This window comes from Schistocerca gregaria, chromosome X (genome assembly GCF_023897955.1).
Source record: "Schistocerca gregaria isolate iqSchGreg1 chromosome X, iqSchGreg1.2, whole genome shotgun sequence".
In the NCBI taxonomy this organism is placed as follows: domain Eukaryota; kingdom Metazoa; phylum Arthropoda; class Insecta; order Orthoptera; family Acrididae; genus Schistocerca; species Schistocerca gregaria.
This window is the reverse complement of record NC_064931.1, coordinates 97,261,409-97,333,497: the sequence shown is the minus strand read 5'-3', so window position 1 is coordinate 97,333,497 and position 72,089 is coordinate 97,261,409. Positions and strand designations below refer to the sequence as shown.

The 72,089-nt window shown below is 40.4% G+C and overlaps 1 protein-coding gene and 1 pseudogene across 4 annotated transcripts; both read left to right on the top strand.

Moving 5' to 3' along the window:
- The first annotated feature begins 34,938 nt into the window (after nucleotides 1-34,938).
- LOC126299553 (cystathionine gamma-lyase) lies at nucleotides 34,939-53,828 on the top strand. 4 transcript variants are annotated; one of them, XM_049991547.1, is made up of 8 exons: nucleotides 34,939-35,438; nucleotides 35,736-35,937; nucleotides 47,279-47,695; nucleotides 48,579-48,714; nucleotides 48,917-49,069; nucleotides 50,067-50,241; nucleotides 50,377-50,515; nucleotides 53,047-53,828. In XM_049991547.1, the coding sequence occupies exons 2-8, from the start codon at nucleotides 35,785-35,787 to the stop codon at nucleotides 53,053-53,055; spliced, it is 1,182 nt and encodes a 393-aa protein (XP_049847504.1). In that variant the 5' UTR covers nucleotides 34,939-35,438; nucleotides 35,736-35,784; the 3' UTR covers nucleotides 53,056-53,828. The 4 variants fall into 4 exon arrangements, with proteins under 4 accessions (XP_049847504.1, XP_049847503.1, XP_049847505.1 ...); XM_049991546.1 differs by having other exon boundaries at nucleotides 34,991-35,432; XM_049991548.1 differs by having other exon boundaries at nucleotides 35,296-35,429.
- A 10,864-nt stretch (nucleotides 53,829-64,692) lies between these two features.
- On the top strand, nucleotides 64,693-64,810 carry LOC126299921 (5S ribosomal RNA; annotated as a pseudogene).
- The last annotated feature ends 7,279 nt before the right edge of the window (nucleotides 64,811-72,089 follow it).

Below are 72,089 nucleotides of genomic sequence, written 5' to 3'. Positions count from 1 at the left end.
ACGGTCGCAGGTTCGAATCGTCCCTCGGGCATGGATGTTCTTAGGTTAGTTAGGTTTAAGTAGTTCTAAGTTCTACGGGACTGATGACCTCAGATGTTAAGTCCCATAGTGCTCAGAACCACCACCCGACGAAAACAGGAATGATAAGAGACGTAAACCCCTACAGTACAGATTACAAACGCTCCAGAAATGGTTCTCGGGGCGTAGGAATTATCAGTACACTAATAAAGATCGTGGATCACATGGACATAGACGTTATGGTAATGAGGTCAATCTCAGACACAATGGTAATGACAGAGTAAATCGAAATTGACGTGACCGCACATATTTTGATTCCGAACGTGGTGCTCAGGTTGTAAATATCAGAGTATCGAGCCTACGGGACAATAATATTAAGAACAGTTATGCAAGACGAAATGACAATGACAGATCAAACTAAAATTGTTGTGATCGTAGAAATTCAAATTCTGAGCATGGTGCAACTGTAGAAGTTATACCGCCCAACCCACGCAGAAACTCTAGGCAAAACGAGCCGACACAATTCACTAGCAGCCACGCCTGCAAACGAAACGTTTGCAGTTGCCGATAGTCTGCACACGAGCCGTATGAATTTTAAGAAAGCCGCAAAGAAAAGGAAGAAGCTACAGAATCCACAGGCGAACATCAGGAGTTTACAGATGCGTCAGAAATTATTGCTCAAATCGCATCGTTTATCTCGTAAATGAAAGTCTTTAAGTAGCAAGTTTCTCTTGGTGCATAAAGGTCCTTTTAACATACAGCGAATCCCTCATGCAAATACTGTGGAACTTGAAACCATACGCACACATAAATCACTAGGTCTTCGTCATGTATCGAACATCAAAGTGTACAAAGAATAGTATTCTTGGGGCTTTACTGTACTTTGGTAAACATATGCATTGGCGAGCATAGGTGCACCAACTATCGCAGTTTATTTTCTTTCTTTAGCTTTCAGCACTGTTTCATACTCATCAACTAATCTGCACATCTGTTAATGTATCTCTTATTGTCATTCTACTTCATAGGGAATTTTAATGTATAGCGGTGATCTATGATTTGTGTTGTGTGAAGGAAAGTACTTTGAATTTGCTAGGCATAGACTGAAAGGTGATAATACAGTGAAAGTAAAGTATTTTGTTTGCATCTCTGATTGCACTATGACAATATGGAATGGTAAGCCATCTGTGGGAAATTTGTAATCAGCTGACATTATTCAGAGTTTATTAGTGAAATATCTGACTAAAATGTAATACTGTTATCTTATTTTGTGATTTTGGAACTTTTGTTTTGAGATCGTAGTATAACAGAGTGGACTTGGTTTTGAGGTCCTACATTTTGCATTACCTTTACCAGACAGAATACTGGGTTATTTTTGAGGAAAGTTCACAAGTTGACTTTTTCTGTAGGTACATATTTTGTGAAGTAGACCATGAATTCTCTAGGTATAACTGCTGACTTTATTTTGAATGAGAGACTGTGTATGAGTGGTTCTGAATTGAGAAAGGTATTTGTGATGAGTAGTAGTTTAACTAGGAACATTTCTGACTAATGTTTGTTCTGTTATTTAGGACATACGTTGAATAGTGATAAATTCAGAGTTGTATGCATACAGATGATGACTCTAGGCAGTGCTGTGCGATATAGATACGGAATATGATGAGGAATTTTGCTTTAGGATTGCCATCTGAGGCTCATGATGTTAGGGTTTAGTATGGTGCAACTATAGAATATTACGGTGCGATTATGGTATATTATGTGGAGTGGATCATGATTAATGGAAAGACAGACAAGGCATAATATACAATTTAGTCAGAAAGCATATTTTTTTTTTTTTTTTTTTTTTTTTTGCAGCTGGTTATGGAACAAGACAAGGTAAGGAATATACACTCTTTAAATGAAGCAACCGACAGCCGTACTCGGTACATGGAGGTTCTGTTTGCGCACACTTTATTCAAAGGTAGTTACAGTGATATTTTCAAAAGAGATTTACTTTGTCATGAAAGAATTTCTGAGAGAACAGTACTACTGAAGTTTTGTTGCTACTGATGAGACATTTTATGACGTTAAGAGCTGTCGATTGTGGAACGAACACAAATTACAGTTCAAGGTACCAATCATACTTACTATATACATTGACAACTCCAAAGAATGGGAAACTTTTACCTCTATCAAACACCAGCACTTGCAGATGACTGCCAGAATAGCCTCTTCAGCAAGTTGAATGACGTCTCCAGGCATACACACTGGGTGCACCTGGTGCTCATTTCTGTGGGCTGATGCCATTTCCCTAAGGGAAAACATTATTCATCACACATTTGAACTGCTGACGATTAATAGACACAACCTTTTTGCGTTTGCCTCCTCTTGACAGGACAAAGCATGTTTCCAAACAGGTGAATTGAGTCCCCCTAGCTCAGTTGCAGTGGAAGACAACACCTTGGATCTGTTACTTAAGGTAACACCTTGCGTCCTCCCTCATACTTGTACACATACCATTGACACACCATTCGCAGTCAAATGGAGTGGTAGTGAGAGATCATGTATTTCCTGTGGTGGAGACAGGATCCATGGGAGAGGATAATACTTGAGATACCTTTGATAATTCTGATACACGACCCTTGGGAGCAGTGGCGTGGCGTGGCGTAGCCTAGCGAACGTAACCAACGCCTGGGTGCACGACGCTTTATTGGCGTCCCCCTCTCATCGTTGGCACTCAGGGTACAACATTTTATTCGCACCCTCCTCCAGAAACATGTGTAGTAAGTAATATAATATGCAGAATTAACTCTAATAGTAATATATTTTCTGGAAACTCTTGTTTGTGTTGGAGACCATTTGATGATCCTCTGCAAGTTGCCGCTCCACCTCGCTATACCACTGCTCGGGAGCTCTGCCAACACACCAAATCATAGCAGTTGCCAATCGTTTGACAGTAGTCAGGCCGATTTTCAGCTGCTTATGAAAGTCAACTAACTCATTCCGTGTGTGAGAACAGCATTCACAGTGGAGCTGCAATGTGGCTGGAGCAATGTTTTACTGGGCGGTAAACAAATAACTTTAAACTAAGCCTGCTGATTATTTTTTAATCTGTCGAACTAAAAATACTACTAACTCCCTTAAATAACTGAAGCAGTTAGTACATACAACGAGATTTCTATTAATGCAACACAACAACATATGATAAAAGAGAACTAAACTTCAGGCGTTAGAATGACCTGCCTATCACTAGAAATTTCTTAAGTTACTTCTAATCTCTTGTCGACTGCGATTGTCACTCTCATTAACATATTTTGCTTCTCTACTTCATCTGGTATAAACGCTAATAACTTGACATTCGGTGCAAGGCTGATCGGAAAATAATATATGAACGAGGAACGAATGGCTCCAGCCAATTACTGGTTTCCTAACTTCCTAAGGTTATAGTGGCTAACAAGTTCGAAGACAGCGATAACTTACGATAAATATAAGTAATACACACTATTCCTCAAAGGAAAACTTATATGATATGCTAGTTATAAAATGTGCTACAGTAACCAAATCGCAAACGCCAATTTACTACAGAATAGTTTATGCAAATAACAATGGTAATTTCCAAAAATTCTCAAAATGTACATTTATTCACGTTGATATGAATATTGAAATTCTGAATGAATTATTCTTTGACAGTAACAGTAAATCACAAATATTGATTTGCTATGAAATAAGTTATCCACAACACTACAGTTAGCGACAAGGCCTCTGCCGCACATCTCACAAAGACTGCTGCATTGTCAAATTGGCTGAAAGTGCGTAGACAGTAATCATGTTACGTTCATGCACCTTGACAATGTCTGACCCTGCCTTATGTTCGAAGAACAATAGCACTTTAAAAATAAGGTGCCTTGCCTGTTTGTGAAACACATGGCGCCTCGCCTTCTAGGTGTTTCAGTCATTAAGCGATAACTCACAGAACACACGAAATACCGCAGAAATCGGTCAATCGTAGTTTCGCCCATGTAAAACACAACAGAAAGCCCAAATATGACGGACGTTTATACTGTATACAACGCGGAAACAGACTGAGCGCTAATTGGCTGCACAGTTGTCTACTGCACATCCCTAGCCCAGACGCCAAAAACATTGTTGCCGAAAGTAGTAACTTACTAAAACTTTCGAAAATATACTTTCATAAATGTCCGAAAATTCTAAAAAACAAACCTGTTTCTCATGTAATTCCACAATGTACGATCTTTTTATAATGTAGTTTGTCTGGAAGGACTGAGCATACTAACCCTGCCCAGGGGCGCCCGACTTATAAAAAATATTGGGGTGCAGGCCATACTGGGGATCTCGCCCCAGGAAATTTTCTAAATTTTAGATGAAAAATAGTGAGTTTTACAGTTTTTTAAGCATTTTAGAGTCATATGATCAACATTAAACCCCTAAAACTGGACTCTCGATAACTCGACACTCCGGGAAACTCCACATGCCTGACACATTTTTTGGCTTTGAAAAAAGAAACAAAACACAAACTTGCACAGTATTGTCGTAAAAAGCTAATTTAATGTACAGTAACAAACGTGCTTATAGACTATTACAGAACAGTGAATATGTAGCTCTGAAAAGACTGCAATTATATTTGAATAAATCCTAAACTGTCATTAAAAGAACAAAACATAAAATATTGCTGTCGCACAGTAATAGCAATTTGATTAATAAGTAAAATAGCTAATTTAAGCTTACTTTGAATAAGGCTCAGGGTTCATTAAATAAAAACAATATCTCAAAGTTAATGCTTTAATACGGTTAATAAAGTTAATACAGTTTGCCTAATACTTTCAGTCAAAAAGTATGAAAATAGCGGGTTTTAATTGGGTCTTACAAACTAAAAATATTTAAATATTTGAAAATAACTAATACAGTACTACAGTAATATAGTAATACTGTACTAAACTAGTATTAATATTTCAAAACTGAAAATTTAACATTATGTATGTATTTATTTCCCTATTTTATAAAGATTTATTAATATATCTCTAAATGCCATTATTAGGGATAGAGTGTCTTTAGGAAGGTACAAATGTCGACCGTCTGACTGGATTACTGCATATGAAGTCGTTGATGACTGGTCGTATATCCAATTCATCCAAAACATTGAGGTGGGCATGAAGAACAGCCAAGTTGTTCAATCGCTTCTGTCCCAATGTTGATCGGAGATATGACGTCAGATGTCTAAGAGCACTAAGTGACCGTTCTGCTGTTGCTGTCGTGATTGGAACTACTTGGAGAAGCTTAATGCACTTCACTACTTCACATAACATTTCTCCAACTGCAAGCTTTTGTGTAATGTACTTTCTTATTCACACACGTTTTTTAAGACCAGTTGTTTTTTATTAGCGATATTGGCTAACATATTCTAGTGTAAGCACAGTCCCTCAATGTCTAGGTTGTTTTTGAAAAACTCAGTTGATTTTTCCTAATTTGTTTCACCTATGTTTACTAAAAGCAAGCACTCTTGTTCAACTGCAGTGACCTGTGTGAGTCCAGTTGAAGCAAACCGCTCAGTAATCCAAGATTACAACGTTTCACAAACTTCAATGTAAATAGCTTTGTAGTATTCCTTTAGGTTTTTGAAACTGTGCAGCAAGGTGGCTTCGTTGTTTTCATACTTCTTTGGTATAATTCGATTCCAAGGAAGCGAAAAATCATCAACTTGTGAAGGTTTTTCTTTTAAACACAATTCTTAAAAATATTAAAAACTATCACGCCTTCCATTGAATATACAAATCAAGCCCTCTTATATTTTTTCCAGATCAGCAACATTTAGATGAAGGCGTTATCCTCTACTGGGTTCATTGCATGGCAATAAAGACGTAAAAGGAAATAAGTCTTGAACTGTAACATTGACTCAAGGTAGCTTCTTTTATGTCCTTTGCAGAAAATGTTTCAAAAAACTCTAGAAGCTCTTCAAAGTTTTTCAGTATTCTCAAGATGCTAGAAGATCGCTTAGTCCATCGAGTCAGGCAAAGGAGTCGTCGACCAGCTTGTTCGTTGGCGCTCTCACGGCTTGTGATTCTGAAAAGTCCCATCCTTTTGTTGGATTCCCTTACAGTGTTTATTAAGTCCTTGGCTAACGCCATAATATCCCTCATAGACGAAAGATGGCGGAGACTGACTACAACTGCCAAGTCTAAACTGTGAGCAGTGCAGTGCACATAACGTGCTTTTGGTTGTATATCCGAAATTAACTTTTTTTTAGTCCTTTGAACTTTCCTCTCATATTTGAGGCACAATCATAGCACTGTCCTCTTAAGTTACCCATTGAGAAATCAAGACAAGCAAAAACGGCTTTTAAAATAATAAACAGAGTTTTGAATATGTTGGGACGTCCACTTATACCCCGAACACCCTAACCAATCTTTAAACTCAGGTACGTCATTCTTTTGGAGTCCCAATATCATCATCATCATCATCATCATCATCATCATTTAAGACTGATTATGCCTTTCAGCGTTCAGTCTGGAGCATAGCCCCCTTATAAAATTCCTCCATGGTCCCCTATTCAGTGCTAACATTGATGCCTCTTCTGATGTTAAACCTATTACTTCAAAATCATTCTTAACCGAATCCAGGTACCTTCTTGGTCTGCCCCGACTCCTCCTACCCTCTACTGCTGAACCCATGAGTCTCTTGGGCAACCTTGCTTCTCCCATGCGTGTAACATGACCTCACCATCTAAGCCTGTTCATCCTGACTGCTACATCTATAGAGTTCATTCCCAAATTTTCTTTGATTTCCTCATTGTGGACACCCTCCTGTCATTGTTCCAATCTACTAGTACCTGCAATCACCCTAGCTACTTTCATATCCGTAACCTCAACCTTGTTGATAAGGAAACCTGAATCCACCCAGCTTTCGCTCCCATACAACAAAGTTGGTCGAAAGATTGAACGGTGCACAGATAACTTAGTCTTGGTACTGACTTCTTTCTTGCAGAAGAGAGTAGATCGTAGCTGAGCGATAACTGCATTAGCTTTGCTACACCTCGCTTCCAGTTCTTTCACTATGTTGCCATCCAGTGAGAATATGCATCCTAAGTACTTGAAACTGTCCACCTGTTCTAACTTTGTTCCTCCTATTTGGCACTCAATCCGTTTATATTTCTTTCCCACTGACATTACTTTCATTTTGGAGATGCTAATCTTCATACCATAGTACTTACATTTCTGATCTAAATCTGAAATATTACTTTGCAAACTTTCAATCGAATCTGCCATCACAACTAAGTCATCCGCATATGCAAGGCTGCTTATTTTGTGTTCACATATCTTGATCTCACCCAGCCAGTCTATTGTTTTCAACATGTGATCCATAAATAATATGAACAACAGTGGAGACAGGTTGCAGCCTTGTCTTACCCCTGAAACTACTCTGAACCATGAACTCAATTTACCATCAACTCTAACTGCTGCCTGACTATCCATCTAAAGACCTTTAATTGCTTGCAAAAGTTTGCCTCCTATTCCATAATCTCGTAGAACATACAATAACTTTCTCCTAGGAACCCTGTCATATGCCTTTTCTAGATCTATAAAGCATAGATACAGTTCCCTGTTCCACTCATAACACTTCTCCATTATTTGCCGTAAGCCAAAGATCTGGTCCTGACAACCTCCAAGAGGCCTAAACCCACACTGATTTTCATCCAATTGGTCCTCAACTAATGCTCGCACTTTCCTTTCAACAATACCTGAGAACATTTTACCCGCAACGCTGATTAAAGAGATACCTCTGTAGATGTTACAATCTTTTCTGTTTCCATGTTTAAAGATTGGTGTGATTACTGCTTTTGTCCAGTCTGATGGAACCTGTCCCGACTCCCAGGCCATTTCAATTATCCTGTGTAGCCATTTAAGACCCAACGTTCCACTGTATTTGATGAGTTCCGACTTAATTTCATCCACCCCAGCTGCTTTATTGCACTGCAATCTATTGACCATTTTCTCCACTTCCTCAAATGTGATTTTATTTCCATCCTCATTCCTATCCAATTCTACCTCGAAATCTGAAACATTGCTGATCGTATTTTCACCTACATTGAGCAACTCTTCAAAATATTCCCTCCATCTGCCCAAGGCATCCACAGAATTCACCAGCAGTTTTCCTGACCTGTCCTAAATACTTGTCATTTCCTTCTTACCTCCCTTTCGAAGACTGCTAATTACACTCCAGAATGGTTTTCCAACAACTTGACTCATAGTCTCCAACCTGTTTCCAAAGTCTTCCCAAGATTTCTTCTTGGATGCTGCAATTATCTGTTTGGCTTTGTTTCTTTCTTCAACATAACTTTCTCTGTCTACCTGAGTTCTAGTATGTAGCTATTTTTGATACGCCTTCTTTTTCCTTTTACAGGCTGCCTTGACTGTGTCATTCCACCAAGCTGTTTGCTTCATCCTACTTTTACACACTACTGTTCCAAGACATTCTTTAGCCACTTCTAGTACTGTGTCCCTGTACCTTGTCCATTCCTTTTCCAATGACTGTAATTGACTACATTCAACTAACTGGTACCTTTCTGAGGACGCTGTTATGTACTTGAGCCTGATTTCCTTATCCTGAAGTTTCTCCACTCTTATCCTCCTACATATGGACCTGACCTCCTGCACTTTCGGCCTCACAATCCCAATTTCACTGCAGATTGAATAGTGATCAGTGTCATCAAAGAATCGCCTGAATACACGTGTCTCCCTCACAGCCTTCTTGAATTCCTGATCTGTTATTATATAGTCAATGACAGATCTGGTTCCCCTGCCTTCCCAAGTACACTCCTGGAAATTGAAATAAGAACACCGTGAATTCATTGTCCCAGGAAGGGGAAACTTTATTGACACATTCCTGGGGTCAGATACATCACATGATCACACTGACAGAACCACAGGCACATAGACACAGGCAACAGAGCATGCACAATGTCGGCACTAGTACAGTGTATATCCACCTTTCGCAGCAATGCAGGCTGCTATTCTCCCATGGAGACGATTGTAGAGATGCTGGATGTAGTCCTGTGGAACGGCTTGCCATGCCATTTCCACCTGGCGCCTCAGTTGGACCAGCGTTCGTGCTGGACGTGCAGACCGCGTGAGACGACGCTTCATCCAGTCCCAAACATGCTCAATGGGGGACAGATCCGGAGATCTTGCTGGCCAGGGTAGTTGACTTACACCTTCTAGAGCACGTTGGGTGGCACGGGAGACATGCGGACGTGCGTTGTCCTGTTGGAACAGCAAGTTCCCTTGCCGGTCTAGGAATGGTAGAACGATGGGTTCGATGACGGTTTGGATGTACCGTGCACTATTCAGTGTCCCCTCGACGATCACCAGAGGTGTACGGCCAGTGTAGGAGATCGCTCCCCACACCATGATGCCAGGTGTTGGCCCTGTGTGCCTCAGTCGTATGCAGTCCTGATTGTGGCTCTCACCTGCACGGCGCCAAACACGCATACGACCCTCATTGGCACCAAGGCAGAGGCGACTCTCATCGCTGAAGACGACACGTCTCCATTCGTCCCTCCATTCACGCCTGTCGCGACACCACTGGAGGCGGGCTGCACGATGTTGGGGCGTTAGCGGAAGACGGCCTAACGGTGTGCGGGACCGTAGCCCAGCTTCATGGAGACGGTTGCGAATGGTCCTCCCCGTTACCCCAGGAGCAACAGTGTCCCTAATTTGCTGGGAAGTGGCGGTGCGGTCCCCTACGGCACTGCGTAGGATCCTATGGTCTTGGCGTGCATCTGTGCGTCGCTGCGGTCCGGTCCCAGGTCGACGGGCACGTGCACCTTCCGCCGACCACTGGCGACAACATCTATGTACTGTGCAGACCTCTCGCCCCACGTGTTGAGCAATTCGGCGGTACGTCCACCCAGCCTCCCGCATGCCTACTATACGCCCTCGCTCAAAGTCCGTCAACTGCACATACGGTTCACGTCCATGCTGTCGCGGCATGCTACCAGTGTTAAAGACTGCGATGGAGCTCCGTATGCCACGGCAAACTGGCTGACACTGACGGCGGCGGTGCACAAATGCTGCGCAGCTAGCGCCATTCGACGGCCAACACCGCGGTTCCTGGTGTGTCCGCTGTGCCGTGCGTGTGATCATTGCTTGTACAGCCCTCTCGCAGTGTCCGGAGCAAGTATGGTGGGTCTGACACACCGGTGTCAATGTGTTCTTTTTTCCATTTCCAGGAGTGTAAAATAGTCCACTAGACACTGAAGTCGGAACACTAAACATGTCTGCAACTGAACGAAACTATCCACACTCAATGATTGCGACAGTAGGGTGGGCTTTATATAGCTGCGGCGTCGTAATGTCTTGAAGCATCAAGGCGACGTGAGGCAGAGCGATCCAGGCGCTTCTGCTCCAGTCATTTTGATGCCGCGGCTGCAGCGCTGGCCCGCCGTCGCCAGACTTTACCCGAAGGTTCGCGCACCAGGACAAATTCTAAGTGCGCCCACAGCATCGTAACACTATCATGATTCACACCACTCGTTTTCAGTTAACCTGCTTATACTACCGTAATAATTATTTGGTTTAACTCATTACTGCATTTATTTTCAAAGGTAACTGTGGTCAAACAAGGAAAAGAAAAAAATTACAACATAATTTTGCGATTTTACAAAGCATAATATTACTAATAACTTTCTTAAATTATTAAGTGGGCTCCGCCCCCCAAAACGAATTTTTGAGGGGCTCGGGCCCCCTCAGGCCCTATGCAGTCGGCGCCTGTGACCCTGCCACAGTTTTGCTCATAATCCGTCTCGTCACTGCCCATTCTGTAGTCACTGCATTATGGCCAGGTGTCTGTGCAGTATGTCGGTATGATGATCCCACGTCCATTTCGTTTGGTAAAATGGCTCTCCTTCAATATGAACATAATTAGTACTGTTCTGACCATGTATTGTTCCGTCACCTCCACAGCTCGATTTGATACTTGATACAATTTTGTTGTATTAGTATGTCACTAATTTTGTGAATATCAGCAGGTTCACACAACTGAGTGGGAATAATATAAAGAAAGGAGAATACTTTTCTATGGTCACTTTCAGGTATAGTTGCACAATTCAGCTGTTTTTTTTTTTCTCTGTCAGTTGAGTTTTCTGTCACCCAGACAACCAGCGATAAATTTTCAACAGGTAATCAAATTCATGTATCTCTGGTGTATACGATAGCAACTTCAGTTGAAATGAATAATTATCAGCATTAATATACCACAGGATTATTTCCCAGGTAATCGGACTGTGTGCTTTCTATCATTATACAGTTTACAGTTCTTTCATATCCTTGATATGCCAAAATACTCTTTTGCATACATATTTCATCAAAGTTTTATAAAACTGGTGACATACGTCTTGCTTTTAGCACTTCTCAAAATTAAATAACCTCTCCATAAGTGCCTAACTAATAACTTAAAATTCCGTGATATCCACAACCGAAATAATCTTCTTCTTTAGTATGTAAGGTGATACACATCATTCAATGAATTTAAATTTTTCATAAAACACTTTCGTGTGGTTTATTCTCACTGTTCAAATACAAGAATAGGCTGTGTTATCTAATACATTAACTCATCCCATGAAATAAACTTAATTCGACAGTGGCTAAGAAGAGACTTAATCCATTTGTAAAGACATACATGAAAATTAATATTAGTCATTAATTTCATTGTCAGATTACAGTCGCTGCAGGATATGTGGTATAGCTTCAGACTTTTGGTTATGGTGGATGGTCATCAAACACCAGTATATTTTATGCAGTGCCGTGCATGAAGTACTACAATGAAATACAATATGTTAACTGTAAAGTGGGGCTCACCACACAATTAATGCGATGCCACAGCCTATGGTTTTTTGTGCTGGCACTGTGAGCTACTGTTCAAGGGGATGCCACACATTATTTGTAGTTGCACAGCTTTCAGCATGATGTCAACTGAAATATTGTGGATAGCTATTAATGTTATAGTGAATGTTACGCCATTAGAGCTGTGACAAGAGTTAAGTATAAAGAAAACGAAATCCAAATGTTACATCCAAAAATAGATTTCAATCAGGGATAAACACATTTATAAAAGAAATTACACTTGAAGATGAAAATGCTGCCTGCTATGGCAAACTAACAAACAGCTGGTATGTAAATATCATCTGCAGACACAGCACTCTTTCAAGGTTTTAGAATCTTGTTGTATTCATTAATGTAGCCATTTTGAATAACTGATTTTTAGTTTAACAGCTGGCACATCACACTTATTTGGGTGCTATTTTCCACATATAATCAACAATTTATACAGTGCTTGTGCTTGGTCTCAAATAGCTGCAGAAACTGCGAAAGGATACCTGCTGAACACTTAATTGATTGAATTTTATTTGGTCCCATTTGATTACATTTTGTACAGTGTGTGTACTTGTAATGTAGGACAAGTCAAAATCGTTCAAATGGCTCTGAGCACTATGGGTCTTAACATCTGTGGTCATCAGTCTCCTAGAACTTAGAACTACTTAAACCTAACTAACCTAAGGACATCACACACATCCATGCCCAAGGCAGGATTCGAACCTGCGACCGTAGTGGTCACGCGATTCCAGACTGAAGCGCCTAGAACCGCACAGTCACACTTACCGGCTAGGACAAGTCAACTTAAACATATTTTCTTGGAATTATTTCACCTATTTATTACATTTTAATACACCAAAGCGGTAATACTTATAATACTGTACCACACATTTTTCACACATTTTTAAGTCCTGAAAATTATTTACGTACTACATTATACTCACATTTACATTTTTCTCTCAGTGTTCATATTCTCAAGTTATTTACATATCATAATATGTTCAGTTAGTTACAGTATGTCTATAACAGTAATCGTACAATGTTTCATTTTTGATAGATATACTCTTCTACACTATAAAATTCTTTTTCCATTAATAATCGGTTAAAAGTTTTTGGAATGTTTTTTTTGTTCACATTGTCCTGTAAACTCTTTAGAAGGTACTTTGAGTTTGACACCTGAGTACCGAGGACCTATTCCAGAAACTTTAAGTCAGTGTTGTATACTTTTCAGCTGGCCTTTAATTTTTGTTTGGTACATATGAACGCCTGCATTTCTTTCTAGTACTGCATTTCCTTTTATTAATGACATTATTGTTTCGTAAATGTATGGAGATGGAAATGTCAGTATTTTTAGACTATAGAAAACAGTTCTGCATGAGTCTCTTTGTTTCTTGTCCAAGATGGTCCTAACAGACTTTTTTGCAATTTAAATATTTTTTTTGTATTTTTGCTGCTGGAATTTCCACAAACAGTAATTACATATTGTAGGTATGGCTCTAATAGAGCATAGTGGACTATACGTAGAAACTCGTTGTTGGCATATTGTGCAAGCTGTTTCATAACAATTGTTGTAATGCTTAATTTACAGCAAAAATTATCCATATGTTAACTCCACTAGAACTTATTTTCAACTGCAATCTCCAAAATTTAATAGTGCTAAGTTTTTCCAGGCTCGTTTCATTTATAAAAACATCTGTGTGTTCTTTCTTTTCTTTGTTTGAGAACACCATGAACAATGTCTTTTTTAGATTTAAAATTATGTCATTTTGTATAAGCCACTGTGCTATGGTATTTGACATAAACACACTTGTTTCTAGTGTTTCCATATTTTTTCTACATTCATTAGTGTCATGTCACCTGCATATAGTATTTTTTTATCTTTCTCACTGACATCAATATCGTTTACAAATAGGTTGAGGAGAAGTGGTCCAAGTACAGAAACCTTGAGGTACTCCATATTTAATACTTCTGATTTCAGGTCTGCATCCAGTTTCTTTTTGCACATACTGCTTTCTGTTTCTGATGTCCACGAATACAATAGCTTTCAAGTTCTTCAGTAAGTGTGGTATGGGTGATTGTGTCAAACGCTTTAGACAAATTTAGAAACATATCAGAGACAGAGTTTCTTTTGTCTAAAGCATCTCTAAAAAGGGATTCTGTGAGGCCTCAGATGGCGATTTCTGTACATTTCCTTTTTGGAAGCCTGGTTGTGCTGGAATCAGAATATTGTCTTTCTCCATGCATGAGCATCACTAGTATTTTTGAGAAACTAGAGATTAAAGACACTGGTCTATAGTTATTTGGATCGTTTTTGTCTCCTTTCTTAAATATTGGTACTACTTTGCTTACTTCCAATTTTTCTGGGGAAACGCCTTCTCTAAACGAGCAGTTTCCAATATCCAAGAGAGGTTTGATTATTTCCTTGTTCACATATTTTATTAAATAATTTGATGCTTCATCATCTCCTGCAGAGATATTCTGGATTATTTTTGTGAGTTCTGTTTTTGTCATTGGTTCCAGGAGCATGGAGTGAGACGGTTGGCCAAGTGTTTTAACATGCTTTGACCACTGGTGATTTGTTTCCCCTTTTAAATTTTGTATGCCATCTATAAAGTTGTTGTTTAGTATATTAGCAATTTTTGTTCCATCTGTAGCTATGTTTTCATAAATTCTCATTGATTTAAGAAAATTGCTGTTTTCTTACACTTTTTTGGCTATTAAATGGCTGTTGATAATAACCCATGTTGTTTTACTTTTTTGATTTGAGTTTGCTATGGCTCTATTTATTGAACTGGCATTTTCTTCTCTTCTTAATTGCCTCTACTTCTTCCAATACTGTTTATATGTCTCCACATTCATTGCTTCTATGAGTTCCTTCACTCTAGTCCTGAGTTCAATTATTTCTTTTGTAATCCATTTCTGTGACCCTGCTTTTTTCTGATAGGCTACTTTGGGGAAGGTTACATGAAAGTTATGTATTAGTGTGTTAAGAAATGTATCATACTTCTCATTTGTACCTTGTGCTTGCATTGTTTCGACCCATTCTTCTTTCCTTGGTGTTGTTTTGAAAATATCTGTGTTTTGTACATTCATAATTCTGACTTGTTTCTTCTCTTGCATTTCTTCTGTTTTTCAGCTCCTATTTATGTGGATGTGAACTATTGATTCATGATGGTCAGAGATTGCTGTCTGCAGAACTTTTGCTTCACATTTACTATTTTCAATATTTATGATTATATTGTCAATGATGGTCTGACTGTGATCAGTCACTCTTGTAGGGTCATCTGTTATTGTTTTCATGTTACACTGTAATAATGTCTCTTTCAGTTTTTGTTTTGGTTTTGATTCCTTACCCATATCTATGTTAAAGTTTCGACATATTACAACATCTTTCATTTTAATCTCCAGCAATATTTTTCTAGTTTTTTCAGAATGTTGTAATATTATCATTTAGGGACCTGTATACACAGATAATTCTGAGCTCTTCACTCATTACGCCAGTAATTTCAAAACCTTTTTCAATGCAAGCTGGAAGTTTTACATACATACAGTATTCAGTATCTTGTAGACATCCAATTTTCTTCTTGTGTATAGCAACACCTTCACCTTTATGTTTTGATCTACAGAAATAATTAATCAAATGATAGTCTCTTATTATTAGGCTGCTAAGTTCTGCTTCATTTAGCCCATGCACACTGATGCATAACATATCAATTTCTGTTTCATTCAGGACCACTTCCACTTTAAGTTTTTGTTGCCTAAGTACTGAGTGTTTTGGAACAAGATTTTAATTTTTTTTTCTCTTTGTGAGTCCTGGGTTGCTGAGTATCTGTAGTAGTTGGGGTTGATGTGTGACTATGCAGTATTCATTATTACTTATCTTGCTCTTCTTCTCTTTCGTTGGATGTGAAATAAAAAATATTTTGCTAAATAGTGGGTAACTGCTCGTACTTTCAGAAGTCTAGATTGGTTTCCTTTCTATGTGTTTAACTTTTGAAGTTGCTGGTTGTCTGCTTTGATGTATTTCACGATCTATTTGTGGTGCTGTGTGCGATGGTTCCTTTATTATGTTTAATCCGCTATCGGTTGTTTCTGTGGACACATTATAATCTTCCTGTTTTTTAGAGTGTGCTTGTTGCAATACTGCTGTTAAAACTGCATCTGCTTCTTTTTTGTGGTCTATCTCATTGTTGGAACAACATAAGAACTTTAGTTACTAGCATAGCTGTATTACATTTATCTCTGGTTCCTTTCGCTGCTAATTCCATTTCTGTTCGTGCAATATTTACTTTTATTAGGACTTGCGATGTAACACAATTATCGGAACATTTAGCAGTGTCGCTGTTTTGTTTTCCTTTTGCAAAATTTGGTCTACATTTTCAGACATCTGAACGAATCGACGCACTGTTTGTCGCACTCATACAGTTTCTTCTTTTAGAGCCTTCAGACTATCAGTAAAATGTGCAGTTAGAGCATCTACTCGCAAGATTTCGTCTTTCATTCGTTGTCGGGAAATTTCGTCCTGAGTATTTCCTTGTATCATTTTATTGTCTATTTGTTTAGTTTCGAGCCGTTGATTTCGTTCTGTGCCTTGCGCTGACCAATTTACATAACGTTTGGCGATTGTTGTTTACTTTTCAGCGCTAAGCTTCACAATTTTTTAAAATAGAATAAGCATACCTGGAATACTGGTATTGTTGTGTCTTTATTTCCATTTCGCTTGCACACTTTAAACATATAGTTCAGAATTGTACAACACACTTACTTGAAAAGTTTTATATTTACGCTCGATCCACATATCATACAAATTTCTGTAGCTTAATATCGTAACAAACTGTCTTGCAACAGCAAAAATTACACCTGTAGACTTGGTTTCTCTTTCGTTTGTTTTCGGAAATTTGACTATATTCACAGGATTATTTCGCTAAACACTTGCTACCCTTGTTCAGGTTACTTTCCATTCAGAAGCCTGTTGCACACAGTGACTGCTATATTGAAATGTAAATAATAGAGAAATGTAAATAATAGAGAAATGTAAATAATAGAGAAATGTAAATAATAGAGAAATGTAAATAATAGAGAATTCCCTCCATAGGCCCGACAAGACGCCTCCTGAGACGCGGCAAGGTAGGAGTAGGCAAAATGGAACAGGGAATAACAATATTAATGTGCTAATAGTAAACTGCAGGAGCGTCTATAGAAAGGTCCCAGAACTGCTCTCATTAATAAACTGCTTCACTATGCTCCCAGGGAACCCTCGTGTGTACAACTTCAATAGTGGCCCTCTATGTCATACTGGGTCGAAGGCTTTGGCTACGTCTAGTAGCACCATCCTGCAGTAGCCTCTGTGATTGAAGCCATCTGTGGCTGCTTCAACCACTCTCATGATCTGTTGGAGATCAGAGTGGTACTGCTCGAATCCGAATTTGAAACCCAGCAGAAGTTGCTCTCGGGTAATGTGGTCCTGTATGGGTGTTAGCAGGAGGCACTCATAGATCTTGCTGAGAATTGGCAAGAGGCTAATCGGCCTGTAGTGCTGTGGGAATAGGGGGTCTTTACCTGGTTTGCGTATCATGACCACTTCCCCGTGTTTCCAGCAAGCTGGTAACTCGCGGGAACGAGTAATCGCATTGAAGACGTTTGCGAGGTGTTCGATTGCTGCGGATGGGAGGTTTTTAACTAACTGATTGGTGACACTATCATGTCCGAGCGCCTTTTTTGTGGGGAGGGACCTAATTACATTTGCCACGTCTTCGGGGGCGAAAAGTGTGGGTTTGTCCTCTGGGTCCTCCTCAGCATTGAGGAAGACAGCCACTTGACGACGGACTACCTCTTCATGTTCCTCATCCTGGGGTTCTGCGGCTTGAAACTGCTTCTTGAAGGAGTCGGCGAGGGCGTTGGCCTTTTCAGTATGGCTGTAGGCCAGAACCCTCTCGCCTCAGTGGCGGCATCCTAGCGCTTCTTTTTGTGAATTGCTTGGTTGTTTGCCATAGTGTGTAATTGTCTACTTTGAGGTCTGTGAGGCGGTTTTGCCATTGCTTGTTCCTTTGCACATTGAGCGCTGCCTTCAGCTCTCTGCAGATGGTACCTGTTAGGTCTTGTAGCGTTTGTTCTACTGTTTTGGCAGTAAATGGGGGAGCGCGAGCGATATCAGAGGCGACTGTTTCTTAGTATCGCTCCCAGTCTGTACGTTTGTAAGACGTCTGGTACCATGGGAGTGCTACCCATCCGCCCACATCGACCTCTACGATCACTGGGTTGTGGTCAGAGGACGTTCTGTAGATGGTCCTTGTGGCCACAAACCCCGCGATCCTCCTAGTGAAGGCTTTGTCTAACCCGTCGGGCCTACCTCCATTTTTTTGGAAAATGTGTGGGCTCGACCAGATTCCATGTTTCGAAGTGGTGGTCGCGCGCTAGTCCTTGCAGTTTGGCGCCTGCTCTGGAGGTTACTCTAGACTTGGGCAATGAAGTCGCTTCCCATTATGAGTTTGTCTTCAATTTGCCTTAGAACAGCTATATCTATCTCGTCTTGTGGAGGTCGGTAGATTGTAACAATTGTTAGGGGTCCGATGGCAGTGGTTACTTCCACAGCCACTGCTTCGATTTTATTGGTAGCTGGTAAGGATACCTGATGGTGAGGGATCCCTCTTTTTATGTATATAGCCACTCATCTGCCTTGGGTTGGCCTGTCTTTCCGGTAGCTAACGTAATTGGGAACTGTCGCTTTTATTCCCGGTTTTAGGTGGGTTTACCCCATCATGCATATGTCGATGGAGGACTCCTTCATGAGTTGTCTGAACTCGACCACTTGATTAACAAGGCTGTCTGTGTTATAATTCTGAGTGGAGACTTTAATTTACCACATATAGACTGGGAGACTCAAACGATTATAATGGGTGGCAGGGACAAAGAATCCAGTGACATTTTTGTTAAGTTCATTATCTGAGAACTACCTTAATCAGTTAAACAGAGAACCGACTCGAGCCGATAACTATTTGAAATAGTTAACGCAGAACAGGGAATCAGTGATCATAAAGCGGTTACAGCATCGATGATTTCAGCCGTAAACACAAATATTTTTTTTAAAAAAGGTAGAAAGATTTTTCTGTTTAGCAAAAGTGGCAAAAAGCAGATTTCAGAGTACTTGACGGCTCAACACAAAACTTTTATTACAAGTGCAAACAGTGTTGAAGATCAGTGGACAAAGTTCAAAACCACCGTACAATGTGCATTAGATGTGTATGTGCCAAGCAAGATCGTAAGAGATGGAAAAGAGCCACCGTAGTACAACAACCAAGTTCGAAACTAAATGTATTTTTCCAAAGCTGCTTCACAGAGGAAGACTGCACTGTAGTTCCTTCTCTAGATTGTCGCACAGATGACAAAATGGTAGATATCGAAGTAGACGACAGAGGGATAGAGAAACAATTAAAATCGCTCAAAAGAGGAAAGGCCGCTGGTCCTGATGGGATACCAGTTCGATTTTACACAGAGTACGCGAAGGAACTTGCCCCCCTTCTTGCAGCGGTGTACCGTAGGTCTCTAGAAGAGCGAAGCGTTCCAAAGGATTGGAAAAGGGCACAGGTCATCCCCGTTTTCAAGAAGGGACGTCGAACAGATGTACAGAATTATAGACCTATATTTCTATCGTCGATCAGTTGTAGAATTTTGGAACACGTATTATGTTCGAGTATAATGACTTTTCTGGAGACTAGAAATCTACTCTGTAGGAATCAGCATGGGTTTCGGAAAAGACAGTCGTGTGAAACCCAGCTCGCGCTATTCGTCCACGAGACTCAGAGGGCCATAGACACGGGTTCACAGTTAGATGCCGTGTTTCTTGGCTTCCGCAAGGCGTTTGATACAGTTCCCCACACTCGTTTAATGAATAAAGTAAGAGCATATGGACTATCAGACCAATTGTGTGATTGGATTGAGGAGTTCCTAGATAACAGAACGCAGCATGTAATTCTCAATGGAGAGAAGTCTTCCAAAGTAAGAGTGATTTCAGGAGTGCCGCAGGGGAGTGTCATAGGACCGTTGCTATTTACAATATACACTCCTGGAAATGGAAAAAAGAACACATTGACACCGGTGTGTCAGACCCACCATACTTGCTCCGGACACTGCGAGAGGGCTGTACAAGCAATGATCACACGCACGGCACAGCTGACACACCAGGAACCGCAGTGTTGGCCGTCGAATGGCGCTAGCTGCGCAGCATTTGTGCACCGCCGCCGTCAGTGTCAGCCAGTTTGCCGTGGCATACGGAGCTCCATCGCAGTCTTTAACACTGGTAGCATGCCGCGACAGCGTGGACGTGAACCGTATGTGCAGTTGACGGACTTTGAGCGAGGGCGTATAGTGGGCATGCGGGAGGCCGGGTGGACGTACCGCCGAATTGCTCAACACGTGGGGCGTGAGGTCTCCACAGTACATCGATGTTGTCGACAGTGGTCGGCGGAAGGTGCACGTGCCCGTCGACCTGGGACCGGACCGCAGCGACGCACGGATGCACGCCAAGACCATAGGATCCTACGCAGTGCCGTAGGGGACCGCACCGCCACTTCCCAGCAAATTAGGGACACTGTTGCTCCTGGGGTATCGACGTGGACCATGCGCAACCGTCTCCATGAAGCTGGGCTACGGTCCCGCACACCGTTAGGCCGTCTTCCGCTAACGCCCCAACATCGTGCAGCCCGCCTCCAGTGGTGTCGCGACAGGCGTGAATGGAGGGACGAATGGAGACGTGTCGTCTTCAGCGATGAGAGTCGCTTCTGCCTTGGTGCCAATGATGGTCGTATGCGTGTTTGGCGCCGTGCAGGTGAGCGCCACAATCAGGACTGCATACGACTGAGGCACACAGGGCCAACACCCGGCATCATGGTGTGGGGAGCGATCTCCTACACTGGCCGTACACCTCTGGTGATCGTCGAGGAGACATTGAATAGTGCACGGTACATCCAAACCGTCATCGAACCCATCGTTCTACCATTCCTAGACCGGCAAGGGAACTTGCTGTTCCAACAGGACAATGCACGTCCGCATGTATCCCGTGCCACCCAACGTGCTCTAGAAGGTGTTAGTCAACTACACTGGCCAGCAAGATCTCCGGATCTGTCCCCCATTGAGCATGTTTGGGACTGGATAAAGCGTCGTCTCACGCGGTCTGCACGTCCAGCACGAACGCTGGTCCAACTGAGGCTCCAGGTGGAAATGGCATGGCAAGCCGTTCCACAGGACTACATCCAGCATCTCTACGATCGTCTCCATGGGAGAATAGCAGCCTGCATTGCTGCGAAAGGTGGATATACACTGTACTAGTGCCGACATTGTGCATGCTCTGTTGCCTGTGTCTATGTGCCTGTGGTTCTGTCAGTGTGATCATGTGATGTATCTGACCCCAGGAATGTGTCAATAAAGTTTCCCCTTCCTGGGACAATGAATTCACGGTGTTCTTATTTCAATTTCCAGGAGTGTACATAAATGACCTGGTTGTTGACATCGGAAGTTCACTGAGGCTTTTTGCAGATGATGCTATGGTGTATCGAGAGGTTGTAACAATGGAAAATTGTACTGAAATGCAAGAGGATCTGCAGCGAATTGACGCATGGTGCACGGAATGGCAATTGAATCTCAATGTAGACAAGTGTAATGTGCTGCGAATACATAGAAAGATAGATACCTTATAATTTAGCTACAAAATAGCAGGTCAGCAACTGGAAGCAGTTAATGCCATAAATTATCTGGGAGTACGCATTAGGAGTGATTTAAAATGGAATAATCATATAAAGTTGATCGTCGGTAAAGCAGATACCAGACTGAGATTAATTGGAAGACTCCTAAGGAAATGCAATCCGAAAACAAAGGAAGTAGGTTACAGTACGCTTGTTCGCTCACTGCTTGAATACTGCTCAGCAGTGTGGGATCCGTACCAGATAGGGTTGATAGAAGAGATAGAGAAGATCCAACGGAGAGCAGCGCGCTTCGTTACAGGATCATTTAGTAATCGCGAAAGCGTTACGGAGATGATAGATAAACTCCAGTGGAATACTCTGCAGGAGAGACGCTCAGTAGCTCGGTACGGGCTTTTGTTAAAGTTTCGAGAACATACCTTCACCGAAGAGTCAAGCAGTATATTGCTCCCTCCTATCAGTATATTGCTCCCTCCTATGTATATCTCGTGAGAGACCATGAGGATAAAATCAGAGATTAGAGCCCACACAGAAGCATGCCGACAATCCTTCTTTCCACGAACAATACGAGACCGGATAGAGGTACTCAGGGTACCCACCGCCACACACCGTCAGGTGGCTTGTGGAGTATGGATGTAGATGTAGATGTAGATAGATTTCAGCTATCAAAAAGACGATTGATAGCTGAAATCTATTATTTACTTGCTACCTTGGTTTGTTTCACTATATTTAACTGTTTCTACTTCCTCATTTCCTCTATCTTTGTGATAATATGACGTACACTACACTTAGGAACACTATAAAACCTCGCGATATCTGTATATTACATATTTTTTTCACTCTTTACGTTTATATTTGAAGCGCTAACACATTCGCGATTTGTAGTGCCGCCATCTTGTAGATGTTTTAACTTTTATCAATAATAAAATGAAAACATGGTGAAATCGAATGGAGTACAGCACCAGTTCCTCCACGATAACTGTAATAGAATGTTCGTGTTTCTAAATACAGTTGCAACTGATGAATTCTTCTCGGGTGCAGCAGAGTGATGGCGTCGTCTTGTCGCAACGTTTCAATGAGTTTCGTACCCATCATCTTCCGGTGAAGTGTCGGGATGCTGTGTTCTGTATATCTACAGAGTGGTCCACTGATTGTGACCGGGCCAAATATCTCACGAAATATGAGTCAAACGAAAAAACTACAAAGGACGAAACTCGTCTAGCTCGAAGAGGGAAACCAGATGGCGCTATGGTTGGCCGGCTAGATGGCGCTGCCATAGGCGTAAATGGCCCTGAGCAGTATGGGACTTAATATCTCAGGTCATCAGTCCCCTAGAACTTAGAACTACTTAAACCTAACTAACCTAAGGACATCACACACACCCATGCCTGAGGCAGGATTCGAACCTGCGACCGTAGCGGTCGCGCGGTTGCAGACTGAAGCGCCTAGAACCGCTTGGCTACCATCGGCCGGCACGGCCATAGGTCAAACTAATATCAACTGCGTTTTTCTTTAAAGTAGGAACCTCCATTTTTATTACATATTCGTGCCATGCGTAAAGAAATATGAATGTTTTAGCTGGCCCACTTTTTTCGCTTTGTGATAGATGGCGCTGTAATAGTCACAAAGGCAGAAGCACGTGGTATCACGTAACATTCCACCAGTGCGGACGGTATTTGCTTCGTGATGCATTACCCGTGTTAAAATGGACCGTTTACCAATTGCGGAAAAGGTCTATATCGTGTTCATGTATGACTATTGTGATCAAAATGCCCAACGGGCCTGTGCTATGTATGCTGCTCGGTATCCTGGACGAAATCATGCAAGTGTCCCGACCGTTCGCCGGATAGTTACGTTATGTCAGGAAACAGGAAGTATTCAGCCACAAGTGAAACGTCAACCACGACCTGCAACAAATGATGATACCCAAGTAGGTGCTTTAGCTGCTGTCGCGGCTAATCCGCACATCAGTAGCAGACAAATTGCGCGAGATGCGGGAATCTCAAAAACGTCGGTGTTGAGAATGCTACATCAACTTCGATTGCACCCGTACCATATTTCTATGCACCAGGAATTGCATGGCGACGACTTTGAAGGTCGTGTACTGTTCTGCCACTGGGCACAAGAGAAATTACAGGGCGATGACACATTTTTTGCACGCGTTCTGTTTGGCGGCGAAGCGTCATTCACCAACAGCTGTAACGTAAACCGGAATAATATGCACTATCAGGTAACGGAAAACCCACGATGGCTGCGACAAGTGGAACATCAGCGACCTTGACGGGTTAATGTATGGTGCGGCATTATGGGAGGAAGGATAGTTGGCCCCCATTTTATCGATGGCAATCTCAATGAAGCAACGTATGCTGATTTCCTACGTAATGTTCTACCGATGTTACTACAAAATGTTTCACTGCATGACAGAATGGCGATGTACTTGCAACATGATGAATGTCCGGCACATAGCTCGCGTGCAGTTGAAGCGGTACTGAATAGCATATTTCATGACAGGTGGATTGGTCGTCGATGCACCATACCTTGGCCCACACGTTCACCGGATCTGAAGTCGCCGGATTTCTTTTTGTGGGGAATGTTGAAGGATAACATGCGTCAGCGCATTGTCAATGCATGTGCGAACATTACGGAAGACGAACAACTCGCTGTTGCGAGGAATGCCGTTACACGGATTGCCAAATGTATTGAGGTTGACGGACATCATTTTGAGCATTTATTGCATTAATGTGGTATTTACAGGTAATCACGCTGCAACAGCATGCGTTCTCAGAAATGATACGTTCGCAAAGGTACATGTATCACATTGGAACAACAGAAATAAAATGTTGAAACGTACCTACGTTCTGTATTTTAATTTAAAAAACCTACCTTGTGCCAACTGTTCGTCTAAAATTGTGATCCGTATGTTTGTGACTATTACAGCGCCATCTATCACATAGCGAAAAAAGTGGTCCAACTAAAACATTTATATTTCTTTACGTACTACACGAATATGTAATAAAAATGGAGTGTTCCTATTTTTAAAAAAACGCAGTTGATATCCGTTTGACCTATGGCAACGCCATCTAGCGGGCCAACCATAGCGCCTTCTGGTTTCCCCTTTCAAGCTAGACGAGTTTCGTTCTTTGTAGTTTTTTCGTTTGACGCATATTTCTTGAGATATTTGGCCCGGTCACGTTCGATGGACCACACTGTATATAACAGCTTGGCCGTCGTCCGCTACTGTAGGCCGGCTAATCACGTTCCTGCGGAAGGGGGTACCACGTCGGTAGTCGTTAGTGGGCCGGGGGGGGGGGGGGGTGGGGGGGGGGGGGTCGGCCAGCCCGACCATCTTTCACGCACCGAAAAATGTCAAAGATATACTTGGCTCTACCAAAGACCAGCCGGGGTTGCAGACGCAGGGCATTTATAGTATTGAGTGCGAATGTGAGATTGAATATACAGGGTGTTACAAAAAGATCGGCCAAACTTTCAGAAAACATTCCTCACACACTAATAAAGAAAAGATGTTATGTGGACATGAGTCCGGAGACGCTTAATTTACATGTTAGAGCTCATTTTAGTTTTGTCAGTATGTTCTTCCACCTACGCTCGATTGAGCACGTTATTGTGATTTCATACGGGATACTCTGCCTGTGCTGCTAGAACATGTGCCTTTACAAGTACGACACAACATGTGGTTTATGCACGATGGAGCTCCTGCACATTTCAGTCGAAGTGTTCGTACGCTTCTCAACAACAGATTCGGTGACCGATGGATTGGTAGAGGCGGACCAATTCCATGGCCTCCACGCTCTCCTCACCCGAACCCTCTTGACTTTCATTTACGGGGGCATTTGAAAGCTCTTGTCTACGCAACCCCGGTACCAAATTTAGAGACTCTTTGTGCTCGTATTGTGGACGGCTGTGATACAATGCGCCATTCTCCAGGGCTGCATCAGCGCATCAGGGACTCCATGCGACGGAGGGTGGATGCAAGTATCCTCGCTAACGGAGGACACTTTGAACATTTCCTGTAACAAAGTGTTAGAAGTCACGCTGGTACGTTCTGTTGCTGTGTGTTTCCATTCCATGATTAATGTGATTTGAAGAGAGGTAATAAAATGAGCTCTAACATGGAAGGCAAGCGTTCCGGCCACATGCCCACATATTTTCTTTCTTTGTGTGTGAGGAATGTTTCCTGAAAGTTTGGCCGTACCTTTTTGTAACACCCTGTATAGGGCAGACACAACGATGTATCTCCCAACGCTGTACTGAACACATCAGGATCGTACGACTAGGACAGACAAACAAGTCCGCGGGAGCAGAACATAGCATTATCGAGGGACACACCTTCGAACTCAAAAGAACGAAGAAATTGTGCAGCGCCAACAGTTTCTGGGACTCGATCTTCGAAGAGGTAGTGGATATACGTCTGTACAACAACTTAATAAACAAGGGTAGCGGTTTTCAGCTCAATGCAGCGTGGAATCCCACAATTGACAAAATACGTAAGGAACGCTCCGATCTGAAGGCAATGGTGTCCACAGACAGGTTGGATAGCCACCTGGTCTCGACGCCGGGCCACGCCCCCCCCCCCCCCCCCCCCCCCACTACCGACGCGGTAGCCCCTTCCGGAGAAACGTGATTGGCTGGCCTACAGTAGCGAACGACGGCCAGACTGCTATATAGATATGCAGAACACAGCATCCCTGTCTGGAAATACGTGGCGAAGCAGCACCCTCAGAAGGGAATTGCATTTACCCCTGGATTCCCCATAAATGATCTGCACGCCGCAGGTGAAATCCCACTCCTGACAGAGCGTTTCCAAGATCTGGCAAGGGCCTTCTATGAGGGTTCTTCCAGATCGGGAAATGCCCTCATCCACTCCCTAGGTCGGTATGACACGTCCCGCGACAAGCACAAGCGCCCTATGACGATCTTCGACGAGTAAGTCGAAGAGAAAATCCCAAATACCCAATCCAAACTCCTGCTCCTTCCCATATAACACCAAACATCTCGCCAACCTCAGGCAAGTACCAGACACATACAGAACAGTCATCACATATCACAGACACCAAAAAAAGTACAGAAAAAATCATACACACACGTACACAGGGGAGTAAAAGCCGAAAGGCTACAAACTCCCCCTCACACTTCCCAAAGAGGGGAAAGTAAAAGATGAGAGCAGCAGCAGTAGCCCGATACTCGCTGAGTGGCAGTGAAGGGTTGAGCATCGCTCCTCTTACTAGTGCACTGTCAGCCATAGCCTCTCGCTTGCACGGGAGTACAAACAGGAATGTTTTCCGGCTTCGTTTTTATTAAAACACTGACGGGCACTTGCACCGAGGTCTCGCAGCATAGCAAAACGGCACTTGGGAAGTTTTGCATGGCGTCGCCTGACAGCAGAATTGTCGTGTCTTCTCGTCGAGATGGTAGGTCGGGCTTGGGTGGTGCCTTGGGGTCGCGGCGGTCTCTTTCCACTGACGCTCCACCACCCCCACCCCAACCACTGCCTGTGAGGAAACTGCGCCCCCGACAGCACCTGTCGTCGCCCTGAGTGGGGACCAGGAAACAGAGGAGAGGAGGAGATTTAGTGTTTAACGTCCCGTCGACAACGAGGTCATTAGAGACGGAGTGTAAGCTCGAGTTAGGGAAGGATGGGGAAGGAAATCGGCCGTGCCCTTTCAAAGGATCCATCCCGGCATTTGCCTCAAGCGATTTTAGGGAAATCACGGAAAACCTAAATCAGGATGGCTGGAGGTGGGATTGAACCGTCGTCCTCCCGAATGCACCAGGAAACAACTCCACTGGAAGGGAACCACGTAACCAGGCAGGACGCTAATGTTTTCGTGGTGGCGAAGAAAACCTTTCGCCAGCCAAGGCTTCCAGCTGCTTGGGGAGTGGAACCCACCCCGAACAGGTTTCAGGTGGTGGCTGATGAGCCTGAGACATCACATGACACAACACAAACACAAAATCATGTCACCCACCACCTCCCCCCGATTGTCACAGAGTTTACCCAGAATTAAGAGGAACTCTTTGAGATGCTAAAAACAGAAATGGGGGAGGCAGTTTCCAGGCAAAACCTGCTGGTGGTGATAAAATCAAAATAACACTAAGCACACTTGAGCACTACACCACAATCAAAACACTTCTTAACAACTAAAACATACCCCACTACACATTCCCCACAACAAAGACCCGAAACAAGAACATTGTGATCAGAGACCTACCGAGACGACTGTCCCCCCAAGCGATCAAAACAGACTTGACTGCCCAGGGGTACATCGTCAAGGCGGTCCAGCAGATGGGCAACATAGGAAGCAAATGGCCCCTATACCAGATCACACTGCCAGATATCCCGCAAAACAAAAGGGAAATAAAGATGATCCTGGCAGTCCCTGTGACCACTGAACCACTGCGCCGCAAAAACAAGATGGTGCAGTGCTTCAGGTGTCAGGGCCTTAATCATATTGCAGCACACTATTCCATGACAGTAAGGTGCAGAAAATGCGCCGAGGCCCATGACACAAGGACATGCACAATAAATCATACAGACCCACAAATAAGGTGCGCGCTGTGTGGTAAAAACCACACAGCGTGTTACCAAGGTTGTGAGGTCCACAAAAAACACTCAGAGCAGGCAAAGGGCGCCAAGGCCGCCCCCATACACGGAAAAAAACGTCACCAACCCATCCAGCCACACAAGAAAACAAAACACGACAACACACATGGACAAGACCTGGGTAAAACCAAGACCGGACAGACCAACGGCAACTTACGCAGAAGTGGTTTCTCCTTCGAGAAGCCATGGAAACGTAGCCCCATCACCACAACACCAGACACCATCACAGGAACAACACCGGAACACACACAGCAACAACGACCAGGTCCACCATGGCAGAGAAAGCTATAGGGAACCCCACACACAGCCCACAACCTCGGATCAGGTGTTAGCATTATGATGCAGACCATGAACCTCGTCATGGAAATAATGAAGGAATTCAGGGAAGCCCAGAAGCAGAACACACAGATCCTCGTTGCCCTTCAGGCAGCAGTCCAGAAGTCGCTCCCCTCTGCGACTTCCTCAGTAGTTTCAAAACCCCATCATGAACGGACGACCAAACATCCAAGGCCTGACAATGTCCATCTTTAACGCAGATGGTATTGTTAATCAAGAGGTCGAGTATTCCATCGACATATGCATGATGGGGGAAACCCACCTAAAACCGGGAATAGAAGCGTCAGTCCCCAACTATGTTAGCTATCGCAAATACAGGCCAACCCAAGGCTGAGGAGTGGCCATATGCACATAAAGAGGGATCCCCCACCACCAGGTATTCTTACCAGCTACTAATAAAATCGAAGCAGTGGCGGTGGAAGTAATCACTGCCACCAGACCCCTAACAATTGTTGTAGTCTACCGACCCCCACATGACCAGATAGATGAGGGAGACATAGCTGCTCAAGGGCAAATTGAAGGCAAACTCATAATAGGGGGAGACTTCAATGCCAGACATCCTGATTGGAATTGTAGAGTAACCTCCATAGCAGGCGCCAAACTGCAACAACTAGCACGCACCCACCTCTTTGAAATGTGGGCTCCAGTCAAGCCCACACATTTTCCAAATATGGAGGCAGGCCCAACGTATTGGACATAGTTCTCACTAGGAGAATCACAGGGTTTGTGGCCGCAAGGACAATCAATAGAATGTCCTCCGACCACAACCCAGTGATTCTAGAGGTCGATGTGGGAGAATGGGTAGGGCTCCCAGTGCGGTGTGCGTACTGTAAGACCTTCGGCACACACACCATCAGATTATTTGACTTGTCGCTCTAACGAAGTAGGCGAGTGTCAGCAATATGTCTCGTGGTCTTTCGTGGCGTGTTTATCTTCTGCCGTTAGGCCAGATGATAGAAATGCCACTTGCACGCTTAGAGTAGCAGACTGACGGTGACCAACTTTAAACAGAACTTGATTAATTTTCACACACATTTATTAAAATAGTAAAAAGCATAGAAATAACTTAACTTGGTTCTGGATGCTATTTGCAATTGACGCTCTGAAGTTCCTTTGGTCTTGATGATAATCTTATTCTCTCATATCTCTGATACTTGATAAATTGTCTATACATTTCTCTTCATGGCTATGTTCAGGAATATGATAATCTTATTAGGCACAGACTGAAACTTGACTACAGACTAATGCAGACTAATGCAGACTAAAGCAGACTGATGCAGACTAATGCAGACAAATGCAGACTGACTAGTTGGAGGTCTGTACACTCGTTATAATACCTCTCGCATTCAGGTATCAGAGCACAAGTGTGATCCTTGAGGAGGAAAGGTTCTACATTAGCAGCAGTCTCATTGGCTGCATTACATATTAATATGTGGATCAGCAAGAGCAGAATTTGGTCCGTCTCTAAGACAGCGCCATCTCGTAGTGTGGAGATGGACGAGCGCTGCGCCTGCGCTGTTGTGCTTAGCGGGGCGCACTCTAGTGGGAAAGTTGTGTACGTGCTGACTACGCAGAACTATGTACACAACACCCACGGTACCAGACGTCTTACAAACGTACAGACTGGTAGCGATACCGAGGAACTGTCGCCTCTGGTATCGCTTGCGCTCTGCTATCTACTGCTGAAACAGTAGAACAAGCGCTACAAGACTTAACAGGCACCATCTTGCAGGCAGCGGAAGAGGCCACCCCTCCACAAACGGATGGCCCACCACCTCAAATACAGCTCCCGGAACACTTGCTAGCTCAAATTCGACATAAGAACAGAGTGGCAAAAGAGTGGAAGATCACCAGAAATCAGGCCACCAGGAGGCTGCTCAATCGTCTATAAGGAGAACTGAAGGTAGCGCTCAATGAGCACAGAAACCAGCAATGGCAAAACTGCCTCACAGCTCTCAAAGTAGACGATCATACACTATGGCAAGCAACCAAACAGTTCACAAAAAGACGCCACTGCACGGCGATCGGGTCTGGTCTACAGCCAAGCTGAGAAGGCCAACGCCCTCGCTGACTCCTTGAAGAAGCAGTTTCGAGGAGCAGAACCCCAGGATGAAGAGGATGAAGAGCATGAAGAGGTATTCAGCCATCAACTGGCTGTCTTCCTCACTGCTGAGGAGGACCCAGAGGACAAACCCACGCTTTTCGCCCCCGAGGACTTGGCAAAAGTAATTAGGTCCCTTCCAAGAAAAAAAGGCGGCAGGACACGACAATATCACCAATCAGTTAGTAAAAAATCTCCCACCCAAGGCAATCACACACCTCGAGAACGTCCTCAATGTAATTACTCGAACCCGCGAGTGCCCAGCTTGCTGGAAACATGCGGATGTAGTCGCGATACACAAACCAGGGAAAAATCCTCTTTCCCTCAGCACTAAAGGCCGATTAGCCTCTTGCCAACTCTCAGGAACATCTATGAGCGCCTCCTGCTAAGACCCATACAGGAACATATTACCAGAGAGCAACTTCTGCCGGATTTCCAATTCCGTTTCCGTTAGAACCACTCTGCCCCACAACAGGTCGTGAGAGTGGCTGAAGCAACCACAGAGTTCTTCAACCACAGAGGCTACTGCGAGATAGTGCTACTAGATGTAGCCAAAGCCTTTGACGCAATATGGCATAGAGTTCTACTCTACAAGTTGTACACACAAGGGTTTCCCGGAAGCATAGTTAAGCAGATCAAAAGCTATGTCACGAATAGAACTTTCTCAGTCAAAGTAGAAACTGCCACCTCCACCAAAAAGCATATTCGTGCTTCGGTGCCACAGGGATTGGTCCTGGGGCCCGTTTTGTACAGTGTGTACACTGCGGACACACCAACAACCCCCCTGGTGCACACTACGCAGTATACAGACGACACAGCCTTCTACACTAGAAATGTGGACAAGGACCTGGTCATCCGTAGGCTACAAAGGGTTTTAGATGACACAGAAACTTGAACCCGTCCCTGGCCTATCGCCATCAACTCTGAAAAGACACTGGCTATGCTGATTACCCGCAGGCTTGGAAGGCACGAACCTCCTCAACGACCCCCCCCCCCCCTCCATCTTCACCTAAATGGAACCCAACTCACCTGGCGCAGAACTGCAAGTACCTTGGCGTAACCTTGGACTCTCGTGTCACGTGGAAACCCTATATAGGCGAGGTCCACAGGAAGATCTGCGCCAGAATGTCCATCCTATACCCAATCCTGAACTCAACCGGCTCCCTTCCCTTCCCAGTAGCAGTTAATGTGTACCAGGCCCTGATCCGGCCAGTAACGGAATATGCGTGCCCTGTCTGGGGATACGTGGCAAAGCAGCACCTGGACAAACTCCAAAGGCTACAGGACCGCGCCCTCAGGAGGACATTGCATTTACCTCTTGGATTCCCCACAGATGATCTGCATTCCCCTGCTGAAATCCCACTCCTGAAAGAGCGTTTCCAAGATCTGGAAAGTGCCTTTTATGTAGGCCCTTCCAGATCAGGAAACGTCCTCATCCACTCCCTAGGTCGGTATGACATGTCCCGCGATAAGCACAAAATCCCAATGACGATCTTCGACGACTAAGTCGAAGAAAAAATCCCTACATCCAATTTCCAATCCTCCTCCTGGCCGACCGGAGTGGCCTAGCGGTTCTAGGCGCTTCTGTCTGGAACTGCGCGACCGCTGCGGTCGCAGGTTTCAATCCTGCCTCGGGCATGAATGTGTGTAATGTCCTTAGGTTAGTTAGGTTTAAGTAGTTCAAAGTTCTAGGGGACTGATGACCTCCGCTGTTAAGTCCCATAGTGCTCAGAGCCATTTGAACCATTTCCTCCTCCCTCCCCCATAATACTAATCATTTCGCCAACCTCAGGCAAGTACCAGACACACACAGAACATTCATCGCATCACGCAAACACCAAGAAACTACAGAAATAACCATACACACAAGTACACAGTGGAGTATAAGCTTTGAGGCTACAAACTCCCCCACACACTTCCACAAAGAGGGAAAAGTATTAGATGAGAGTGAGAGAGCATCCCGACACTTCGCCAGGAGATGATGGGTACGCAACTTTGTAACGTTACGACAAGACGACGCCACCACCCGAATGATAACTCGAGATGAATTCATCAGTGGAATACTCCGAGAAAGACTGCAATCGCATATAGTTGCGGCTCTTAGGCTGCGCAATTGAAAACTGGGAGTTCACACATGCAACTGGATTTAAACCACAGTATGTCACTAGCGGTGGCGACGCGCGCGCGCGTGTGTGTGTGTGTGTGTGTAGCCAGCCAGCTAGAGGGGTACAGGGAGCCGAGGTAACAAGCCCGCCCACCACACCGATTGTCATGGCGGTACGATCCGCATGGTTATAAAGTTGTGAAATGTAACCACTCTTCAGGTTTGTGTGCTCTTTCCATTTACAATTTCCAGTAGTGTGTAAAGTTACAATTTACGAGGCAATACTGTTGAATATTTTGTATATGTCTGTTAAAGGTACCCCTTAAATGGGGTAAGTTTACACACGATGTTTTTTGTTTTAACGTGTCATAAAAATGATTTTCATTCACTTTGAGGTCATAATTGTCATGAACCCTGATGGTATGCACAAACACTTTTCTGTCAATTATATAACTAATCATACTTTACAATAACAAGAAATTAAAAAAGTATGTAAAACTCCAGTTGATGGTACGCGGTACTATACGAGGAAAAAATCTGCACTTAGAATAGAATATTTAATCACCTTTGTCATTGTTTACATACAATCCGTGTCGTCATATAAATTTTGTATAAACTTAACGGTGTTACCTGTCGGGAATCAAACTTTTGCACAGAGGTGGGCGCAGTAGACTTCCTGACCTGTAAAAATTGCCCATTGAAATAAAATTTCTAAGAGACAGCAGAAGTGTTTTCAAATGTAAAGTTGTCCCATATTAACAAATCCTTTTAGCCACAGATGAACTCTTGGATATAAATAGTTCTAAAGTACACCGTGTAAATAGCCACCATGTAATAGTCTTCACAATCCTTTGTTCAAGTTGCAGTTTACACATGATTACATTTATAGTGAATATGATCCATGGAAAATAATAACTATCAAATAATTGACTAATTACCGGGAAATAAAGGAGAACGAATAATATTTTTAAAAAATTGATTTGTGCAACATATAGCAATTGAAGTGAGGATAAGTAGACTGGCTACAAAGCTACGTATCCCTCAAAAGGTCGTTTGCACATCTAACGAGACACAGCATTTATCGACGATTTAAGAATTAAAATACGAATGCTGGTTTAAGCGAAGTTTCTTCTTCGGGTTTCAGCTCCCGTAGACACATGAAGCAGTAGCTGAATCTTAGCATTTCACGTATTATTTCATTTATAAACATTATCTTGGCTGACCTAATTTCTAATCGTACACGTTAAATACATTTTAAACTCTTTTTGGGTAAAAGACGATAGGGAAAAAACTCAGTTATTGTAATACAGGGAAGTGTGAAGAGGCCCTCGCAAGTTCAATAATATTGCCAAACTGTCAATATATTGACCGTCTGATGGCGCGTATAGACGCATTGTCAATACTAGAAATATTGACGAGCAGTATTAATGGACCTCAAAATATTCTTGTATTGTCAATACATACTGAACGTTTGAGGTAAAATATTGACAGTTTGACAATATTATCCATTCAGATGTTGACAGAACTTCAGCAACCAGCCACACGCCGTTAGGTGCACTGTTTATTTTTCAATACGCCGTTGTGTATATCATACCTCAGATTCAATTTTAGGAACTTTTTTTTCAACGCAAAATAACTTTAATAGGCTTTTGCAAGGGTAATCATTGTACATACCATGTTAGGATGCTTAACGGAGGATTCCCTATAACACTGTTTACTTCATTAATTTTAAAATATAGTACAGATTGGTGTATTACATAGCAGTTTGGAAAAACGTTCTCATTTCGAAAAATATATTATCTGCAATGACTAGTAAGAGGTTTGCGAAATACACGTCAGTTTCACCAAATTATCACAAAGCGTAGAAAAATCTTTTTATGTTAATTGCCTGAAAAGGTCCTTACCATTTATTCACAATTTTACTAATTTGGCTAGCTGATATTACAGAACTAAACTTCTGGCATTAGAATGACCTGCCTACCGCCAGAAATCTCTTAAGTTACTTCTAATCCCTTGTCGGCAGCAAGTCACTCTCATTAACATACTTTTCTTCTCTATTTCATCTCGTATAAATGCTAAAACGTGACAAAAATGGTTCAAATTGCTCTAAGCACAATGGGACTTAACATTTGAGGCCATCAGTCTCCTACACTTAGAACTACTTAAAACTAACCTAAGGACATCACACTCATCCATGCCTGTGGTAGGATTAGAACCTGCGACCTTAGCAGCAGCGTGATTCCCGACTGAAGCGCCTAGAATCGCTCGGCCACAGCACTCGGCAGTAACGTGACATTCGGTGCAAGGCAGATCGGAAAATAATATATGAACGAGGAACGAATGGCTCCAGCCACTCACTGTTCATTTATACACTTAAAGATGCATTCCTTACAACATGTAGCACCACATACCATCTTTATTGACCTTCACATTAATTAGACGGGAAATTCTAAAAGAGTCGTCACATAGCTTTTATCAATCTGAGACCAGGACTGACTGTGATGACTGATGAGACTACATGTCGCACGATATACTTTGTGTTTTTGGAAACCAGTGGGCTTCGGTGAAGATCTGTCTCGCATGCGAGTCGCGCTCTGATTGGACGCATCCCCACCAAGAGGATATAGTGTCAGCTGTATAAATTGTTCGAATGATCGGCACATGTCACGTGAAGAAGTAGAAGGAATCACTTGTTGTAAGTGTACGTAAATATTTTTTATTATCGTTTTGGAAATATATTTATGCGTCAGAATTGTTACTTTATTTTACTTGGCCACGAAAACACAGAAAGTGCTATAAACTCTTTCACTAAATGATGCGATTATGTTTCTGGTAAAGTTTAATGTTACGTCAGGAAACGAAGTATAAATTTTTGCCATCAACTTTGACCGCGGAAGTTTCAGTTAAAGAGAGTTGAATAAAAATAAAGTGTGTGTGTGTGTGTGTAACCACAAGCTGATACAGATATTATTATCTTTCATTTTTCTATCTGTTGCAGTTGATAGAGGAACCAGTCAAGAGGAACCAGTGACTGTTAATAGTACACAATGTCTGCAGCAGGATATCTACCGAACGATTCTTCCTTTGCAACGAGAGCAATTCATGCTGGTCAAGATCCGGAAAAATGGTCCTCGCACTGCATGATACCGCCAATAATTATGTCAACTACTTTCAAACAATCCGAGCCATGTGTATTTAAGGTTTGTCACACCATTCTTCTGTAGTTTATTAGCGTTCTGAAATTTGTATGCTAGAAGACCGAGAAAATACTGCTTTATTTTTTACGTGCCACCCAGCTGCAGCCAGTCAGTGATTTAAATCACTGTAAAATTTTGTGATGCAAATATTACTCACTGTGGAAAATATTTGGGATTTTGGCTAGATTTATTGCTGCTCTTAATAGCAAAACTTGGTGTAGGCATATACTTGATAACACTGAAACTGATAAGCATAAGTTGCAGAAGTAATTAATTGGTCTAGTATAGTAGTGATGAGGATGAAATGCAACACGCCACATTTTTCTGTTTCTGTTGGGAACAGATGAGGAAATATTACTTCAAAACATACAGGAAACTGGTCTTTACAGTGATCCAGATCTTTTCCAACAAGGTACAAAATCTTGTTAGCAAATTGAAAAAATTTATTATCTATAAGTATAGTGCGTGTTAACTCAGTGCATTCCAAATTGTAAATGGTCATTGTAGATGAATAAGCAATGCACAGCTTTTATATGCAAAATGTCTTGTTCAAAAAGGTACAATCTTCTGATGCAACAATTTTTCTTTGAAGCCCTGCATTCTATTATATGAAACACGTTTCGAATACCTTCAGCTTGTTTGTCACAGAAGATATGACAATTTTGACTATAAACGAAAAAAACTTCTGGTGGAGAATGACGCCATTGAGTCCAAATTAAATTTACTACCTGTAATACATGAGCATTAATCTTATAGTTTTGTAGATATTACATGGTAATAGACTGATAGTCGATTATGAAAAGTTAGGTTTGCAAGCTCACTATCTGGTCTGTAATAGCTAATGAAAGTACAAATACTTGCACCAGATTTATTGAGTTGGATTATTCATGTGCCATACTCTATTGTTAACAAGCTATTCATGTTGCCTCATTGCCCTTGTAGAGAAAGGAAATTTGAAAGATCCTGACTCCGGGGCACAGTGTGGTATCCCTGAGTGCAGTGCACAACAGTAGATAAATCATTATCAAAATACTGAAGAATTCAGTAAGTGTATGTGAACTGAACTTCTGCATGTAGCAACAATAAACTTGCAACATATCACAACAAAATCCTCCTTTAAATGTGGTGCAGTTGAAACATACTAAGTTTTCCAAGTTGGTGGATTTGGTTCGTAGCTGTCTTTGGAAGGCCTGACAACTTACCTGAAATGTGACCCTCGAGGACAGTGTCTGTCATGACTGGTGAAATGTGGTATTTTCTGGCAATATGTTGTTGTCCTCAGTTAATGATGGTCCTCTAGGAGTATAGAGGCTCCAAGGTGTCCGTTCTGACCCCAAATTAATCCACAAGTTACCTTGTAGTGGTCATGTCTCTGTGACAGTTTGGGAGTGGGAGGAATGCTTCACAGGATAGATAATTCACTTGATGCTACCCAATGTACATATATTATAGGTAATATTACAGTTCCATCCGTGTGACAACTGCATGCTGAAGGAATAATCTGTTTCCAACAGGACCAGTCTCCTACACACTTGGCAGCAATGGTGCAAGAGTGATCTGCAGAATAGAATGAGATCTCTCTTCTGTTGTCCACCTCCTGCACCAGACCTTAATACTATTGAGAACATATGGGCAGAGGTGAAATGGTTGGGGGGGACTGGCCTGACCCCATTCCAAAAACCCATTATGACCTTTGAAATGTCGCACTAGCTACCTGGGAGGACGCGGTAGTAAATGAGAGGTGTACTTCCCATTGCATGGACTCCTTTCCTCACAGATGTCAGACAGTCATTGAAGTTGAAGGCCTTTAAATTAGATTAATACTTGTTACATAGGTCATGAATACAACACTACGTAATGATGTGGAACGTGTCAGTTTTGTCAGTTTAACAAAAGGTTTCTTTACACACCATAATTCGAGGTTGGTTTTTTATTAAATCAATAATTTTGTGGTAGCGTAATTCACCCTTTCCTGTGCCAAAGGTAGAACTCAAAGTAGTGAAGATCAGCCTTTCTCGAGATGGTGTAGCTATGCACAGTGCTGTTGCTTTTGACTTGGTATGGGTTATTAACAAGAGATTTCATAGATACGCATATGTATTGTGAAACTACTGTGAAATATCTAGTTCCTTAAATAAATGTCTGCAATATGATCTTGCCAGGGCTCGTGCTGCTGTTCTGATTACACCCTTTTGTGCAATTACTACTAAATGACGAATTACTCCATAATATGTTGCCATATAAAAACAGTAAATGCAAATAGGTATAGTAAGCTAATTTACTTGTATGTTTATCTCCAAAATTTGCAATAACCCTAATAACATAGATGACTTCTCTTCAAACTCTTTATTTGTTAATGGTGTTGTGCTATTTACTGTAGAGAACTGTATGTTTTGTGTTTCATCAAAATTTAATGAGTCCATTTGTAGTGAACAACTTAATAATTTTCTGAAAGACATTGTTCACAGTTTCCTCAGCTAATTCTTTTTTGTACGTAGTTACTGCACTGGAATCATCATCAAAAAGAATTAGCTTTGCATCTTTGTGAATACAGAATGGCAAGTCTTTAATATATGTTACAAATAATAAGGGAACCAATGAACCTTGTGGGACCCCTTTCTTAATGCCTCCCCAGCTTGAGGAATCTGCTGATTTTTGAACATTACGTGAAGTGTTTATTTCAACCATGTGTACTCTTCCAGTTACATAAGAATTAAACCATTTGTGCCCTGTGCCACTCATACCACAAAACTAAAGCTTTTCTAGAAGAATTTTGTGATTTACAAGATCGAAATCCTTTGACAGATCACAGAATATCTTAATTGATGATGTTCGGTTATTGAGGGCATTTAATATTTGATCAGTGAAAGCATATATAGCATTTTCTGCTGGAAAGCCTTCCTGAAAACTAAATTGGCATTTCGTTAGTACTTTATTTTTAGAAATATGTGAAGCCACTATCGAATACATTACTTTCTCAATTGTGGACAAAGCTGTCAGAAGTGAGACTGGGCAGTAGTTGTTGACAACAGACTTATCCCCCTTTCTTATGCAGTGATTTAACAATGGCATATGTCAATCTATCGGGAGGGGGGGGGGGGGGGGAATGCCCTGTTCCAGGGAGCTATTATGTAAGTGGATAAGAATCCTACTCATCTTTTGGGAACCAGCTTTTAGTACTTTGTTGGAGGTGCCATCAATTCCATGTGAACCTTAACTTTTGAGTGAGTTTATTATTGTCTTAATTTCAGAAGGAGAAGTGGGTAGAATTTCAATTTCCAGGTTGCATAGGTATTGCCTTTTCTAATGAACATGTGGAACCTATTTCCTCCACTACATTTAAAAAACTGATTATTAAAAATATTTTCAAGCTCAGGCTTTATTAATAAAATTACCATTCAGTTTGATGGTAATAGTCTTTCTGTGCTCTTGGTTACTGTTTAATTTGTGAATCTCGGACATAATAGACATAGTAACTTCCCTTAACTTAATACAGTAATTTTATAATATTTGATAGTTTCTGGATCATCACTTTTCTTGCTATTAGATATGTTTCTGTTTTCAAGGGATTTTTATCCCACTTAGTAAGTCATGATTTTTTAAATATTATTTCTTACAATTATTTCACTGTTTTCAAAAATACTCACAAACATATCATGAAATATGTGATATTTTCAGTTAGCATCAGGTTCCTGTACACCTCTTCCCAGTCTAACTGCTGCAAGCTTTCCGTGAAATTGGCAATTTTTAAAGTATTAATTGAATGGAAAATTTTGGAGGAATGTTTTGCATTACTGTATGGAGCTATGTCATATACTGTAAATAGTTGTGCATTATGATAAGAAAGATGATTCTTAACAGCATAAATGTTTCTTTGATTAAATTTATATGGTTTGTGAAAATATTACCTATTAGTTTGCTACTTTCCTGTACCATCCAAGTAGGAAACTCGATAAATGACTCAAATTGGAAGAACCAACCAATACTTAAAGATATTTCTTCCTATCAGACTCTTTTGAAAGAATCTACATTGGAATCCCCTCCATAATAATTTGCTTCACTCTGTCTGACAGATAGCACAACAAGGAATTAAAGTTTTTCAGAAATAGTTGATAATTTCCCAGTGGTACATATACAGTTATAAAATTACCATTATTTAGTTTAAGCTTACAGGCTCATGCTTCTGTATGTTGCTCTGCACATAATGTTCAGTTTCTAAGTTTTGGCACTATTATTATTTTTAGTGTAGGCTATATGGCAACTCCTCCTTATCCATGTTGTCTCTACTTACATGTGCTGGAAGTTTATATCCTCTTACATTAACCTTTTCCAGACCTGTGACTATATTATGTTCTGACATACATATTACATTTATTGCATTCCCTGTTTCTAAATCTTCTAAACAAGCAAGAAGTTCTACTTTTTTTTAATTCCTTGATATTCTGATGCAATATATTAAAATGATAAACTGTACTTTTAGAAGAACTTGGCTATTTTAAAAATTTTGAAGAGCTTTGCTATCAACCCTGCCAAGTGACACTGAAACTCATGGGAGTACTTTTTTTTTTTTTTTTTTTTTTTTTTTTTTTTTTTTTTTTTTTTTTTTAGGCTAAGATCAGTGTCCAGATATACAACATTGAAACAAATCGAGCAAAATGAGAAGCTCAAACAGGTAGCTACTAAAGGCGTTAAAATATCATGAGTTCTTAAAATTACAGTAAAAAATAATGTTTGTATATTGCATCAGAATATCAAGGGATTGGAAGACAAATAGACAAACTTTTAATTTGTTTGGTAGATTTAGACACGTTGTATGGGATATTAAGTGGCAAACAAGCCACATGCTGTGCACATTGAGAGCCAAAAATGTCTTACTGAGAACCATGAGCTATTAATTCTATTAATTTCATAATTTCTTCAGATTAATCACATTAATGGAAGAAAAATTGCAGTTAGTAAAATATAGCCACGCCTTGTCTCCAGGCAGTTACCTACTAGACTGCTAACTATACAGCTGAGCTATGAATGCCTTACACCAGAGCTGCTGCCATTTAAATACTTCTTGCTGGTTGTGACTCCACAACAAGAAATAATATTGTCACCTCTTCTTTAGTACAGCTTATTAGATTTTGCTGAAGAATTAAATAAGCTATCCAGGCACTGTTTGTCACCTAACCTCTCACAGCTTCAGTTCTAGCAGCCTCTTTCTTGTAAGTGCACATTGTGAATCTTTCTCTGGTGACTCAGTTGGTAATAGCGATGTATTAAAAGACAATTTTGAGTTGGACCCCAATCCAGAATACAGTTTTAATAAATCAGTAACTATCGAATCTGAGCACACTCAGCTGTTACAGTGACTGAGTCTTTCAGTATTCATGCCTCTTTAATTATAGAAGGTGCCCGTGTAGTTCAAAACTACATGTGATGTGTACCAACAAATAATTCTTCTGAATGTGGAAAACGTGTTCATTTATTTCTATAGCCCTATACTGGTTTTCTTTCAGGACCATCCTGTGTGCAGTCTGAATTTCGACTGTATTATTACTATTATTTATTATTATTATTTCTTTCCTTTCTCAAACGTTATGTCTGGTTAAAAATGGAAAGTGACGCGGACCTTGATAAAGTGTGACTTCCTTTTAACTGTACAGTATATGTTACATTGCATTTAGGAACTTAGGGGTAATTACAGATTTCTGTAGTTGTAAATATACATTTGGATGTAGCTGTATTGTGTTGATGTACTGGTGGGTATTGTGTGGTATGACTCCTGTGGTTGATAGTATAATCTGTATAATGTCAACTTTATCCTAATGCCACATGTTCTTGACTTCCTCAGCCAGTTGGATGTATTTTTCAATTTTTTTCCTCCCGTTTTCTTCTGTATATTTGTTGTACTGGGTATGGATATTTCGATTTGTTGTGTTAATTTCTTCGTTTTATTGGTGAGTATGATGTCAGGTTTGTTATGTGGTGTTGTTTTGTCTGTTATGTTTATGTCTGTTTAAGTACAATTTGTGTTCATCATTCTCCAGTACTTTTTGGGGTACATACTTGTATGTGGGAACGTGTTGTTTTATTAGTTTGTTGTATGGCAAGTTGTTGATGTATTATTTTTGCTACATTGTCATATCTTCTGGGGTATTCTGTATTTGCTAGTATTGTACATCCACTTGTGATGGGATCTACTGTTTCTGTTTGTTGTTGTGGGCTGCAGATTCCACGACTTGCGCCATAGGTTGGTGGGGTTTCGGGTTCTGCTGGATAGGTCAGGAGTCAACTACACGCAGCAGGCGGCTACACGGGGAGCAGGGGTTGTGTAGTGTGGACTGGGCGGTTTTTTTAGGTTAGATGGCCTCGGGCAAGTACAGAAAGGGCAACAGCCTCAAAGGGTGCGGGGCAAAGTCAGGACATGGGGGGACCAAGCAGCAATCGGTATTGTAATTGTAAACTGTCAAAGCTGCATTGGTAAAGTACCAGAACTTCAAGCGCTGATAGAAAGCACCGAAGCTGAAATCGTTATAGGTACGGAAAGCTGGCTGAAGGCAGAGAGAAATTCTGCCGAAATTTTTACAAAGGCACAGACGGTGTTTAGAAAGGATAGATTGCATGCAGCCAGCAGTGGCGTGTTTGTCGCTGTTAGTAGTAGTTTATCCTGTAGTGAAGTAGAAGTGGATAGTTCCTGTGAAATATTATGGGTGGAGGTTACATTCAACATCCGAGCTAGGTTGATAATTGGCTCCTTTTACCGACCTCCCAACTCAGCAGCATTAGTGGCAGAACAACTGAGAGAAAATTTGGAATACATTTCAATAAATTTTCTAAGCATGTTATAGTCATATATCCACATGAGTTCCAAAAGAAATCCGTTGGAATTCGATTACTCGATAAATAGTACAATTCTCAAGGCTGTCAATTCAACTAAGTACCTGGGTGTTAAAATTACGAACAACTTCAGTTGGAAGGACCACATAGATAATATTGTCGGGAAGGCGAGCCAAAGGTTGCGTTTCATTGGCAGGACACTTAGAAGATGCAACAAGTCCACTAAAGAGACAGCTTGCACTAAACTCGTTCGTCCTCTGTTAGACTATTGCTGCGCGGTGTGGGATCCTTACCAGGTGGGATTGACGGAGGGCATCGAAAGGGTGCAAAAAAGGGCAGCTCGTTTTGTATTATCGCGTTATAGGGGAGAGAGTGTGGCAGATATGATACACGAGTTGGGATGGAAGTCATTACAGCATAGACGTTTTTCGTCGCGGCGAGACCTTTTTACGAAATTTCAGTCACCAACTTTCTCTTCCGAATGCGAAAATATTTTGTTGAGCCCAACCTACATAGGTAGGAATGATCATCAAAATAAAATAAGAGAAATCAGAGCTCGAGCAGAAAGGTTTAGGTGTTCGTTTTTCCCGCTCGCTGTTCGGGAGTGGAATAGTAGAGAGATAGTATGATTGTGGTTCGATGAACCCTCTGCCAAGCACTTAAATGTGAATTGCAGAGTAGTCATGTAGATGTAGATGTAGTCTTAGGTGGAGATTTCAATTTACCAGATATAGACTGGGATACTCAGATGTTTAGGACAGGTGGTAGGGACAGAGCATCGAGTGACATTATACTGAGTGTACTATCTGAAAATTACCTCGAGCAATTAAACAGAGAACCGGCTCGTTGAGATAACATCTTGGACCTACTGATAACAAACAAACCCGAACTTTTTGACTCTGTAAGCGCAGAACAGGGAATCAGTGATCATAAGGCATTGCAGCACCTCTGAATATGGAAGTAAATAGGAATATAAAAAAAAGGGAGGAAGGTTTATCTGTTTAGCAAGAGTAATAGAAGGCAGTTCAGACTACCTAACAGATCAAAACAGAAAATTTCTGTTCTGACACTGACAATGTTGAGTGTTCATGGAAAAAGTTCAAGGCAATCATAAAATGCGTTTTACACAGGTACGTGCCGAGTAAAACTGTGAGGGGCAGAAAAAAACCCACTGTGGCTCAACAACAAAGTTAGGAAACTACTGTGAAAGTAAAGAGAGCTTCACTGCAAGTTTAAACGCAGCCAAAACCTCTCGGACAAACAGAAGCTAAACGATGTCAAAGTTAGTGTAAGGAGGGCTATGCGTGAAGCGTTCAGTGAATTCGAAAGTAAAATTCTATGTAATAATTTGACAGAAAATCCTAGGAAGTTCTGGTCTTACGTTAAATCAGTAAGTGGCTCGAAACAGCATATCCAGACACTTCGGGATGATGATGGCATTGAAACAGAGGATGACACGCGTAAAGCTGAAATACTAAACACCTTTTTCCAAAGCTGTTTCACAGAGTAAGACCGCACTGCAGTTCCTTCTCTAAATCCTTGCACAAACGAAAAAATGGCTGACATCGAATTAAGTGTCCAAGGAATAGAAAAGCAACTGGAATCACTCAACAGAGGAGAGTCCACTGGACCTGATGGGATCCCAATTTGATTCTACACAGAGTACGCGAAAGAACTTGCCCCCCTTCAAACAGCTGTGTACCGCAAGTATCTAAAGGAACGGAAAGTTCCAAATGATTGGAAAAGAGCACAGGTAATCCCAGTCTTCAAGAAGGGTTGTAGAACAGATGTGCTAAACTATAGACCTAGATCTCTGAAGTCGATCTGTTGTAGAATTTATAACATGTTTTTTGCTCGCATATCATGTCGTTTCTGGAAACCTACTCTGTAGAAATAAACATGGATTCCAGAAACAGCGATCGTGAGAGACCAAACTCGCTTTATTTGTTCATGAGACCCAGAAAATATTAGATACAGGCTCCCAGGTAGATGCTATTTTCCTTGACTTCCGGAAGGCATTCGATACAGTTCCGTACTGTTGCCTGATAAACAAAATAAGAGCCTACGGAATATCAGATCAGCTGTGTGGGTGGATTGAAGAGTTTTTAGCAAACAGAACACAGCATGTTGTTCTCAATGGAGAGACGTCTACAGACATTAAAGTAGCCTCTGGCATGTCACAGGGGAGTGTTATGGGACTATTGCTTTTCACAATATATATAAATGACCTAGTAGATAGTGTCGGAAGTTCCATGCGGCTTTTCGCGGATGATGCTATAGTATACAGAGAAGTTGCAGCATTAGAAAATTGCAGAGAAGTGCAGGAAGATCTGCAGCGGATAGGCACTTGGTGCAGGGAGTGGCAAGTGACCCTTAACATAGACAAATGTAATGTATTGGGAATACATAGAAAGAAGGATCCTTTATTGTATGATTATATGATAGCGGAACAAACACTGGTAACAGTTACTTCTGTAAAATATCTTGGAGCATGCGTACGGAACTATTTGAAGTGGCATGATCATATAAAATTAATTGTTGGTAAGGCAGGTACCAGGTTGAGATTCATTGGGAGAGTCCTTAGAAAATGTATTCCATCAACAAAGGAGGTGGCTTACAAAACACTCTTTCAACCTATACTTGAGTGTTGCTTATCAGTGTGGGATGCGTACCAGATCAGGTTGACGGAGGAGATAGAGAAGATCCAAAGAAGAGTGGCGTGTTTCATCACGGGGTTATTCGATAAGCGTGATAGCGTTATGGACATGTTTAGCAAACTCAAGTGGCAGACTCTGCAAGAGAGACGCTCTGCATTGCAGTGTAGCTTGCTGTCGAGGTTTCGAGAGGGTGCGTTTCTGGATGAGGTATCGAATATATTGCTTCCCCCTTCTTATACCTCCCGAGGAGATCACGAATGTAAAATTAGAGAGATTCGAGCACGCATGGAGGCTTTCCGGCAGTCGTTCATCCCGCGAGCCATATGCGACTGGAACAGAAAAGGGAGGTAATGACAGTGGCACATAAAGTGCCCCCCGCCACACACCATTGGGTGGCTTGCGGAGTATAAATGTAGATGTAAATGAAAGTCTGCATTTATCTGTTGTGGTATTGGGATCTTTAATAATATGCTTGCTGTAATATCTGGTGTTTATTGTTTGATCCTGTATTGCAATCGTGAATCCTTCAGTCTCGCTGTATATATTGCCTTTTTTAGCCATGTGTTGGATGTGTCTTGATTGATATGTGGTTGTGGTAGATGATACGGGTGCTTGCTATGTAGTGTTTTCTTTTTCCAATTTACTTTTTTCGTATCTGTTGATGTGATGTGATCTAAAGGGTTGTAGAAGTGGTTATGAAATTGCAATGGTGTAGCCGATGTATTTATATGAGTGATTGCTTTGTGTATTTTGCTGGTTTCTGCTAGTTCTATAAAAATTTTTCTTATATTGTCTACCTGTCCATAATGTAGGTTTTTTTATGTCAATAAATGCCCTCCCTCCTTCCTTTCAGCTTAATGTGAATCTTTCTGTTGCTGAATGTATGTGATGTATTCTATATTTGTGGCATTGTGATTGTGTAAGTGTATTGAGTGCTTCTAAGTCTGTGTTACTCCATTTCACTACTCCAAATGAGTAGGTCAATATTGGTATAGCATAAGTATTTATAGCTTTTATCTTGTTTCTTGCTTTCTTCTTCTTCTTCTTCTTCTTATTATTATTATTATTATTATTATTATTATTATTACTATTTCTACTATTTCTTCTTCTTGACTGTTGTTAGGGAACAAAAATGTTTCAACATGTTCTGCTCTGTTAAAGCCAGGTATTGTCAAATAGGACTGACAAATGTTCTCCCTATGTCTTTGAGTGGACATCTTAGAAAATGTAAAACAAAGAGATATACTGAATAAGAACTAGTCTGCTGATCGAACATAATTTGACAATCTGGCCCGAAGCCCACATGAACCATATCCCATTCGTGACATCTGCCATTCCTGATTGTTATGGTATATAGAATACAAGGATGGAAATTAATTACAATGCACCTTGATGATGGCCATGTCACAATCACATTGAATGTCAGCTTTCCCTGGCAGGACAGCCAATGCAAAACACCATTGTTTATTACAGCAGCTTGTTAGAGTATAGTATCCTACATACAGTGTAGGGATTTATTACTTTTCTTTGGTACATTGTAAATGGACAACTACCATCCCTGCAGAGCTATGAATTCACCCAGTCTCAAACACCACAGCTAATTCTAGTTATCATGTAATACTACTTCAAAAATAGTTTTCTCTCTCTCTCTCTCTCTCTCTCTCTCTCTCTCTCTCTCTCTCTCTCTGTTTTTTTTTTTGTTTTTTTTTTTTCCAGTCTTGTTAACAATAACTAAACTAAAATGTACGGTAGTTGTATAGTGATTGACAGCTGTGGATACCATAACCTCTTCGCTTATTGGTGCACTGTAGTGCCTGAATTTATTATCTTTGTTTAATATACGTACAATTTTCCCCCAACAGGGATATGACTACAGTCGCAGTGGAAATCCAACAAGGGATGTTCTTGAATCTTGCCTAGCCTCTCTAGATGATGCCAAGTATGGCTTGGCATATGCTTCAGGACTTGGAGCAACTACTACTGTTATTCATCTCCTTAATGCTGGTGATCATTTTGTTGCCATGGATGACTTGTATGGAGGCACAGTTAGATACTTCAACAAGATTGTGAAGAGAATGAACATAAATGTCACTTATGTTGATGGCACTGACCATAATGAGATAGAGGCGGCAATAAGAGACAATACAAAGTTAATATGGATAGAAACTCCAACAAATCCTTTACTGAAAGTGGCAGATATTAAGAAGATATGTGACATTGCACACAAGAAAAACATTCTAGTTGCTGTTGACAATACATTTTTGACTCCATACTTTCAAGTAAGTAACAAGCCCATCTTATTGTAAATTTGGTGGCAGAAAAGGTTGGCATGACTGTTTACTAAGGTATTAACTTTAATTTCTTTTTAATTACTTTTTCAGTCTTCTACTTGGTAGAATGTTTTGCTCATTCCAATAAGTTACCAGATCTTGTCTTGTGGCAAGGTTTTACATGCGAAAGAATAAACAGGCGGCAGGCGGCTTATCTTTCGTATGAGATTTTGCGTGAACAGGTTCAGAATGAGTTCTTTCGTGTGCATTGAAAAGTCAGGAGCTGCAGCATTGTGTAACAGACCTTATCATGATGTGGTACCATGTCACGAGCCCCTGACAGTGTCACCTTCACAAACTGTATGAATAGTTAAATATTCTCCATTATGGGAACAAAAATCTGTGTGTTCCACTACTGTCTGGGCTATCACATGATATGTCCAGAAGGTTGCCAAAGCATGTTAAACCAGTAACAGAGCATCTCCAGATGCACTAACAAATACTTCAGATGAACTTCCATATTGGTGTATACATTGTGGAATGACGACACTCAGAAATGCATACTATGGTCTCTCATTGTCCTCTCTTTCATACTTTGGTGGCTCTGGCTCTCACTGCTCAAGATTATGACATTCTGTGCAGTTGGTCAGCTTTTGAAGTGTTGCATAGCTGCATGCTTGCCCCAGACTCGGTTAAGTGAGAAGTTGTACCTTAAGAAGGTAAAAGATGTAAGAAAAAATAATGGACAATACACAACCAAATTAGGTTGTGCAATTGAGTTACAAATGTTAATGTATTTATTTTTAATTTCTATGTCATATGTGATAATGAAATTAAAATTGTACTTTTTTGTTGTTATTATTTTTTTCCCTTTTTTGTTCTCCACACGCAGAGACCATTGAACTTGGGTGCAGACATGGTTGTCTATTCCTTGACCAAATATATGAATGGCCACTCGGATATAATAATGGGAGCAGTGACCACAAATAATCAAGAAGTGTATGAGAACCTTAAATTCTTGCAGAAATGTTAGTAACACTGAATTCTTTTTTATGTTTTAGTGTTTTTGAGAGGCAGAACAGTCTTAAAGTATACCTTCTATGCCAGAAATCTTGGTTTACTTTAACTATATAAAAGTTAACCGCCATTTGAATGCTTTGATACATTTTCATTCTTGTAAATGTGTGATATTGTTTAGATTTCATTCCTAACATTTTATTTCTGTTGCAGCCATGGGTATTGTTCCTTCTCCATTTGATTGTTATTTAGTGAACAGAAGTTTAAAAACTTTGCACATAAGGATGAAAGAACACATGGCAAATGGCCTGGCAGTTGGAAAATTTTTAGAAAGCCATCCTTTAGTTGAAAAGGTTAATCACCCAGGTACGGTAAATGCTTGCTATTCACAATACTGGTGATAAGTTTTAACACGGATAAGATGAGTACTACCATTGGAAATTAATAACTGTAATAGAAATAAAAAATGTAGCATAAAACTGCTGTAAAATGTCATGACAGTTAATGAACAGTGTGGTTTTTTAAAAAATAGACTGACAATTGTTGTACATGACAGTTCCTTTCCGTCACCTTGTTGCTAGTTTGATGTTGTGACAAAACCCAGTATGATGAACATATTACGACAAATGAGTCAGCTGGACTGACTCTCAAATTTAGATCTCCTGCTTTCTGGAACTGAGTCTAAAACTAGGCTATCCTAGCATGCCTCTGCCCGTGATTAAAGCTTTAATTATCATTGATATTTCCTCCTGTTCCTTCCAAATACTGCATCCAGAAGTTATCACAAATTTTAGTTTGTTGCACATTGTCAGTGTATCTGAATGATTTTCACTAAAACCACTGCAAGACAATGAATTTGATTACATTGTTACAGCACAATACTATTCTGTTTAATCTAAGGAGAACCATAAAAGAAATTGTAGTGATGTAATCATATCCTGACAACAATTTATCACTCGGGATTAAGCCTGCAGTGTTGTTAAACTTCTACTTAAATCACTTTGATCTCTGTACTAATAAATCCGTGCAACTAATAATACAGTTCAGTATTGTTGCTCATTAACCTTGCAAGAATTGTAAATGGAACTGTCTAACGTATTGTAATTTATAATTTTCACTTACACTAAGTACTCATAACACATCCTGGTGAACCCAAACAACTGAAATAGTACACTGCGAAAGAAATGAGAGCAGCTGAATAATAAGTTTACATCATGGCTCCTGTGAAATGTACGTGGAATAATTGCATTGAATTGTACTGTGCCTTTGTTTCTTTATGTATAACATATTTAGAAATTCCATTTCGTGGTGAAACTGTGGAACGTGTACAGCTTTCACCCCTGTATTTGAATTTTTATTACAGGCCTGCCAGCACATCCACAGTATGAACTGTCACTGCGACAGTGCCATGGTCACAGTGGGATGATGTCATTTTATATAAAAGGTGGCCTTAAAGAAGCTAAGCGTTTTCTGAGTGCTCTAAAAGTCGTCACTTTAGCAGAGAGTTTAGGTGGATTTGAAAGCTTGGCTGAAATTCCGTACGTATACATTTAGTGTATTTGATCCATGTTTATATTTCTCAGCTTACATTTTCATTTGCTTTCTCCAAGTTGGGTGGAAGAAATTATTTTTTATTTGTTTATTTATTTATTTTTTTATTTTTTTTGTTGCAGCTCCCTCATGACACATGCTTCTGTCCCACTAGAGCAGAGAGAGAAACTTGGAATTACAGACAATCTGATACGTTTATCAGTTGGCCTAGAGTCCTCAGAAGACCTAATAAAAGATTTAGATCAAGCTCTTCAGGCCAGTGTAAGTAGAATGTCGGATAGACTAATATTACACATGACAGGTGGGTATGTGTGCACACACATGAAGTAGACTAAAAGACTAAGTAACCTTTAGACAGCTTGCAAATCGACTCGGAGAAATGGTGTATCCCAAAGTGCTGTCTCCAGCTCCTTTGTATTGAGGCTGGACCTTTGATTATTGGATGTTGAAAGGTTACTGAGAATCTTGTGTGGAAGTAGCATGTGCTATCATGCCTGATGTAACACGAGCACTACTAACTCTGTACTTTGCAAGAAAAACTGAGTGACCTCATAAAGATTAATTCCTGATGTTCATGTCGACATTGAAACTAAGTACTTGTCTTCTCGAGGTTTGTAACGTCTGCTGCGCAGTTCAGGGTATAATGGATCTGTCCTGTAATAAATAAAATGCTGGGTATAAGTTTAATTGCATTTTCTGGTTTATACAGTTGGCAGGTTCACAACTTAAGATAATACATTTCACTATAAGTGCCACTATTACAAAATACTGTGTTATAAAATGTACTTTGCAAAAAAACTGCACCTGTACTCTGTAACATCCAGATACCTTCTGCCCCTCTGCCTTGTTCATGCCACCCATGGTGCATGTAGTCCAGTGTTAGTAATATTGTATACAATTTAATCAGTGCAGATGACCAGTAGAAAACCGGTATTTATATTGCATAAAAAATAGATGATAGTGTTTTTCACATAATAATTCTGTATCTATGTAATGATCAATCACTGTAAAAAAATATAACTTAATAGTTCGTGAACTCAACAGTTGTTTTAGAATTTTTTCAGACGCGATCACATTTTAATGTTTAAAAGAAAAGTAAAGTTACTTTCCAAGTTTTGTATATTATTTTAGTGTTGGAAATGCTTCAAATAGAATGCTAGCACTACCTTTTGTGAAAACTGAGCAAGTTTGGGTACTTCAGTGTATGTTGTAGTTTAAATGTTTAATGCTTTGATAATAGCCCAACACAACATACTTGGCAAAATTTAAAGTGCATTCAGAACACTCTGTCTACCAAGCTTTCTGATCTGTAATTTATGGAAAGATAAGGACTTTCTGTATAAATATGCAGATTTTGAAGTTAAGCATTTTGTTAGATTATGTTCCATTTTGTTTTCTGTAATAATTTAGATAGCATTTTTGTGTCTCAAGCAATTTGTGGTTATCGTCAAAGTAGATAAAGTGGTATTTGTATTTAAATTCCTTCCTAATTTATAAGTTTTAATACTTGCATGTCACAAACATGGTTGTAACTACGGTTTGTGAAAATAACCTTTTTCTTATTAGTCGTTAGAATATAAGTTGGACATTAAAAATTATAAAAGGATAGGTGTCGCAGAAAGTATCCACGTGATGTGTGACACAATTCGGTATTGAATTACTCGATCCAAAGTCTTAAACTTAATTTTCGTGCAAGCTACTCCTGAGGTATTAATGCCCATCTTTGGAGCTAATGTTATATTAGGGTTCATTGTGAGTAAGATGTGACGACATTTTTGGTATTTGCAGGAACTACTGCCCAGAACTAGGTGTACTACCATAGGTCTTTTTTTGCTATTGGCAGTAAATCTTAAGACTCTAGGGGATGACTAATTACATTGATGTTAGCCCCCCTTCAGCACTCCTTTCTGGTTACTGAGGTACCAAACTATCTTGGTTGCATTTGTTGGGAGACAGGTGAGGGAGTATCGGGTGCAATGTAATGAACCCTTACAGGGCTTATTCACACTTCTGCAGTTACATTTCTTCTTAAATAATAAACACACAAGCAACCATCTAAATTAAGACTGTAGTATCTTAGTGGGAGTAACAGCTTCATCATGTCCAAGCCTAATATGACAAGAGAGTTAACCATATTAATTGTTGCTACACAGTACTTCTGAGACAAGAGTTTGATCACATACATTTGCAATTTTCTCATAAGACGGAGGAGGAGGAGGGGTGGTGGTGGTGGTGGTGGTGGTGGTGGTGGTGGGTATCAAAGTTAGAAGGTTGCAGCAATGTCTGACATACCGGTTTAATACACTTCAGTTGACCACACTCGGTCCATCAACACAGAAAGAAGTGTGCGAATGGGCTATAATTATTTTTCTCTTTTTCGCAAACTATAATTTCCTTGTGCATTTTAACCAGTGAGGACATAATTTATTTCCACATATATTTAATGAATTACTTCCTTCAAATTTAAATTTATGTAGGTTTTCCATTATAAATGATGCCAATAAAATGCTCTTATAAGGATTTTGAGCAACCTTAGAGTAATAACAAAATGTTAGCATATAAAAATCTACAGCATTAGGCACCTTCCAAAAAAAATCACTGCAACATATGACAATTTATTTTGGTCTGTGCTAGATGAGGTACATGAAAAAAACTTTCAAATTAAACTAAGACTACATTTTAATAAACATAAAGTTCCAAAAATTCAACTAAATGATACAATTGTGTAGTGAATGACTTGGAAATAACAAAGTTATTGGGACTAATTACAAATTTTCTTCTTTCTTTTTCAGGCAAAATGAAGAGACCACTCCATGATGTTTGCCAAAGTCAATTTTTGTCAGGAAAAAAGTAACAAAATAAAAAGTGCCATATTTTTAGTGGATTCACATTATTACAGACACCAAAATGCTAAATTGTTATTTCATTTGGAGAAGAAAGCTCTGATGAAGACAGTCAGTATAAAGCGAATGAGATGGCATGGTGCTAAAACAAAGGATCTGTATTTGGAAGGGCAGGTGTTCTACTCTTGCCCTCCCCTTCCAAATCTAGTCGTCCATATTTAACTTTCCATAATTTCCTCTAAAGAAAAATTCCAATGTAGCTCCTTCCAAAGGAAACGACCAGTTTCTCCACCATTCTACTGCAATACGAGCTTGTGCCCACTCTCCATTATCATCCAGTTGTTAACAGGACATTAAAATCAGATCATCGTTCCTTACCATAAACAAAATGCAGCAGACATCTAGTACAGGCATCGCTCATTGTGTGGAGAGATCCTACCTTTATGATCCACTGCATTCATGTTTTACGCTATTACAGAAATGTGATACTTTACTGGCTTGGTTGAGTGTTTCCATCTTTGGCTTCCCAATCATTTGTTGATTACTCTGTTGTAGCAGTGTGACTGTCAGAAAAAGCAAGATATTCTAAATTCAAATGTGGGGAGTGTATCGTATTACATTTATGTTGTTACACAAACTACAAAAAAATATTATACTGAAATAATCTCTTCTTACCAGAGCTGTACCAAAATTGAGCATCTAAAACTGAATAAAAAAATAAAATAAAAATATTGATATGTCTGTTCTATCAGCCATCCAGCTCCTTTCTGTGTAAAACTGTGTATAATTGATTGAATGTTTTCCCAACCAGTGATATCTGTTTATAATTTGAAACTTCTTCCTCACTTCTCTTCATATGAACTGGCTGAATTACTTATTTTTAAGGTACTTGATATGTTTTCCACTAATACTACAATTAATAAGATGGTTTAGTGATTTCACTGGCACATTTCTTTAACACCACAATCAAGATACCATCCTATCCAGATGATTGTTTGTTCTTTTGACTTTTGTACCATGTTAAATATCTCCTGTTGAATCACCTCCACAAATCTTAGCCCTAACAATGTTTGATGATATTTGGTGTCTCAACCTGTAGGTCTATAATGGGGGATGGTTGGTCAAAATGAGAGGTAAAGTACTTATTCAACAAATTATGTAATGCATTGAGATCCTTCACTTTGTGGTCTTCGTGTGCTGTGCTGTCTGGTTCACTTTCCAACTCGTTATTGGTTTTACTATGTTTATTGGTTATTTTCCAGGATGCCTTACATATGTTGGCTGAATTCTCTACTACATAATTGTTTGTTTCATAAAGTGTAAAAAGTATGCTTTAAAGTCGTCACCCCCTCCCCCTTTTCCTTGACTGTACTCCTCCTTAAAAATTTGAGGGTGGATTAAATATAAACTGGAATTTTTGTTGTATGTGCCTTTTTGTAAGTGATGAGCAGTGCAGTCTCTGCTCATTGTTGCTTTTATTTCCAGTGATTTTTCTCTGAAGCTTGTATTGTTTCTTTAGTCAAATCACTTTGTCTAAACCCTCATCTCCAGTTTTGTGGAGGTCTCATCACTACTGCTGTGGAGGGAGAGTTGGCACTGTTGTTACAGTAGGCAGAGTTTGAGAGTTCGTGAAATGGCTTCTGGTACAATACACCGCTAAGACAATTTCTCCCTGCCACTAGTACATAGCTATGCCTCGGGGTCAGGTAACAGGATAGGAGAACAAATTTTCTGCAACGCTCTAACAAGTTAGTAACAAAGTCATACAAATGAATTAAAAAGGGTTACTTATCTTTGTGCCTTATCGGATATTGAGGTCTGCAACAATGCAAAAAGGCCCTCACTGGCTAAGTGCAAATAATTGTACATAGACTTCACAGTACATCGCAAATGCAATTTACAACTACTGTCTGTTCACTTCGAAGAGTTCCGTAACTAAGTTGGCCATGGATGATGATCTGTGACCAAGTGGGCGAGAGTTGCTCTTCTTTCTTCCGAGGAGGGTTCAGTCTTTTGACGTCTCGTTATTGGCAGATAGTACTCGGCGTGCAATTGGCTGCGGCGAAGTAAATATCTCGATCCTCAGTGCTGCCTGTGGCACTATGTGCAAGTGGTGAGTGTATGGCACTGACACCAGCTCGAATCTGCCCTGGCTGTGTCTTGTTAGTACTGCTGCATCGTCAGATCATCTGTTGTGCAGTAAAATAGTTTGAAATTATTGAAGATTTAAGCACAGTTCGGGGACACCATGAGAGAGACTCAGATATGTGAATGGCATAAACAGTTCTAATGAGACTAGAAAAAGGTGAATGAATGACATTACATACAAACATATAAGGACAGCTTTTAAAGCTCAAAATAATGAGTTACAAATTTTTGGAGATCATCATTAATAAAATCCAGAATATATTTGTGCACTGAACTTTGACTGAAGCTTAAAATTATTTTTAGTTTATGTGTAGTACGTGTGAAGTCAAGCCACATATTTCACAGTGGTTTCCTGTGAACAGAAATCTTGGAGGATCTGGGTGGAGGACAGTGGACATATTTATCTCATACCACTGGTTAGCTGCTGTCAGTCAGCTGATGAAGTGTTTCCGCTTTCACCCCCTAACAAAGTAACACCACATTCTTTTTCATCTTCTGACTGCTAAATTCAATGGCGAATTCAGGATCTCCGTAGCTGTCGTTTTTTTGGAAGCACTGCCTCAACAATACAGGACAGAGGCTGAAAGCACATTTTTTGTCATGAATTATCCATAGCTTCACACAGTTAAGTCATAGATTCTGTCAAAATAATAAAACAAGATAACTCAGGATTTTGTGTTAAGGGGGTTAACATGGTAAAAAAAAGAAAGAAAGAAAAAGAAAACAGCAATCGTGTGTAACAGCTTGTCCTCTTCTTCCATGAGACCCAGATGGTGGTAGGTACTGGCACCTAGGTAGATACTGTGTTCCTTGACTTTCACAAGGCATTAGGTACAGTTCTGCACAGCCACCCAATGAACAAAACATGAGCATGCGCGATATTGAGCCAACTATATGATCGAATTGGTTTCTTGCTAACAAACACAGCTTGTCAGTCTCAGTGGAGAGGTCTTCAGGCATAAATGTGACTTATTGTAACCCAAGGGCCTATTTTAGAGTCATTACCTTTTCATAATAATGTGTGTAAATGACATAAACATCAGAAGTTCTGGTAGGCTTTTTGCAGATGACACTACGGAGAAGTAGCAACACTAGAAAATTGTTGGAAGACCTGCAGAGGGTTGATGTGACACTTGGTGCAGGGAGTGGCTGTTGATGCTGAACCAAAACAAATGTAACATACTTATGTAAACAGCAGACCCCTTATTGTAAGATTACAGATTGCAGAACAATCACTGCAAGCAGTTACTTCCATAAAATATCTAGGATTATGTGTATGGAACAATTTAAAGTGGAACAACCATATAAAACGAAATGGAGGATAGGTAAATGCCTGACAGTGATTCACTGGAAGAATTTCCTGGAAATGTAGTCTGTCACCAAAGGAGGTAGCTTACAAAACACTTGTTTGACCAACACTTGAATATTGCTTGCCATTATTGGATCTATACCAAGTAGGATTAATAGAGGAAGTAGAGGAGATCCATAGTAGAGCTACAGATTTTGTCCAGGTTCATTTAGTGAGCACAAAAGCATCACAGTGATCTCCAGTGGCAGATATTGCAAAAGAGGTAGTCTGTGCAACAGTCCAGTTTACTTTTAAAGTTCCAAGAGCATATGTTCCTAGAAGAGTCAACATACATATTGCTCCTGCTACATATATATCACAAAAAAAGACCCTGAAGATAAAATTAGACAGATTAGAGTATGCTTGGAGGCTTACCGAAAATCGTTCTTCCTGCAAACCATTAGAGAATGAAACAGGAAAGGGGGAGGGGGAGGGGAGGGGAGGGGAGGGGAGGGGAGGGGAGGGGAGGGGGTTATGACATACACAAAGTGCCTTCTGCCGCACACCACATTGTGGCTTGTGGTTTATAGATGTAGAAATAGAAGTACTCAACTGTCAATACTGATCAGAGTAATGAAAATGAACATTATATCAGCTTACATTGTCTTTCAAATTCCTGTTGACTGCTGTGTAATCTATATTACTGGAGCTTGAGTTTATATGAATTTAATAAGGAGTTTGCCTCAGTATTGAAATCTCCAGCCATACTAAGGTCAGTGTGACCTGTCTGCCTAATTGCTGCACTAAGTCTATCACTATAGTTTAAAAGCAATAAGGTGCTTAAACCATCAATGTAGGTCTGTGCTGTGATAGTGCCATTCAGAACAACAAGGTGTGCAAGCCCCCTCTGTGAAAAACACAACCTCACCATAACAGCACCACCTCCGGATTTTTCTGTTGGCACTACATACTCTGGTAGACAAATTTCACCAGCCATTTGCCATGCTCACACCCTGCCATCGGATTGCCACATTGTGTACTGTGATTTGTCACTACACACAATGTTTTTTCACTGTTCAATCGTCCAGTGTTTACGCTCCTTACACGAAGTGAGGCATCATTTGGCATTTACCAGTGTGATGTGTGGCTTATGTGAGTGGCCGCTCGACCATGAAATCAGTTTTCTCACTTCCCACTGAGCTGTCATAGTACTTGCAGTGGATCGTGATGCAGTTTGGAATTCCTGTGTGATGGTCAGGATAGATGTCTACCTATTACACATTACCACCCTCTTAAACTGTCAGCGGTTTGTCAGTCAACTGACGAGATCGGCCTGTATGATCACATTGGAAACAGTGGACCTAGGGATGTTTAGGAGTGTGTAAATCTTGCGTACAGACGTATGATACAAGTGACACCCAATCACCTGACGACGTTTGCGTTTGAAGTCCGTGAGTTCAGTGGAGCACACCATTCTGCTCTCTCAATGTCTAATGACTACTGAGGTCACTGATACAGAGTACCTGGCAGTAGGTGGCAGCACAATGCACCTAATATGAAAAACATATGTTTTTGGGGTTGTCTGGACACTTTTGATCACATAGTGTAGATGAAGTAATACTGGCTATGCCAAGCTTGAGACAATAGTAGCCATACCACAGCTATTGCCACTGGCCCTTATATATTTTTTAACAATCCAAATGTGAGAACATGCATTGTTTTAAACAATGCATGATTAAATGAACGTACACTGCAATGATATTTGTTACTAAAATTGTAACTGCTGAAAAAGTGACTCATGGTGAGAGTCATCGTCGCTTAAAGGTTATTTATGGTAACAATGCTGTTGGTAAGTCTACTGTAAATTGATGTATAGTAAAGTTGTACGGTTGTGAGCCTGGAAAAGCGATAATTCTTGATGAAACACACAGCTGACATCCGATCACTGCCACATCAACAATCTGATTGAAAATGAGTGGCGAATCAGTCAAAATAATATCGCAAGCCATGTTGGAATGTCCAAGGAATGAGTTGTCTTCATTATTGAACAATTAGGATACACTAAAATCTGTGCACAACAGGTATCACACCATCTCGCAGACAGGAACAGTCATTGTTGATTGGAAAGCTGTGAGCAACTTTTGCAGTGCTAATGTGATGGAGGAGATGACTTCCTTTTGAGTATTGTGATGGAGAATGGGTAATGGGCTCATCATTATGACCCAAAAGAGAAAAAACAGGGCACTGAATTTCGACATCCATTTTCTCCTTGAGTTAAAAGGTTCAAAACACAACCATCTGCAAAAAAAGTCTTTCGACTGTCTTTTGGGATGCTTGCCGAGTTTATGTGACTATCTGTTATGAGGAATAATCGAAATTCTTCTCAGTACATTGAGACTATAAAACACCAACAGCATCGAGTTTATCGTGTTAGAGGTTGCCTGGTGCCAATAATCTTGCAACAGGACAACACTCCTCCACACATACTGTGTACAGCTGAGGCTCTGCAAAACCTGATTTTTGAGCCAGGTCCACACCCTCCTTACTCCCTCATTCTTGCACTCTGCAATTTTTATATTTATTTATTTATGTATTCTCAAGGGTAATCACTAAACAGTTTGCATATATATATATATATATATATATATATATATATATATATATATATATATATATATATATTTATTATAGATGTCTGAAACTTGAAAAGATCTCTGGAACTGTATAGTATCATTTGAGTAATCGTTACATCTTAGAGATTGAGGTGAAGGTCACTCTCAAGCCCTGGATCTGAAAGAAGTCCTTTTTTCACTGACAAGTGAAAAAACTTGTTACACATTGGGAGAATTTGTTAGTCTTAACAGTGACTATCTTGAGTAATAAATACATGATTAAAAGGACTTTCCTAATGATTTTTGCGTAATCTTCCTAATTGTTTTTGTTCATGTTCTACGAGCATTACTGTCCAGCATACCCTTGTATACTTAACAGAACTCACATGTAAAAAAAAGTGTTTAGCTATATAGATAAGACATTATTGTGGAAAGGTATTTCATGTAATTTGGCCATAGTGATTATGATATTTCAGCATGTTAGCTGAACTACAAATTTTGCAACAAAGAGTGGAACCAAACTAATAAAATTTTAAGTGTTAAAAAGCCTGTTTAAAGCAAAGCATGTTCACACATTTCAATTGTTAAAAGATATATATCAGTGGCAATAGCCATGGTATGCATACTATTGTCTCAGATTTGGTAGGGTCAGTGTTACATCATCCGTGTATGTGATGCAATAAAAATGATCTCTCTCTCTCTCTCCCCCCCTCTCTCTCCCCCCTCCCCCTCTCCCCCCTCCCCCTCTCCCCCCCCCCCTCCCCCTCTCTTGCCCCATATAATTTTGATTTAATTAACTGGTTTAGATCAATGCAGTGAAGAGATACTTGCCCCGTTTCAATATCACCAGAAATCATGAAGTTATGTATTAGAATCATAGCCATAAAACCTGGTTATATTTTAATTTGGCGGGCTAAGCTGTGACACATAGAAAATCATTACGAAAGTCCTTTTAATCATTTATAAGTGTCAGGTACCTATACGCCACAAAAAATAAATTTAATTACTGTTAATTGAAAATATGGATGGGATTTACAACAATAGGGACCAAAAGTGAAACTCAATGACTGAGAAGGAAAGTGATGAAGCAGTTAAGTGTTAATAATTATGTGGGATATCAGCATCAAAAAGATAAGGACTTTGAATGTTTTTCTTTCCTCTTGTATGGTGGTGAAAGTCAGTGATGTTGGCCTTGTTACAAACATTTTGTTGAGGATTGTGAAGTGTCCTGTCAGTAGTTAAACATGGCAAATCAGGATGAAGTAATTAACAGTGTTGTAGTTTCAAATAACAATATTGAGTTTAGTGTAGTCACAGTGAGGCAGAGAGAATTTTGAACAATAATGAGGAACTTAATCAAAGTGGTAATGAGGAAACGGTAGACGGAAATGCTAGAAGTGTCTGCTGTCCATTCTGAGGTTTCAACCATACAGAACTTTCAGGACTGAACGTTGGTATCTTTGAACAACTAGACATTAATGATAGAACAGTTAAGCAATTACAATAAAGAATTAAGTGGTAGAACTGAAGCATCAAAAAGTGAACTGAATCAAGACTTGGGCAGTAAAATTGATGTTACAGATACTGAATTAAAAGAATAAAAGGAATGAAATCTTTAATATTAATAGTCTAGTTAATGAAATGGGGGAGTATCAGAACGCAAATTAATTGATGCACAAATAGGTACGGTAGAAGGCAAAGACTTCAGTGTTAAAATGAATTTTGTGGAAGCAGTTCAGAAAAACCAGTAAAGCAGGAAAGCCAGTTATTAATATCAGAAATGAGTCAAAATGATCAAAATCTTGAATACAAAATTAATTACTGAGAAAGCAAAATTGAAAACCAGTTACTAGTAATTAATAATTAGGTAGCTGAGATAGAAAAAGCTGTAACTAGCAATGTGGATGCACATAACACCAACATCAGAAATGTTAGTAAGGAAAAAAAAATAACTGAATTGGAAGAAAGTTGTGCTGTCAAGTTTCAGTAGTAACTATAGGGGGATGTGGGACAATGTATCTATTAAGTTTTCCAGCTGATTATAAACTTCACCCAGTTGATTTTCTAAAATAAAAATAAATAAATTTCATAGTGGTATGAATTATTTGCTTAAAATTAAGTTTGTAAAGTAGTTTTTGGGTGGGGAAGTAATCTCTTGGGCTAACCAGTGTGCTAATGTAAATATGATGCATAGTGATGTTGGAAAAAAAGCTTTTCGAATAGATTTTGGTCAGTAACAGAACAAGCTAGAATCAAAAGTGAATTCTTAAATGGAGCGTGTATGTAGAAAGTAATGGTAGTATAATACACTCCTGGAAATTGAAATAAGAACACCGTGAATTCATTGTCCCAGGAAGGGGAAACTTTATTGACACATTCCGGGGATCAGATACATCACATGATCACACTGACAGAACCACAGGCACATAGACACAGGCAACAGAGCATGCACAATGTCGACACTAGTACAGTGTATATCCACCTTTCGCAGCAATGCAGGCTGCTATTCTCCCATGGAGACGATCGTAGAGATGCTGGATGTAGTCCTGTGGAACGGCTTGCCATGCCATTTCCACCTGGCGCCTCAGTTGGACCAGCGTTCGTTCTGGACATGCAGACCGCGTGAGACGATGCTTCATCCAGTCCCAAACATGCTCAATGGGGGACAGATCCGGAAATCTTGCTGACCAGAGTAGTTGACTTACACCTTCTAGAGCACGTTGGGTGGCACGGGATACATGCGGACGTGCATTGTCCTGTTGGAACAACAAGTTCCTTTGCCGGTCTAGGAATGGTAGAACGATGGGTTCGATAACGGTTTGGATGTACCGTGCACTATTCAGTGTCCCCTCGACGATCACCAGAGGTGTACGGCCAGTGTAGGAGATCGCTCCCCACACCATGATGCCGGGTGTTGGCCCTGTGTGCCTCGGTCGTATGCAGTCCTGATTGTGGCACTCAAGTGCACAGCACCAAACACACATACGACCATCATTGGCACCAAGGCAGAAGCGACTCTCATCGCTGAAGACGACACGTCTCCATTCGTCCCTCCATTCACGCCTGTCGGGACACCACTGGAGGTGGGCTGCACGATGTTGGGGCGTGAGCGGAAGACGGCCTAACGGTGTGCGGGACCGTAGCCCAGCTTCATGGAGACGGTTGCGAATGGTCCTCGCCGATACCCCAGGAGCAGCAGTGTCCCTAATTTGCTGGGAAGTGGCGGTGCAGTCCCCTACGGCACTGCGTAGGATCCTACGATCTTGGCGTGCATCCGTGCGTCGCTGCGGTCCGGTCCCAGGTCGACGGGCACGTGCACCTTCCGCCGACCACTGGCGACAACATCGATGTACTGTGGAGACCTCACGCCCCACGTGTTGAGCAATTCGGCGGTACGTCCACCCGGCCTCCCGCATGCCCACTATACGCCCTCGCTCAAAGTCCGTCAACTGCACATACGGTTCACGTCCACGCTGTCGCGGCATGCTACCAGTGTTAAAGACTGCGATGGAGCTCCGTATGCCACGGCAAACTGGCTGACACTGACGGCGGCGGTGCACAAATGCTGCGCAGCTAGCGCCATTCGACGGCCAACACCGCGGTTCCTGGTGTGTCCGCTGTGCCGTGCGTGTGATCATTGCTTGTACAGCCCTCTCACAGTGTCCGGAGCAAGTATGGTGGGTCTGACACACCGGTGTCAATGTGTTCTTTTTTCCATTTCCAGGAGTGTAGATTTCTGAGAAAATGCTAGTCCATTTCATGAGCTCACTCAAATAGATGCCTTAAAGAGATTACTAAGAAAAGTGCAGTGGGGTTTAGTGTCCGGATCGGATGATCCTATTAAACATTTTTTTTAAAATGTAGAGTAATTGGACAGGATGTAAGAGAGAAGTGATATAGTTTTTATCAGAATGGACCTGCTGGGAACCAGCATGAGGAGAGGAACCAAAACTACTGTAGTACACCTATTTATGGAAGGAGAGAGGGAGTAAATGAAAAGAATAAATTCAAGAGGTGAGGGAAGAGAACCACAGTGAAATGATACAAATATAAATGAAAAGAGAACATATGAAAAAGAAATAGACTATGGGATGGGGATAATAGACCATTTAATCATGGTAGATATGAAAACAGAGGTAATAATCCAGTAAATTAAAGATCGTTCCAGTCAGTTTGTAATGACGAGAAACAGAAGAAATCAGGCTAACTATTATAACAGGATTTTTCAAAGAGTGAAAAACTTTGAACCATACTGGCAACAAAACAATACTGGGAATAGATATGGAATGAATACATTAAGTTTTGATTGGATATTTAGGGAGGCTTACTGCATTAATACTGGCTGAAAAATGGGGGCTGGAAGTCCAACACTGACTACTGTAAATGATGTAGCCGACAATTGCACAGTTACATTTCACAGTTTTTTGCTTTCACTGTTCACAACCCTGCATTATTACACAGTTACATGGCCAGTTCACTGTTGGTAAATGTTGATAAGCCTCATTAATATGTTGCAGGCAAACATCAGCACACTGCTACAATAGTTTGCTGCTGAACATCTGTGAGCAGGAAAAACCTAACCACACAATTCACAGTTCTTGCAGAATAATATGGTACATGTGACACTATTTCTTAAATAACATGAACAGACGCTGCCACTGTTTTAACACATGGCCTATTTGTGTTACACTAATTCCACTGTTAAGTTGATGCATTGTTGTTACTTGAAACAGTACATAATTTCCCTCTTAAAATCGGGTTTAGACAGACTGCCTTGGGACCAAAAATCCATCCTTTATATATCCTCAAATAATAGGCACTGAAACTGTACATTGTTTGATGTTTAAGTTACATAAATTACAATTAAAACATAACTCATTCAATTAACTGATGAAAAATTCCTCCTTTTTAACAGTTCCTTGTATCATAAAGGTCAGGCCAAATTATTTGGTTAAATAATGAAATTAACAGATACAATTATACAAACAATATTTTTGACAGACCTCCTAATTATTTTGGAATTAATTAAGGTTTGACTTCACTAATATGTTTTCGAATAGAGCCAAATAAAGTCTTTAAGAATACTATTAGTTCTTCTTCCAAATGTTTATAATTAGTCGACATTTATATTTGTTTATAAGCCAACAATAGAAACTAAGTTATGAAACAATTACCGATTTCACCCTATAACAAAGGTATTCACTAGGAATGAATGAAATAAATTAGGAATTTTTTTACATACACAAAACTAAGCACAAAATTAGATCTGGTATTATATTCTGTAAGATTGAGGGCCAACCTCTCTCTTATATGGAAATGCAGATTATACTCGAGCATGTTTATGGCAATTAGGCAAAAATGAATTTAAGGAGGCAGATGGCAAAACAAGAGAGGAAATAAGGAGATCCCAGATTGCTTTGTCACAAACTCTTTACAGTGTATCAAATAATGTAGTTTAAGTGGGAGAGACTTTTACTTTGGTTTATGCAAGTTAATGACTGAAGATGTGGCATATGTAGATGGAAAATTTACTGTTTCTAGTGTTGTTGCTATGGCCTTGCCACAGTGGTAACACTGGTTCCCGTCAGATCACCAAAGTTAAGTGCTGTTGGGCTGGGCTAGCATTAGGATGGGTGACCATCCGGTCTGCCGAGCGCTGTTGGCAAGTGGGGTACACTCAGCCATTGTGAGACAAACCAAGGGTCTACTTGACTGAGAAGTAGTGGCTCTGGTCTTGTAAACTGACATACGGCCATGGAGAGCGGTGTGCTGACTACATGCCCCTCCATATCAGTATCCAGTGACACCTGTGGGCTGAGGATGATAAGGCGGTCGGTCAGTACTGTTGGGCCTTCCAAGACCTGTTCGATTGAAGTTCAGTTGTTCGATTCCCAGCCGGATTGGGGCTTTTGATGCCCGGGGACTGAGTGTTGTGTTGTCCTCATCATCATTTGTGAAAGTGTCTAGATTGGACTGTGTACAGATTGGGAATTTGTATGGGTGCTGATGACCGCACAGTTGAGCACCCCACAAACTACTCATCATCATCATCATCTTATCAGTGAGAAACAGGCAACAATTGCTAGTAATGAGGAAAGTGAAGATGATGTAGATGATTTTGAAGAGAAAATAGGAAGAGATGTAGATCTGATCTGATGCAGACTGTGTTTTTTCCAACTAGGGTGCAGGGAACAGTAGCACAGCCATAGACGATATTTTTATTCATTCTTCATTACTAGATGGGCGTTCTGTTAGTAAAAGCATGAATGGCCTTTCAGACAATGATGCGCAAATTTTAACACTAAAAGGCTTTTGTACTCAAACCATTGTCATACTTAATTACAAACTATGTAGGAAAGTTAATCCAACAGCAATCGAGAGTTTTTTAAACCTTGTCAAGGAACAAGAGTGGTAGGATGTTTATAGTGCCGATAACACTGATGATAAAAACAATGCTTTCCTTAACACATTTCTTATGCTCTTTGAGAGTTGTTTTCCATTATAACATTCTGAACGGGGTACTAGCAGTAATAGGCAGCCTGGGTGGCTAACTAGTGAGATAAGGATATCTTGTAGAACAAAGTGGGAATTATATCATTATGTTAGAAGTACTCACAACCAAACTACAGTAGCCCATTACAAACAGTATTGTAAAGTGCTTAAAAATTTTGTTGGGAAGGCAAAGATTATGTGGTATGCAAACAAAATAGCCAATTCACAGGATAAAATTAAAACCAAATGGTCAGTTGTGAAGGAAGTGTCTGGTTAACAGCACAAGGTTGACAATATAAAGTCAGTTCGTAGTAAAAATATTTCTGTTACTGATAAATCAGAGATATGTACAGTATTTAACAATCATTTTCGGAGCATTGCTGTTGAATTAAATAAAAATTTAGTTTCTACTGGAAATCATATAACTTTCTTGGCAAGTGCCATTCCGAGATTGATGTCTGAAATAGACCTCTGTGATACAGACAAGAGGGAGACTGAGTCAATAATTAAATCACTGAAGACTAAGGACTCTCATGGTTGTGATGGAGTGCCTATCAGAATATTAAAGTACTGTGCTACATATGTTAGCCCTGTATTTAGCCATATTTGTATTTTTTTCTCTAGGAATGGTCAGTTTCCTGAGTGATTAAAGTACTCAGTAGTAAAGTCGCTTTATAAAAAGGGAGAAAGGGATAATGTAGATGATTTTAGACTTATTTTTATGTCATCATTGTTTGCAAACGTTATTGAAAAGGCTGTGTATGTAAGGATAATTGATCATTTTATATCACACGATTTGCTATCAAATGTACAGTTCGGCTTTAGAAGTCATTTAACAACTGAAAATGCTATATTCTCTTTCCTCTGTGAGGTTCTGGATGGGCTAAACAAAAGACTTTTGAACGCTTGGCATATTTTTTGATTTAACTATGGCATTTTATTGTGTTGATCACAAAATATTGCTCCAGAAGTTGGACCATTACGAAATACGTGGAGTAGCTCACAGTTGGTTCAGCTCTTACTTTAGCAACAGACAGCAAAATGTCATTATTCACAATGTTCAGAATGGCTGTGATGTGGGGTCTGAGTGCCCCAGTATACTGCTGTATCCATTTTCAATAAACTACCATTCGAATTCAAAAATCTTAGGAGTAGTCCATGAAACTGAAGAGTTTCCTCATGGGTCACTCCTATTCTGTCAAGAAGTACCTTGAAAAATTTAGCTGATTCTTATTGTATTATTGATTGCGTTTACTTAAACTTATGGACTGACTTTTTACAGGTTCATGAACATTTATTTTTATCTGTTACTGCTTTTATGTTGTAATTTCATATACTGACACGTTCCATGACCTTGGAGATTTGCTTCTCAATTTGGTCCTACAAAACTTGAAGTGTAAATAAATAAATTTATATAACGAATTAAATGGCATGATAATTGTAGAAGTTAAAGACAAAGTATTAGAGGAAGGTAATTATGGAGACAGTATTGATTGTACTCAGGGAGGACAGAACAGTGAATAATAACCACTTGGCTGCTCTTGTAAATAATTTATTTAACGACTGATTTCATAGCTTAGAAACCACACCATCAGGTTAGGTATGTTAAATTGTAAAAAGCATTCACTACAATTGTGGTCCGTTATAGTTACAATCAGTAATGAGAAAAAGAGCGAATTACTTACAGGTTAAATCATGAAACTTTCTGGCAGATTAAAACTGTGTGCCAGACCGAGACTCAAACTCGGGACCTTTGCCTTTCACGGGCAAGTGCTCTACCAACCGAGCCTGAGAACTAGCACTCCTGAAAGAAAGGATATTGCCATGTCTCCACAATATCCTTTCTTTCAGGAGTGCTAGTTCTGCAAGGTTAGCAGGAGAGGTTCTGAAAAGTTTGGAAGGCAGGAGACGAGGTACTGGCAGAAGTAAAGCTGTGAGGACGGGGCGTGAGTCGTGCTTGGGTAGGTCAGTTGGTAGAGCACTTGCCTGTGGAGGCAAAGGTCCCAAGTTTGAGTCTCGGTCTGGCACATGGTTTTAATCTGCCAGGAAGTTTCATATCAGCGCACACTCCACTGCAGAGTGAAAATCTCATTCAGGTTAAATCATAATGTTACACTTGCGACATGGACAAGATTGAATATTCCTTGTCTATGAATATAAAACTCAATTAGCAAATTGTCAGGTAAGTGGAAAGCATGGATCCACAATTCCTCAAGCATGCCTAAGAATTCTGTAAATACTATAATCACCATCAAGACATATCCACCCAACCTAATGTGACATGAAACAGATAATGGGCTGGAACACAAAAATGAAAAACATGTACTATGAATCCAGAAAGGATTACAGTAAGCCAAACGTAACCAGTTAACCATTAGACCAAGGGGCACAATCCATCAGAAGTAGCTAGAAATGAATAAAAATGTAGAATGTATAGAGAAGAACCCACTTACTAATAAAAACGATAAGTGATGGGGTAATTTGTATGCTCATGAAAATGTCATACCATAAGAACTGCAGACTGTGTTACATGGAGATGTGCTTGAGAGAGTGACCAGCTAAGAACTGAGTGAGAAGTGATGTCGGTGGTGGAAACCAGGGCCGCAAGTGTGCAGTGGGGCAATATGACCTATAGAAACATTCACATTGCATGATCACAGACCAAAAAAATGTTAGGATCCTTTCTGAAGTAACATAAATGTAATAGAACAATTACAGATGACAAAGAACCATGTGCTGAAATTAATATAATTTGGCTTATGTCAATTAAGCACCTGATGGGAATAATACTGGCAAAAATCGCTGCTGAATATGAACATAAAAGGAGGTACATGAGAGTGAGGTTCTACTAGTTGATATCAGTAAAGCTGTGATGAATTGTTATGAGGTGAGAGGGAAATGAATAAATAATGAAGTTTAAAAGTAGTTTTGGATCATTATAGAAAGTAGTGGTAGTAGGAAAAAAGATACACCGAGAAAGGCACATGGAAGTGTGCATCCAGCATTGATTAAGTGGAGAGAGGGAATAATTCAGAGAACTTCGAAGAAACTGATTCACCTGTTAGTACCGTGCAACCAAGAATGGAAACACACATAAAGGCTGAAAATAAAGATGATAATGATGTAAAGGGTGGTCCATATACTCATATTCAAACTGTTAAGTTGGAAGGCAACTGTTTAATAGATACAGGGAGTCCAAATTGTGGTGTGTCTGAATAGTTATGGGACAGAATAAGGCACAGTCCAGATTTTGTTGACTTGCCATAATAGGAATTAAGATTAGAGGAGCTACTGTGAGGTATAGTAAAGTTGTGAACAAATAAATATTACTGTCATTTAGAATCAATAACATATCATTTATCCAGGGATGCTTTGTGGTAGAGTGCATGCAGCATAATGTGGCCGGTAGTCAGTTGGGCACAGGTGGGGAGAGCGGTAGTGGTGGGGGTTGCAGGCAGGCCATCAGCATGCTGTGGAGAAAGTGCCATTCTAAGCTGGAGACTACACTCATATTTTGTCTAAATATTAAGTGGAGCACCTCCACACCCACACTTGCATGGTGACCATTCTGAAAGATCAGCATTACTTAGTATCAAAAAAGAATTCTGCTGAAAATGCAAAAAGAGTAGCTGCGTGGGATTAGTCGAGTGGTCTAAGGCGCTCCAGTCATGGACTGTGCGACTGGTCTCGGTGGAGGTTCGAGTCCTCCCTCGGGCATGGGTGTGTGTTTGTCCTTAGGATAATTTAGGTTAAGTAGTGTGTAAGCATAGGGACTGATGACCTTAGCAGTTAAGTCTCATAAGATTTCACACACATTTGAAAATTTTTTTGCAACAAGAGCAGCAGGTTATTTTTCCTGGCTCATTAACAATTTTTAATTTTAAGAGAAGCATCATGAGTGGTGAATTTTGATTAAAACCTACATTTATTGTGCTATCGTGTTAAAATTTGCCAAAACACAACAGAGTACATAATATCACCTCACTAGCATGTTGCGGAGGAAAATAAAGGTAAATAGCTCATGCGAAAGTACATCCTAAGTACAAAAATAAATGCACAAAATCTTTACTTATGGTCTTCCTAAACCCTCATTTCACCATGTATCGATGCCACTTAAAAATTAAATTCTTTAATCGAGAAAGTTTATTGTTGGTGTGATAACCCTGTAGGTAACAAAATTTTGCATAATAAACATATGGCAAATTACTCTCCTCTTTGTGTACTACCATTTGCCAAAATCTTATTGTGATATCTCAAACAATTTATGAAATATGAAGAGTGATGCACCTTTTTTAGACTGAAGTCAGCTGATGGGTATACCTGCTTAAAGGAAGTGCCTCTAACTAAGGGCTCACCTCCAGAGGATGCAATGTTTCCAAGTAGAGAAGGAATTAGCATATTTCATCAAAATATGAGAGGTATTAGAGATAAAGTTAGTGAACTGCTAATAGATGTTAACTCTGAAATTATTGGTATATCAGAGCACCACTTAAATAATTTGCTAATTCAGAGGCTTGCTTTACCAGGCTACAGATTAGCTGGCTGTTTCTCAAGGAGTTCCTTGCGGGGTGGAGGAGTGGCTATGTACGTAAAAAACGGTATTTCATTTGAGTACATAGACGTATCATGACACTGCACTGAACAGATATTTGAAAGTTGTGCAGCATTAGTTGAATTTAGTGAAACTAAACTTCTAATTGCTGTTGTTTATAGGTCCCATAACTCTGACTTCAGAACATTTTTGCTTAAGCTAGAGTGGGTTCTTGATTCACTTTGTAGGAAGTACCAGAAAGTAGTTATATGTGGTGACTTCAATATTAATTTTGTACATGATTGTGTAAGAAAAAGGATGTTGGTAAATCTTCTAAATTCATATGATCTGATGCAAACTGTGTTTTTTCCAACTAGGGTGCAGGGGAACAGTAGCACAGTCATAGACAATATTTTTATTCATTCTTCATTACTAGATGGGCATTCTGTTAGTAAAAGGGTCAATGGCCTTTCAGACCATGATGCACAAATTTTAACATTAAAAGGTTTTTGTATTCAAACCAATGTCGCATTTAATTACAAACTACATAGGAAAGTTAATCCAACAGCAATAGAGAGTTTTTCAAAACTTGTCAAGGAACAAGAGTGCCAAGATGTTTATAGTGCTGATAATATAGATGATAAATACAATGATTTCCATAACACATTTCTCATGCTCTTTGAGAGTTGCTTTCCATTGGAAAATTCTAAACGGGGTACTAGCAGTAATGGACAGCCCGGTTGGCTGACTAGTGGGATAAGGGTATCATGTAGAACAAAGCGGGAATTATATCAAAATGTTAGAAGTAGTCACAATCAAGCTACGGTAGCCCATTACAAACAGTATTGTAAGGTGCTTAAAAATGTTATTAGCAAGGCAAAAAGTATGTGGTATGCAAATAGAATAGCCAATTCACAGGATAAAATTAAAGCCATATGGTCAGTTGTGAAGGAATTGTCTGGTCAGCAGCACAAGGTTGACGATATAAAATCAGTTTGCAGTAATAATATTTCTCTTGCTGATAAATCAGATGTATGTACAGTATTTAACAACCATTTTCTGAGAAATTGCTGGTGAATTAAATAAAAATTTAGTTTCTACAGGAAATCATATAAATTTCTTAGCAAATGCCTTTCCGCGATTGACGTCTGAAATACTCCTCTGTGATACAGACAAGAGGGAGATTGAGTCAATAATTAAATCACTCTCATGGTTATGATGGAGTGTGTAGTAGAATATTAAAGTACTGTGCTGCACATGTTAGCCCAGTATTTAGCCAAATTTGTAATTTTTCCATTAGGAATGGTCAGTTTCCTGAGTGATTAAAGCACTCAGTAGTAAAGCCGCTTTATAAAAAGGGAGAAAGGGATAATGTAGATAATTTTCGACCTATTTCTATGCCATCAGTGTTTGCAAAAGTTATCGAAAAGGCTGCGTATGTAAGGTTAATTGATCATTTTATATCAAACGATTTGCTATCAAATGTACAGTTCGGCTTTAGAAGTCGTTTGACAACTGAAAATGCTGTATTCTCTTTTCTCTGTGAGGTACTGGATGGGCTAAACAAAAAGTTTTGAACGCTTGGCATATTTTTTGATTTAACAAAGGCATTTGACTGTGTTGATCTCACAATATTGCTCCAGCAGTTGGACCATTACGGAATAAGGGGAGTAGCTCACAATTGGTTCACCTCTTACTTTAGCAACAGGCAGCAAAAGGTCATTACACACAATGTCGATAATGTCTGTGATGTGGGATCTGAGTGGGGTACTGTCAAGTGGGGGGTGTCCCGGGGATCAGCGTTGGGGCTGCTCCTGTTCCTTATTTATATAAATGATATGCCTTCTAGTATTATGGGTAACTCTAAAATATTTCTGTTTGCTGATGACACTAGCTTGGTAGTAAACGATGTTGTGTGCAA

Bases quoted from the DNA above. Each gene is read 5' to 3' on its own strand.
- LOC126299553 (XM_049991547.1), top strand. From the start codon at position 35,785: ATGTCTGCAGCAGGATATCTACCGAACGATTCTTCCTTTGCAACGAGA. The intron at 35,938-47,278 runs GTTTGTCACACC...TTCCCCCAACAG, and splicing joins CCGAGCCATGTGTATTTAAG to GGATATGACTACAGTCGCAG. The intron at 49,070-50,066 runs GTACGGTAAATG...TTTTTATTACAG, and splicing joins TGAAAAGGTTAATCACCCAG to GCCTGCCAGCACATCCACAG.